The sequence below is a fragment of the Miscanthus floridulus genome, chromosome 14, assembly GCF_019320115.1.
Source record: "Miscanthus floridulus cultivar M001 chromosome 14, ASM1932011v1, whole genome shotgun sequence".
In the NCBI taxonomy this organism is placed as follows: Eukaryota; Viridiplantae; Streptophyta; class Magnoliopsida; order Poales; family Poaceae; genus Miscanthus; species Miscanthus floridulus.
Window position 1 is genome coordinate 85,865,792 of NC_089593.1, and position 72,089 is coordinate 85,937,880.

The following is a 72,089-nucleotide window of genomic DNA, read 5'->3' on the forward strand; positions in this document are numbered from 1 at the left end:
AATAAAAACTTGCCGACCCGTGCCTATCGGATCGGAGGATGAGATCCAAAATAATTGATGGGCATGGGCTGGGCTTGGCCTGGGTCGAGGAGGAGGATAATACCCATCTCAAAATTAATTAAACTAATTACTTGGATGCTTCAAGATTGGTGCAGTTTTTATGGAAAGGACCACTGGAGCAAAACTCAAAAAAAAAAACTTTGGGTGTTGGTTCATACATAACTTTCGAGATGATCTCACGCACGTCGGGGAGAGCTCAACAGCTGGATATAAAGTCAATAGAGTAATCTTCCACTTGTTGTTCCATTTATCGTCTCACAATAAAAAAATGATATCATTTACGGTACCATTAGTCGTTAAAACAATGATGATGCCGCCATCATATGCCACAATCGATGGTCAATATAACTTCGGGGGCAGGAGCAGGACGGCAGGTGTACCCACCTTGTTTCACGGTTTCATACATCACCATAGATGATTTCACGTAGGATGGAGAGAGCTCAACAGCTGGATATAATTCAGTTCATTCCTTTGTCCTATCACAGTAAAGAAATATATTCAGGACATCATTAGTCGTAAAAACGTATCACTGAAGATGACATCTCATGTGCCAATTGGATGATCAGTAACATAACATTGCTTTGGGTGTTGGTCTATACATCACTATCTAGATGATGCCAGATGCTATCATTACAGAAAACAATTTCGCAACTGCCGGCTTGTCAGAGAACGCTTGTGATACCGCCGGCAGCTTACGTTTGAGAGGATCTCATGCTGCTGCTGCTCCATGCCCTCCATCACCTTATTCTGGTCTTGGATCTCCTTCACCATGAACATCAGTGGCCCAACCACCATGGTGGCCTTAAGCTCAGCCACGCTGGAGCGCCTAGAACACATGACACTGTTGGCTGATAAGCCTATTGCCGGATATGTATAGTAGGCTAGCTGTTTTCGTTTTTTAGACTTTCCTCAGTTAGCATAGTTAGCTGCGTACGCCTCACCTGCCGTGCACGCTATCCGCGGCACGTCCCAGTTGTGTGGGATGTCGCATCATGAGCACGAGAGTGCCACCATAATCTCGGCCATGCTGGCCTTGTAATCTTCTTTTTATTGCAAGCAACTTGGTGATTAGACGGTCGAGGACGAGCGGTGGCACGCGTCGAAATCGTGAAGGAGGCATAGCGGATATACAACTCGAGTTGTGTTTGGCTGTTTGGACCTCAAAACCGTGGGCGACAGGTTTGCCAGTTTGGGCCTCAAAACCGGGAATTGGCGGACATGTGGTGGCATTACGAAACTTGCGTCAAGGCGAAACAGAGTCGTGAAGGCGTCGGGGTCGTCGGAAGCACGGAGAAATATTTAGGCAGTTTTGCTCCTGAGGAGTGTGTATCTTGTATTAAGCTAGAAGGGTTATTTTAAGAACCAGTCAAAGACTCTGTATATACTAGAAGTGGCCGGTGGTAGGAGTATTATTGCAACCCTAATTTCATTTTCAATAGGCTTATGTCCTATTTGGATTCAAGGAGATAATAGTTAGTTGCTAATAATTATCTCCTTGGATCCAAACAAGTCTAGCTAATTGTTAGCTATGTACCCAATTAACAATTATTTTTTTCACAAAAAAAAACTAACAACTACTTCACTAGTTGGACCAAACTAGCTAATAACAGCTAATATTATCTGTGACCTATTAGCTAGCTAATTATTAGCAGCTATTGAATTCAAAAAGGCCCTTAGCTAAGTGTTCATTGCTAGGGAGATTAGGGTAGAGAGAGTTAATTACTTCTTGCTCTAGTTTTTCCATCTTTATTAGTGGTAGGATGAAGGGTGGTGGCTAGTCCTTGTTTGTATAGATGAATTCGTGATCTAATCAAAGTCTTGTTCCTGTTGAATTCGTGCCCCTTTCCTCTCAAATCTGAGTTTTCCCCTTTTTGTGATTTTCGGGCTATTTTCTTGGGGATTTTCGTTCTTGTGTTTTGGCTGCGAATCGGGCCGGATTTCTTGCAGGTTATTGGTGCCAGGACTTGTGAGAAGATTGCTTGACCATCGTTTGTTTGATTCCCCTCACGAGCACCACGAATTTGAGTTCCTTTCGAAATTCCCCATTTTTCTAGGTTTTCATGTTTTTTTTTTCTGAAATTCGTGTTAAAGACATAACCTTTTTTGAGGTGTTTCTGGTTGGGATGGATTGGTGGTGATGGCGTGAAGCTTTGTTCAAAATCTCAGTTCAATCTAACTCGTTTTGATGGGTTTTTTATTTTTCGGAGACACTCAGGTTGCCTACTGTGCTGTTTCTGAAACATTGGTTTTCAGAAATAGCAACTGGTGTGCAGTACCTTGGTTCTTGCCTCTCTAATTCAGTCTTGTTGCCTTTGTGGCTAGTCAACCTGAAATGGTAGTTTCTGCGACATTCTTTCAAGTAGCTTACAGGTTCTAGTTTAAATCCTTCCGTTTGCACTGAACCTGGAAGTTCGATTTGTTTTACTCTGCATATTTTTTTCCTGTAGCAAGATGGCTTTAGCAGCAGCTCTGTTCGCTGGTTTTGACTCCAGTTCAGTGAGGTTGTCAAACTAGCTTGCTGCTCTTTGTTTGGTTCAAGGTTTCCTCTGTTTTTGTTTTTCAGATCATGCACTGCAACTGCATTTCGGAGTGTCAGTAGTAACTGACCAGTGGAGAGCTCCGGTAAAGCTCAGCTGCAGACTTCATGTTTCAGTCAGTTCAGATATTTCTTTGTAGTAGCTGTTTGTTTTCATCGGTTCCTAGCTGTCTTAGCTCTTAAGTGCTTCATGTGCAGCTTCTGAATATTCAGCCTTTTCAGAATAGAATTCAGAGTTCAGTTTAGTGAGTGCTTTTTGGGTCCCGTTCGCTTCACTGGAAAACAAGCCGAAACACTGTTCTGACTGATTTGTTGGGAGAGAAAAACATTGTTCCGACTAAAAAAACAAGCTGAAAATTACGAATTATAAGACAAGCGAACAGGGCCCATTGATTTGTTTGGATAGCCTGTTAGTAGTAACACTTTTTGTTAGATTAGTTTTGTTTACTCGTTCCTTTGAGTCTTTCTCGTTTGCTTCCAGCATATGTGATTTTGACAATTAGAAGAGGGACGCGTTGGGTAATTTTGGGACATAGGCTTCAATTCTTTTTTTTAGATTGCATAGGCCTCAATTCTTGTGAAGAATTTTTGAGGCTCCTATTCACATCCCCCTCTAGACTCTAGTCGCCTACTTGGTCCTTCACAGAGGGAGTACCATCTGCACACCATTGATATCACCTGTTCGCTTGTTGGTTTCAGCCAGCCCAAACCAGCCAGCCAATAGTGTTTTCCTCTCACAACAAACCAGCACCAGCCAGCCCAAACCAGCCCAGAAACCAACCAGCGAACAGGCCGCATATATCAAGTTATACACTTCAAACTTTGCACACCATTAATATCACAAACTTTCGGTCTGCGTCAATAAGCTCTACAGCTACCAGAAATATATATATCCTGTGGTCGTATAGACTATCGTACATATATAGAGAACGTGCTAGACTGCTAGGCACATTTCACTTATGCTGGTGCACAAACAAATTTATGCACGTTAAAGTTCAAAAAAAAAGGAACGACAAACAGTGTATCACGTAGCTCTCACTATCTGCTACATTCTTCAGCTAATTGTAATCGTATCTAGGACTTGATTTTTTATGCAATTTGAGGCGTTCGATTTCTTCCTCTGTATTAGCCCTTGCAATTGAAGCACTCAACAGAAGACTCTGCTGGAGATCACTTTCAGAAAGGGTAACTAATCCATTCTCCCACGAGTCAGTAATCCATCATTTCAGGTCTGGCATAATTGGCAACAACCCTACAATCAAGGAAGTCATGTATCGTATATGCACTCAGCATGATATGCATCATCTGAACCCAATCATGTAGTACTTGTACTTATATTATAATTAGGTGTTGATAGTACAAACCTTGAAATAATACAACTTCCATCATCAGCTCTTCAATCTGCTGTTTCAAGCACAGAAGTGCTTACTGATAGAGTATATGCATATCCAAGGCCTTGGTTCGGGTAGATTAGGCTCTGATCATAGAAAATGTTAGTTTATAAAAATCAAATCAAGGAGCCATAAAAATTGTAAAAAGGAAAATATAATTGAAACTATATGCAAAGCAACTGTGTACTTCCAGAGAAACTTGTGTTCAGATTTTTGGATGTTTCTTTTCATCCAGTAAATAAATAATGGGTCATAATAGTTAGTAAAACCTGTATGTTGTAAAGTATAGCTTAAAAAAAGCACAGTTTCTTTCTCGAGCACAAAGTGATTACGAGGAAGTCTTTTCCGAATATGTTGCATATCATTATATTAAGAATGGTCACAAGGATGTAGTCATTTTTCGTCGCAACTAAGCTCTAGAATTTACATGGTCAGTCTTAGACCCAACCCACAGTCCCACAATGTAATGGTAACCAGAGAAATGACAAGTTGAATAGGTTTTCCCCTTAAGAGCATCTCCAAGAGTTCCCTAAATTCCTTCCTAATCCTTGTTTTTTAACAAGATGAGAAAAAACATATCTCCAACAACTCATAATCCATCATCCTAATATTTTAGAACTTGGAAAAAGTCACCCAGTCCCGCATAAAGTTCCGTGCTTCCGAGTCGCGCGTATCTTCTCTCCTCGCGCGTGTTTGTCGGCCAATCTAAAGGTGGAAGGGCGTGGAAAAAATAAAGAGTAGGAAAGGGTTCTTGATGTAAATGTACAAGAGAGAAAGAATATATAAAAGTGATTAGAATAATTTAGAAATAGTATATGATTCCTGATGTAAAATTGTCTTTTATTTTAGGAGTGGATTATTAGAAACTCTTGGAGATAGCCTTCTTTGTTCCTTTCAATATTTTTTTAGGATTTATAAAACTCTATGTTTTGAGGAAAAAATATTAGGTACTCTTGTAGATGCTCTAAGAATAACATCATAAGAATAAAAATCCATCTATAAAATTAACTGTTATTGGAGAATTGGCTAAATATCTCTGGTGTTTATCTAGCCTTTTGTTTTGGGCCTGAGGCGTTGTATTTGTTGTAAAATCTATGTACAGCTTTAGATAATTTTATTTTCTATTAATGGATATCTATGTTCTTAGAAAGTGGAAATCTGTGTACAGAATCAAAAGCGTGCAAGTAGTACTCATAATATTTTATTTTTTAAAAAATGAAGGCTGGATATAGTTTCACTTTCTATTGTTTACGTCCATTGTTTACCCCCTACCATCAGTGCTGTTAAAACTGCAGACCATAGAGCTCCCCGTGGCCCGTGAGTAACATATTGGATGGCCAAGTGAGGGTAATCGTGGTCTGGTTGATGGGCGGGATGGCTAAGGACATGATGGACGATTGGGTAATAAATACGTCTAAGATCAAAACTATATTTCCAATCTTTGAAATTAATTGGGTTCGTCTATGAGTTGCCAAACCATTATCGATTTAAATTCCAGTAAAATATTCCTTTTGTCTCGTTAGTAGCCAAAACTAACAGGTTCAACATATGTCTAAGAGCATCTCCAATAGCCGGTAAAACCACTTCCAATCTTAATTTTTTTGGTATGATGAAATAAAAAAACTTCCTCTAACAATTGTCTATCCAAACTCCTCCTAACTCCCAATCTATCCGCACTTGGAAAAAAGGGAGGAATCCACGTGCATAGATGCATGGTCCACTGCTACTCCCTACCATGAGGGGCACTTGTTCTTTTTCCTTCTTCTCACATACTGTCTATCCTAACCCCTCCTAACTCCAAATCTATCCGCACTTGGAAAAAGGGAGGAATCCATGCGCAAAGATGCAAGGTCCACTGCTACTCCCTATCATGAGGGGCACTTGTTTTTTCCTTCTTCTCACATTCTGTCACCTCGGCCGCCACCAACCGGAGGTTTGCCGAAATTGAATATTTGACCATTATTTCCAGATGAGAATATTGAAATATAGAGCGGACAATGAAAATTATGTTTTGTAGGTTCTGGCTATGCTTGGGTGCCGAGGATGGCCGGCTATGGGGCAGCTGGTGGTGGTGTGGCACGGGGGCGACAAAAATTGTTCAAGTGGGTCTTATTTTTTTATTTTTATTATAGGAGTAAATTATTGAAAACTATGGATGATTGGGTTGTTTTTTTCTTTTCCAATATTTATTAGAAAGGATGCAAAACCAGATTTTTGGGATAATTTTTTTTGATATCGTTGAAGATGCTCTAAACACTATAAATGTACGTCCCCTAATGGTTATCTCATTAGTTAGTTAAATCCATCTAATATGCTCCGAAAAGATCCCAGTCTAAGCACCTTGCGATGTGCGTGTCACACTGGTTAGCCAAAGTTAACTAATAGATTATTGCTAAACGTCGGTGTAAGCATCTTGCAGTATGTTTGCCCTAATGGTTATCTCATTAGTTGGCCAACCCATCTAATAGGTTGCCCAAAGACCTATGTCTAAGCACCTTGCAATATAAGTAGTTTATAATGGTTATCTCATTAGTTAGCCAATGCCAGATTGCCAAAATACATGTAAACACCTTGGATCATACCTGACCTAAAGGTTATCTCATTACTTGGCTAAATCTAGCTAATACTACCTCCGTCCAAAATAATTGTTTCAAATTTTCTAGAATAACAACCGATGCCCAATACAAATAATTAAATGCACATAAAAATTGCATGGAAAATTAAAGATGTGTCATGTAAAAGTTTGTACACTGGCCAAGCATGCATGCCAGACTGCCAGAGCAACATGCGGCCCACAAGTGGGGTCCACGAACTCTGAAATGTGTGGCTCATGAGCCATTTTGGTAGTAGTTAGAGCAAGTACAACAAATGGCTTATAGTCACTGACGTGGATGAGAGAAGGGAGGAGAGAGAAGATAGCTTGTCTCTCATGCAAGCAATAAGCTGGGCATGAAAGCATAGACAATAGTGGGTCCTAATAGAGATGTATGTGAGGAGAAATAGAAAAGAGAATGAAAACATATAACAATAAAAAAGTTTATAGACAAATAAAAGACTAACTAGCTCTTATGACTTAACTTATAGCCAAGCATTGGCTCTATTATTGACCTTGCTCTTATCGTGGGAAAGAGCAATTGCCACACTGCCTTTACCTACATATGTTTAATTTTACTAATTACCTATTTTAGATGGACAGTCAGTAAAAATCAGAGATAAAAGTACCTGAAAGTATCACCTGTACTTCTATATTCTAGGGAATATGTACAGTCCATACTAACACAATTTGACCGCACTAATCTAGTACATCGTGTTTTATTGAGTAAAATAAAGTTGGGTTAACTATCTGATTTCAACTAATAGTCCAGAACAAAATACTAATAAAAATGCACACATTGATTTTCACCGCTGAGGCATAACATAACTTGTGGCTAATATAGTGCGTTAAGACAATAGTTAGTACGTACACCCTCTATCCCAAATATAGGTCATTTTGGGTTTTCTAGGTACGTAGCTTATGCTATACACCTAAATATACGATATGTTTAGATATGTAGTGAAAGTTATGCGTCTAGAAAAGCTAAAATAATATATAAATTAGAATGTAGCGAGCAGTTTTTTTCTACACCAATTGATCTTTTGGATATATCATTAAAAAAAACACAAGAGAAATTGAAGGTTACCTTCATAACGGGCATCTAGTCGTTTGTCCTTGTCCTTGAGATCGCCCAGTCGTTGATGTAGGCTCTCGGGAAGCAACTTTATACCCGGACAAGACTTGATAGTAAGATGCCTGAGAGATGAGCATGCTTGAGGGCCATTCGGTAACGACACCAGGCTTTGGCAACTATTAAGATGGAGCTCTTCCAGCAATGCAAGCTCTCCTAAGAAAGATTCCAGTGATTTCAATCTACTGCAGTCTGCAATACTTAATTTTTGCACGGCATCCAGCTTCCCTAAAAGGGCTCGAAGATCATATTAGAATAATCTACTGTTTTCTTATGTGAACACACAACAAGTAGAAAGCGGTGCCGAAAAAAACCCCCTGCTATGGTACTGTAGCCGCTGCAGAGGCAGGCGCCGAATGACTCACCTGCCGGACTGTAGCTACATGCAGGGACAGACGCAGAAGTCAGTCCTGCTATATTATCTAGTTACTGCTACAGCAAATGCGCTGTACTAGGACTAGATGGATAGAATTGTATAAATAGACTACCACGGTAACTTAGTAAAGAGAGTTCAGATTTGCCATCTCCCATACCGGGCTTCGGCCAACGCTGATGTCTTGTACTGTGTGTGTATGCTCTGTTCTCCCTCTTCTGCAACCTCTAGCCATAGTGTGTGGGGACGGACAACGCCTGTTCGTGGTCGGCTTAGCTAGTGGGTGCTCGGCAAGACTGGTGAGTGGTTCACTCACCTAAGCTAGTGATTCTATGGGCTAACAAGTGGTATCGGAGCCGTACAAGCGCCGTCGCCAGACTAACGGGCGGTTCGGAGATGGGCGACAGCAGTGGCACTGCTATGGCTGTCCAGCCACGACCGGAGGTCATTGTTCGCACGGTGCGGGAGGTCAGCGGCACCAGCTGGCCGACGCTGACTCGCACCAACTATGGAGAGTGGTCGGTGACCATGAAAGTCAAGCTCAGAGCCCGACGGCTCTGGAATGCTGTTGACAAGGGCACCGACAATGAGAAAGATGACATGTCAGCGTTGGAGGCTATCCTCGCTGCTGTACCGGCGAAGTACAGGGAGCCGTTGGGGGTGAAGAGCTCTGCTAAGGAGGCGTGGGAGGCTATTGCGGCGATGCGCTTCGGTTCCGACCGCGCAAAGAAGGCGACGGCCTAGCTTCTGAAGCAGGAGTACGCCAACCTCAAGTTCAAGGATGGTGAAACGATGGAGGACTTCTCCTTCCGCCTGCAGACGCTCATCGGCAAGCTGAAGAGCCATGGCGTCATCATCGACGAAGAGGAGACGGTCTCCAAGTACCTCCACTCCGTGCCAGCAAAGTACATCCAGATCGCTCTCTCCATAGAGACGATGCTGGCCTTGTTCACCCTCACCATTGAGAATGTGATAGGCCGTCTACTGGCGGTGGACGAGCGCCTGGAGCAGGCGACAGCAACAAAGGACAGCGAAAACTACTGCTGACGAAAGAGGAGTGGGCTGCTCGGAGGAACTCCGGGAAGACAGCCTCCTCCAGCCACGATGGCGATGGCAAGCGCCACGACAAAGCTTCTTTGGAGAAGAAGAAGCAGGTCGACCCCAACGCCTGTCGGCGCTGCGGGGAGATGGGCCATTGGGCACGGGAGTGCCCAAATCGCAAGCAGGAGAAGAAGGCTGAGGCTCATCTGGCGCAAGCTGATGATGAAGATGAGGCCACTATCCTGATGGCGACATTCTATGCACTGCATGACGTCAAGACCGAGGAGAGGGAAGAGGCGACGATGGTGGAAGGATCTAGAAAGGCCCTGAAGGCTGTCAACCTTGACGAACCACGCGCCCAAGTCCACCTCGGACGTGTGGGCGCCGACCAGGAGCAACGGTGGTATCTGGACTCTAGTGCCAGCAACCACATGACGGGCTCCAAGGCATCTTTCTCTGAGCTCGATGACGATGTTACCGGTATGGTGAAGTTTGGTGACGGCTCAAGGGTGGCTATCCAAGGGCATGGCTGTAACACCCTCGGTGTTACATTGTGCAGTTTTTGCTAAAACCATATTATGAGCATCATGTTTATGTATTATTGCATGTGGTAAAATGAGAAATTAAATTTTGTTGCACTAATTCTCAAATTGAGCTCTAATTTATTCCTTGTCCATGTATTCTCCCGCAGCCCAAATCACTTTCATTCATCCTGATCCAACTCCAGCTCTCATTATTCTTCTCCTCCTTAATTTCCCATGCACGCACTCGGCACTCGCAAGCCCGTGAAGCACGCTTTAGTACATTCTTTGGCAAGACGCAATGCTTTTACTTTGTCGTGTCAAGCAAGTCAAGTTGGCAGCACATGATCGACCGGCAGCAGCATCGCACACGCTACACATTAATCTCAATCACAAGCTCTGCCCGCTGCGCACGCCGCTTGCTCGCTGCTCAGACACCTTTCCACGCGGCAGAAACGTAGCAACACAGAAACACTGTTCACCATAGAAAACACTGTTCACCGTAGAAAACACTGTTCACCATAGAAACCACTGTTTACCGCAGAAAGCACTGTCCATCCGAGCAGCACGTTGTGCATAAGCAGCGCTTTATTATCTTTAAGCAAGCTAGTTAGCCACTAACCTTACGACGCGTCGCTGTCGCGCCTTCTCTTCTCCTACCTATAAAAGGACACGCCGAGCCACCGAGCCGTCCCGCTTCGCCGCTCACCTTCTTCCTCCCCAAATCAAATTTCTCTGTCTTGCTCGAGAAAGCTGCGCTCTGTTGAACTTCCTTCCTGAGCTACAATCGACTGAGGTAGATAGCCTGCAATAATTCCCTCGTTCTCTAATATTTCCTTGACCCGTGGTCTCCTCCTCCGTTAATTCCTTGATCTGCATAAATGAACCAGCACCCCCTTCATCACGTTAAGGACCAAAGACTCACAGTCATGTGCTGGTCAACAAGTCCAATAGCATGATTAGCCTCCTCCAATAATATCATTTCTTCACCTCTAGAGCTCATTTGAATTTATTTATTTATTGTGAAAGAAATTTTGTTAGATTCCTAAATTCATGATCTATCTGTTAGTGTAATTAGTTCGTATAGTTCTGTGATACCTTTAGGGTTACTTTATTATTTCGAAATACGTATTATTATTATTATGGTTATTTAGAGAATGAATTTTTGTGATGCATTGGTAGAAGTGCTAGCCCTAAAAATATTTTACAGTAGGTTCATTGTATTATTATGTGCTCACTGTAATTTTTGTAGCCTTAGAATAGGTTGATAAATATGGTAGCTAGTGCACCTTGTTTTATCATATACATAGTAAATTGATATTAACAATAAGGATGCCTTTAGTTGCTAAGATAATACATGAAATGTTTCATACCTGTTTAGTGAAAATAATAGGTAACTTTGCGTATTAGTCATTAGAGTTAGCTTAGTAGCTTGGTAGATGTATTCTTATTTTAAGAGTTGCTGTTGCCGTATTACTAAGCGTTGCATCATCATTTCATGTATGTAGATAACGAGTTGGTAGAGTTCGTGACTGCGGGAGAGCAGGAGTACGAGGAGCTGATCGAGGAGTACGAGGAGGAGGTTCTCGTGCAGGAGGGAGTCCCAGAGCCATCAGTTGCTGACTTTGCTGACACCTCGCCTACCCAAGGCAAGCCCCGGTGCATAACCTCTATTATTACCACTAAATATATATATACATGATGTGCATTTAAGTTACAGGCATTTTATGGAAACTACGTACATAAATATATCCACCCATGAGTCCTACTAGTATAGGTCGAGTAGCTGCTATGCTTAGGATATCGGTAGCATGAGTAACCTGCCGTTACTCGCAAGTAGGTGATAAAATATGATCACTCATGATAAAATGGTTGAAAGGAAAATGGTGACCGGGCAGGGATATGGTTGGGTTCTGGTGGGTGTAAAGGGTTGTGTCCTACGGCCAACAGGGCATAGCTCGGTTACACTTTTTCCCTGTCTGTGTCAATTAAGGACTGCTCGTTGCAATGGACGCGAGGCAAGTCACGGATCTATTGTCCCGAGCGTATACTTGGGTATGGGCGTAGGGAAGACTTGTTGCTCTCTTGTCGTGGATCCGGCTCTTTCCGGACCGACTGATTGGAGGCGGAGATGGTGGAGGTCCTTGCACCACACTGAGTCCGGGACACAGGAGTGGGGGCTTGGAGTCCAAGTTTGGACGGGGACTTGGACACCCAGGACAGAAGGGTGATGGGTTAGTCCTGCTTGTGCCTGGGGTATAAGAGGGGCGCGTGTTTTCGGGGCACCCAGCTAGGCACATTGGTTCGCGAATCGCCGCCAAGTCGGTACGACTTGTCTTACCTCTAGCATCGTAGTAAGAACTGAAAGTTGAAAGAAGAAGAAATGGAACTGATTGCTCAACTCTTGCTTGAAAGTAGAACATGTGCTTATATAGACTGGATAGATAATAACTTAATCTGGCTGATAATCATAACATAAATAAGGACTCACTATTAGTATTGCTTTTTGCTAAAAGAAAACTAGCAAACCATGAAGCTTATCATATTCCTTGGAGTCGGGAAATTATTCCCACTAGTCGGATAAGACTTGCGAGTACATTATGTACTCAGGATTTATTTACCCCTGTTGCAGGTGATGCATGAGAAGTACCTTTGTGTGGAGGATTCCTCTGGTGGGCTCAGATGGATCCTCGTTCTTATCGCTAGATGTTTATTTTAAATTCCGCTGTTTATCATTCCGCACTCTGACATTTGGTAATGTAATAATGTAATTTTTAAGAAACTCGGATGTATGAGATGACCTGTATTGTAACTCGTTCTCATTATTGGATCCTTGGGAAAATGTGGATCTTTCGGGTTCTCCCTTGGGATGTGCCCGATGGATACCACCCGCTGTAGCTTGCTTTCGGGGTGCTTAGTGCCTGGTGGAAGGCGAGCGCCTCCGTAAGTGTGCTATTTTGGGCAGTTCTGCCATAGCGGCACCATCATCTTTAGGTGCCAGAATGGGGAGCACCACGCGCTAACGGATGTATATTACATCCCGCAGCTGCGTTCCAGTATCATCAACATTGGTCAGCTGGATGAGCGCGGTAGCGAGGTACTGATCAAGTACGGAGTCCTTAGGATCAGGGACCGGGAGCAGCGACTTCTCGCCAAGGTGAAGAGGTCCCTGAACCAGTTGTACCTACTCGACCTAAAAGTAGAGCAGCTGGTGTGCTTGGCGGCAAGGCACACCAAGGAACCGTGGATGTGGCATGCCCGATTCAGACATCTCAGCTTCAATGCGCTTGGTCGGCTAGAAAAGATGGTCTGAGGGCTACCCCACATCAAGCACGGAGGCGAGCTGTGTGACAGCTACCTGGCCGGGAAGCAGAGGAGGCTACTATTCCCAAAGGCGGCCAAGTATCGCGCGAAGGACGCTCTCGAGCTCGTCCACGGCGACCTCTGCGGGCCGATCACGCCAGCTACAAACGATGGTCGGTGGTACCTCCTCCTGCTTGTGGATGATTGCAGTCGCTACATGTGGCTGCAACTCCTGACGAGCAAGGATGAAGCAGCGGCGGCGATCAAGAAGTTCAAGATGCGCGCGGAGGCTGAGAGCGGCAAGAAGCTCCGCGTGCTGAGGACTGATTGCAGTGACGAATTCACTTCGGTGGAGATCACTGCGTACTGCGCCGATCAGGGTGTGGTGCGACACCACACCGCGCCGTACTCGCCACAATAGAATGGCGTGGTGGAGCGACAAACTAGATGGTGGTTGGCATGGCCTGATCCATGATGAAGGCCATAGGCATGCCGGCAAGGTTCTGGGGGGAGGCGGTGACCACGGCGGTGTTCATCATCAACCGCGCTCTGACCAAAGCCCTAACGGACAAGACGTTGTTCAAAGCTTGGTATGGGTGCAAGCCGAGCGTGTCCTTCCTCTGGACATTCGGTTACATCGGCCATGTTAGGAAGACGAAGCTGAACCCCACCAAGCTAGAGGATAGGAGCACACCGATGGTGTTCCTAGGCTACGCGAAGGGTACCAAGGCGTACCAGCTCTACGACCCACGTGGAGACAAGGTGCTTGTCTCGCGCGACGTCGTGTTCGATGAGAAGGCGGCTTGGGATTGGACCAGTCCGAGCACGGGGGAAGCTGACGGCTTCACTAGCACCTTCGTCATCGAGCACTTGGTCATCCACGGTGGTGGAGACGCTGGGGAAGAGGTGCCGAGCACTCTTGGGGCAGTGCCGAGCACTTCAAGAGGGATGCCGAGCACTTCAGGAGGAGTGCCGAGCACTCCTAGAGGGATGCCGAGCACACCAGGAGTAGCGCCGGGAAGTTCTGTAGTGGTGGCGATCACTCTAGGACGGGTGCCGAGCACTCCCGTGGCGGAGCCAAGAGGTCTTGCAGTGGTGCCGACCACTCCAAGATTGAGGTTGAGCACTCCTATAGTGGTGCCGAGCACTGCAAGAGTAGTGACGAGCTGTCCAGAAGTAGTGCAGAGCACTGCAACCAGGGTGCCGAGCACTCCGACGGAACAGGGAACTCCATCGACGCCGATCGAGTTCACCTCACCTCTAAGTGACATCACTGAGTTCGTGGATGCCTTCCACGAAGGTGAGGAGGTGCGGTTCCATAGGCTGGACGACATCGTCGATGGCACAGGACCCTCAGGACTGGCTGGTTGGCTACTCAATGACGCAGAGCTGCTACTCATCAGTGCAGAGGAACCACCCATGTTCGCGCTGGCCGAGCAGGACAGAAACTGGCGACGGGCGATGCTGGAGGAGATAAAGGCGATCGAGGAAAACGAAACATGGCAGCTCATCGATCCACCTCTAGGATGCCGTCCGATCAGCCTGAAGTGGGTGTACAAGGTCAAGCGGGACGAGATCAGCGCCATTGTCAAGCACAAGGCACGCCTCGTCGCCCGAGGCTTTGTTCAGCGCGAGGGCATAGACTTCGAGGAGGTCTTTGCGCCAGTAGCGTGCATGGAGTCGGTCCATTTGCTACTAGCCTTGGCAGCAGCAAAGGACTGGTGCGTCCATAACTTGGACGTTAAATCGGCCTTCCTCAATGGCGAGCTGGCAGAGACAGTTTTTGTCAGGCAACCTCCAGGTTTCGCCGTCAAGGGAGAGGAGCATAGGGTGCTCCGACTGTGCAAGGCGCTCTACGGGCTATGGCAGGCCCCACGAGCATGGAACGCCAAGCTTGATGCCACGCTGGGCGAGCTTGGGTTTCAGCGGTGTGCAACCAAGCACGCGATCTACATGCGGCGACGGGGGAAGGAGGAGCTCGTCATCGGCGTGTATGTGGATGACTTGATCGTCATCGGTGCACGCACGGAGGACATCAATGGCTTCAAGCGCGAGATGGCAGCTTGTTTTCGAATGAGCGATCTCGGCGCACTCTCCTACTACCTCGGCATCGAGGTGAGACAGGGGAAGGAGGAACTCACGCTCGGTCAGAGTGCGTATGCCTCCAAGCTGTTGGAGCGGAGCAGCATGGCTGAGTGCAAGCCATGCGTGACTCTGATGGAGGAGCGGCTGAAGCTGACGAAGGCCAGCACCGCAGCGAAGGTGGATGCAACACTCTACTGGAGCATCGTCGGCGGTCTACGCTACCTTGTCCACACAAGGCCGGACATTGCGTTCGCCGTGGGCTACGTTAGTCGCTTCATGGAGGATCTCAAAGACGATCACTGGGCTGCGGTGAAGCGGCTACTGCGCTACGTCAAGGGGATGGTGGATCAAGGGATCATTTTTCCCAAGACCGGCGGGCGTAGGCTGCAGCTCACTGTGTTCAGCGATGCAGACATGGCGGGGGAAATCGACGGACGACGGAGCACCTCTGGCGTGCTCGTCTTCCTCGGGTCGGCCCCAATTTCATGGCTGTCGCTGAAACAGAAGGTGGTGGTGCTATCTACGTGCGAGGCAGTACGTAGCGGCGGCCATAGCGGCGTACCAAGTTGTGTGGTTATGCCGGCTGCTGGGCGAGCTGACCGGCGTGGAAGCTCACCCACCAGCACTGATGGTGGACAACCAGCCCGTCATCGCCCTCGCGAAGAATCCAGTTCTGCACGACCGGAGCAAACACATCGACGTGAAGTTCCACTTCCTCAGGGACTGTGTCGATGGAAGGCAGATCGTCATCGAGTTCGTCGAAACTGGTCGGGAACTCGCGGACGTCCTCACTAAGCCGCTCGGACGTCTTCGACTCACGGAGCTGAAGGTGATGATCGGCATGGAGGGGGTACAAGGGATAGTAGTAGGATTAGGGGAAGAATTGTTAGAATAATCTACTGTTTCCTTGTGTGAACACACAGCAAGAGGAAGGCGGCGCCGAAAAAGCCCCATACTATGGTACTGTAGCCGCTGCAGAGGTAGGCGCCGAACGGCTCACCTGTCGGACTGTAGCCACATGCAGGGACAGGCGCAGAAGTCAGTCATGTTGTGTTATCTAGTTATTATTACAGCATGTGTGCTAAACTAGGGCTAGATGGGTAGAGTTGTATAAATAGACTACCACGGCAACTCAGTAAAGAGAGTTCAGATTTGTCATCTTCCATATAGGGCTTTGGCCAATTCTGGTGTCTTATACTGTGTGTATATGCTCTGTTCTCCCTCTTCTGCAACCTCTAGTCATAGTGTGTGGGGACGGACAAGGCTTGTTCGTGGTCGGCTTAGCTAGTGGATGCTCGGCAACACTAGTGGGTGCTCGGCAAGACTGGTGAGTGGTTCACTCACTTGAGCCGGTGATCCTATGGTCTAACAAGTGGTATCGGAGCCGTACAAGTGCCGTCGCCAAACTAACCGCTAGCGATGACGGATGGTTCGGAGATGGACGACAGCAGTGGCACTGCTGTGGCTGCCCAACCACGACTGGATGGATCTATATTTTGATAAATGCTTCAAATCTTCATCAGCATATCCATTGCATATCAGTGTTTGCACAGCCATAGATCCTTTCTCTAGAGAACAATTCAGAATCTTTTCTGGTCTATCAACAGATATAAATAAATGTCGAGCGGAATATGGAAATTTCTCACTTTGACTCAGCTCTGTAACTATGGTAGCACATTCTGTTCCCATAGAAGACTGCAACATGATGCATAAGATCATGAATCTTGCAAGTAATTCTAGGAAGCCATGTCTTATGGACTTCAAATGGGACTTCCTTGACATCTTGAAAAAATGACCTTGACACCAGGTCCATGAAGATTTGTTTACCAGTGATCTCAGGACACACTCCATGTTGTTCTGGGATAAAACCATTAGCCATCCATAATTGAATTAGCTTTTCCACATCTATCTCATAATCCTTGGGGAAAATAGCACAGAAAGCAAAGCATTGCCTCATGTGTGATGGCAACCCATTATAGCTGAGCTTGAGTATTGGTAAAATTCCAGTCTCGTCATCGCAAATGGTGCTTTTGCTTAATATAGCACTCCATTCTTCCACATTGGTCTTGGTACGAAGCAGAGAGCCCACTGCTGTAGCTGCTAAAGGAGATCCAGCACATCTCATGGCAATATCACCAACCATCTTAACAAGCTTAGCATCTGGTTCCCTTTTTGAACTAAATGATCTTGCCATTATAATTTCCATTATGAATCTTTGCTCCAAGCTTTTGAGGCTATATGCTTCAGTTGTACACATCAATTCAGCAACAACATTATCACGAGTTGTTGTAAGCACTGCACTACCATTGCCACCATGTTGAAGGCAGGACTTCAGCTTTCCCCACTTGTTAGCATCACGGTTCCATACATCATCCAAGACGAGAAGGTACCTCTTCCCGCTCACTACTTCCTTAAGGCTATCCAATGGTGATTGTCCCCTAGTATCGATGTTGTTCTTCCCTTTTGCATTTGCTTCAACTACAGTTTTAGCCAAGGTATCAACTTCAAAGTTGTCAGAGACACATACCCAGAGTTGCAGCTGAAAATGCTTTTGAATTCCGGGATCATTGGAAGGACGGTTAGCTCCTCGTTCCAACTATGGGAAGGACGGTTAGCTCCAAATTGCTCGCTTGACCAATCAATTTGTTAACGACCTCATTCTTCTCTTTGTATCTTGATTGGCTAGCAAACTCCTTAAGATCGATGATGTCAGATTCCGTGTGCCTCCAGCTCTTAGGCATTGGCGGCTGTGGTCGGAATTTGAATCTAAAGGCATGCATCTCTGTGATGAGGACTTCAATCGCATTCAGAATCATGCGGAGCTTGTTGCCCATCCTGTAACGGAACACAACACGGTTGTGAGTAGGAAAGAGCTTTATCACATCGAACCCAAGCTTCTTGTAGTGCCCCTTCTTCTTGGCTTCACGGCGGAGTGCCTCGTACTTGAACTCATCGAAGACATCATTCGCCTGGTAGGCCACCTTCCGAAGCGCCTCGAGCCAAGCTTTGGCCCCTTCTCTGTGGGCTGCTGCCTGCTCCTCGGCGTCGTTGATGACGTCAAGGATGGCTGGCAGCTTGCGTTTGAGGGTCTCGTGCTGCTCCTCCATGCCCTCCATGACGTTGTACTGGTCCAGGAGGTAGCTGGAGGCCTTCTCCTTCACCATGGACACAAGAGGGCCGACCACCATGGTGGCCATCAGCTCAGCCATCGGAGCGCCTACTACTCTCAACACAACACACGCGCTGGCTGCAGGGTGCAGCGAAACACGGTTGCAGGGTGCAAGAGGAGGAATGGGCTTGCAAGACTTGTTCTGAGCAAAATGGGAACAAACAAATGCGAGTAGTAGTAACCTTTTCTTTATCAGCGAATCTGCTTTATGGGTGGAAGGGGAGGATGGACTTGCTTTGGTATCGGATAATAATAATAATTATTAAAAGAAGAGCGCACAATGGAGTAGGGAGGAAGAAGAACGCACCTGGCTGGCAGCAACTTTGAGTAAATAAAAGAAGAGAGAATCAAGGATGTTCCCTCACAATGGGTCCAATATAATCGCATGTCAGTGAGGGGAACAGCAGGTTGGTACTCAAGCTATTGCAGGTTTCTTGGACACCGAGCGGGCCTATTCGGCTGGTATTAAAGCCGGTTGAGGCTGTTTTGTTGTGAGAGAAAAATACTGTAGATTCTAGCTGATAAACCGACTGATAAGTTAAGCGAACAGGCCTAAATTAGTGGAGCACCAGCCACGAGGGGTCGTGGTGCCGTGCTCGTCGTCAGTGACAAAGTTACTGATATGAACATTCCCAAGTGATTGGATTGAGATGGCAAAATCGAGAGACCAGTCTGCTCGCTTTCTCTGAATCATATCCTTCGATGCTTGCAACACAGAGAAGTTTTTTCAGGTGGGGATCCCTCCCCCGGCCCCCGGTGACCATCAAAAGAAACACACAGAAGTTTTGAGTCTGAGCTTTGAAGCTAGCTAGGCGCACGCTCAACAGGAGATGCTGCATGGATGAAAGCTTTGCACAAAGATGATGGCAGGTGCGCAGCGATGATCAGAAATTAAACCCCCGGTGCTTGCGTGGCTATCACTGCACTAGTGCTCTTTCCTGACTGGGAAAAAAAACGTCTCAGTTTCAAGTTTGAACTCCTGCTCTGAAGATAATAAGGGCGGACAGCATGAATACAATTTGGATGATCTCAAGCCTCTAAAATTTGATCAAGCCTCTCTTGACTCAGTTGTAACTTGGATGCCCTCAACCCTCTCGGCTTGGAGTTGGCTAGCGCACTAGCAGTAAATCCCAGTGGAGCCAACTTGGTAGCTGTAACAGGTTTGTGAACACACACAACTTGGCGGCTCCATTCCCGTTGTGATATCAGACTACTTCCACTTCAACAGCCTACTCGAGGCTTTCTGCAAAGCAAGCTAGTGCACCCCACTGTCACTTTTTTCTGGGAAGCAGAATTCTAGCATTAGAATTTTCAACAACTAGCAGGCTATACAGATTAAGAAATTCTTGATAGGAGGTGACAAAACATCATATTGCAGCTTTGGATGCCCTGCATATGTGCTTCAAAACATATCAAATTATAATGCTAAACGACTAAATCATGGAAATCAATTTTTCAGAACCTCGTATTCCTATGTGCATCTGGCCTATTGATAGATCCGAACAGTTCAATGCAAGGCAAAAACAATATTGGCACTATTCCAGATTCCAAAGAGCCGACGCATGAGGTTACTAAATGATATATCTGCGGTGATAAATTAAACTACCAGAGGTACATACTTGAAGAAATTATAATTTGGTCCCGTCTACATGGCAATTAGAGCGGAGAATCTTCATTCGCTCATCAACCAAGAAACAATGGAACTAACCAACCGTGAGCCAATGCAACACCGTTTCGAGCCCAAGCCTGTAAACGTGTGTTTCACTTGGACTTGTTTCCGTGCTGCTCATAACACTTCTGCGGCCAAGCTCATTCCATCATTGCCATTGATGTCCGCGTCGTCAGCAGCACCACTATGCAAATAAATTGGTCTGTCCTCGCCATATTCTAGAAGGTTACCAAAGATCTGATCTCTTATCTAATGTTGTAGAGCTCTAAAAACATATTGAGAGCTACAACTTTAGTGTAGATTACATCAACATCCGAGGTTGTTTGAAAAAAAAAAATCAAAATTAGAGAACTTAAACATTTGGGCCTCTAACAATCTCAGGTAAAAAAGTTATTAACTATAAAGTTGTAGATCTTACTAGGAACTACAATTTTGGTATAGATTATGTCAATATCCGAGGTCATTTGAAAAATTCAAATGAATTTTAAAATCTAGTAACTTAAAACGAATATTTGAGCCTCTAAAAGATCTTCAATTAAAAAGTTATCAACTACAAAGTTGTAGATCGTGTCAAGCTATATAAAGTATGTATTCATACGACTTTCATATGAAAATGTTATGTTTTTTTATATAAGAGAGAGAGAGAGAGAGGCAGGCCGCACACCCAGGAAAACACTTTGAAATGGTAAAGGGGGGTACTTTGTCCGATTTTAAATTTAAAATGTGTATGTTGTCCGGTATTGAAATTGGAGGTGGTCTTTCAAACTCAGCAACTGGTTCAGGGGGGTGAACTGGACTTTACTCTATTTTTTTAACGCAATGGCAGGAGCTCTGCCTTTCAATTAAGATAGGAAAAAATAGTTTACGTACAAGCAAAGGACACTCCAGATGAGGGTTTCAAGCCCTCCGAAGCTGGTAAAGGAGGGAAACACACACCCTAAGGGTGGGGGGACAACAGCTAAACATAAGCGAGTGCTCTCTTCCTTTGCCCTGTGTCTTCCTTTATCCTTGCTGCTACTTACGGCACCATTTCTATCTTGTTGTTGAAAATTCTCTTATTTCTCTCTTTACAAATATTCCAAAATGTATAGATTACTACCCCGTTAAGTCGTCTACGTTCAGATTTTGGCACTTTCCTTGCTGTCTCTTCCCACCATGCCCTGATATGGATGGGGTCTGCCTGGGGTGGTTGTTGCATCTGAATGAAGTTTTCCCAATAGAGGATTTGATCTCAAACCGCCTTAGCAAAAGGGCAACATAGACATAGGTGGAGGCCAGTTTCTAAGGGACCGTTGCACAACACGCAGTGTTGTTGGTGTGGCCACCCTCTTTTTTTGTAGGTTGTGCGCCGTAAGAATTTTATCTTGCACTAAAATCTAGGCGAAGATCTTGCATCTGTTCTCCACCTGTGCTTTCCAAATGAGTTCAGAATGGAACAGGACGAGCGAGCCTTTGAATTGAATTCTGTAAGCTAAGCGGGTGGAGTAAATCCCATCCTAGGTCCATTGCCAGATGATGGAGTCATGAACGCCCTGTTGCAGGTGCACATCCTGAATTCATATCCAAAGGGACACAAACTCCTCTATGTGGACAGCCGAGGTGATTTTCCCTCTTAGCGAGCGCATCCAATTGTTGTTCCAGAGCTCTTGTTGCACCGTTCGGTTTCTCCTTGAAACAAAGCGAAATAAATTTGGGGCTAGGTACCTTGGAGCTTCTCCTTCAAGCCAATTATGGTGCCAAAACTTAGTCTTTGCACCATTCCCCAAAGTTATAATGATTGAGGAGCAATGTTTTCAGATCGGACGACTAATCGCGATTAATCGCAATTAGTCGTCCTTATCGTAACCAGGTGCTCGATAAGGGTCCTCGATTAGTTTAGACCGATTAGAAAACTTATCGTCTGATAAGTTGCGACTAATCACGATTAGTCGTCCGATCAGACTAGCCGGACGACTAGTTCGGGGAGGGAGAATTTGGCCCAGCTAAAGAATCCGGCCCACCTTTAGCTAGCCCATTAGGGTAAGAAGAAGAGGAGTGACTGAGTGACTGAGTGACGGCACATTTCCAGCTCCCACTGCTCTCTGCCTCTCTCTCGTAGCCGGCGGCGGCCTGCCTCTGGATCTCCCTCGTCGGCGTCCACAGCTCCGGCCGCGCCCCTCGCTGGTGTCTGCAGCTCCGCCCGCAGTAGCTCCGTCCGTTCATCCGCAGCAGCTCCGCCCGTCCGTCCGTCCGTCCGCAGCAGCTCCACCCGCAACAGCTCCGTCCGTCCATCCGCAGCAGCTCCGTCCGTCCGTCCGTCCACAACAGCTCCGCCCGCAGCAGCTCCGCCCGTCCGTCCGTCCGAGCAGCTCCGCCCGCAGCTGCTCCGTCCGTCCGTCCGTCCGTCCGCAGTAGCTCCGCCCGCAGCTACTCCGCCCGCAGCAGCTCCTTCCGAGCAGCAGCTCCGTCCGTCCGTCCGCAGCAGCTTCGTCCGAGCAGCTCCGCCCGTCCATCCGTCCGAGCAGCTCCGCCCGCGCCTCCACCTTCGCTCGCTCCTGTCTCCTCCCCTGCCGGGACCCAGTAGCTCCACCTGCCTCTGAGGCTCCTTCCTCGACGCCTGGAGGACGGACACAGGAGGCCTCAAGCATCAAGATGAGCCACCAGTCCCACCACTCTGCCTCCTCTGAAGGTTATTGTCTCTGTCTGCTACTCTGCTGCTGTGTATTGCCTGTTGCCACCAATTTGTGACACTGTGGCTATGCCGCTCTTCTTTCTTTGTAATTTCAAATTCAGAGTTTCAGAGTTCAGACATCAGCAAGCAGCAGCAAACAGCTAGTTTTTCTTTGGTCAGCAGTTTCAGAGTTGAGACATCAGATTCAGCAAGCAGCAGCAAGCAAGCAGCAGCAAGCAGCAGCTAGTTTTTCTTTGGTCAGCAGTCAGCACTCACCATGACACCATCAGGCATCAGCAAGCAGCAGTTACAGGTAAGTGGCCAAATCACCATGATAATGATTCATTGCAAGCATGATTACATGCCAAACTGTGCTTGGTTGCTTGCCTCTAACATTTACCTATTTATTATGGCCATGTTTACATATATTTACATCATATATATAGTATATACATGGTCGATCAGGTCATCTAGGCACAAGGACGACTAAATGTCCGACTAGCCGATTAGACCGATTAGGACCGACTAATCGACCCTTATCGACGACTAATCGCGATTAGTCATCTGATCGGTGGTCATACGACTAGCCTCGATAATACGATCTGAAAACATTGTTGAGGAGTTGAAGAGGAGACGATCAACATCAATACATGGAAGCTCTAAGCCGCTCCAAGGCTTGGAGTCGTCCACCCATTCTTGCCAAAGCCCGCGCAACCGGAGGGCTCTCCCAAATCTATCAAGGTCAGGTACGCCTAAACCACCAAAGTCTTTCGGTCTGGTAACTGTTGGCCAGTTTACCAGGCAGTGTCCACCATTAGCATTCTCCTCCCCCTTCAACAAGAAAGATCTCCTGATTTTGCCGATCTTTTTCTTAGCCCATGCCGCCAAGGGAAACACTGTGGGGTGGTAGGTTGGCATGGAGGAGAGGACTGAAGTTACAAGGGGGAGGCGCCCCGCTTTGTTTAGCCATCTTCCTTTCCATTTGGGTAACCTTTGTCCAATACGCTCAATGAGAGGTTGCACATGGACCTTTTGTAGTGATCTAATGTGGAGTTGCAGGCCCAAATATTTGCATGGGAAGTCACCTCTACCACCAGTGAAGGGTGATAGGACTTGGTCTAGGTCGACATTTCCACAACTGATTGGATGCACTGAGCTCTTTTCTAGATTAATATGGAGTCCCGAGAATGTGCCGAAAGCTTGGAGGATGATTTTGACGGCTTCTACATCGTCTTTTATTGGATTGATGAAAATAGCCGCATCGTTTGCATACATAGAGGTTCTCCATTTTGCCGCCGTGATGGGTAAGGGGGTGAGTATCCCATGTTGGGTTGCTTGGTCAAGCAATCGTTGAAGCAGGTCCATAGCTAGAATGAAGAGCATGGGTGAAAGCGGATCTCCCTGCCGGACGCCTCTGGCATGGCTAAAAGTGGGTCCTTGCCGCCCATTAAGCAAGGCTGTCGAGGTGGATGTACGGAGGAGAATAGAGATCCATTCACGCCAGCGTGGTCCGAAGCCCAGAGCCTGCAGTATCTCTAGCAAGTACCCCCAATTTACAGTGCCAAAAGCTTTGTGGATGTCTAGTTTCATAAATAAAGCCAGTATCTTCTGCCTATGTAGCTTTCATACTATTCCCTGGACATAAAGAAAATTATCATGGATGCTTCTCTTTTTTATAAATGTGCTCTGGCAATTGGAGACGAGGGAGTTCAGTCGAGGGGCAAGTCTGTTAGCTAACAATTTGGAGAAGATCTTTGCAATGCTATGGACGAGGCTGATGGGTCTAAAATCGGTAACTCTCGTTGCATCCGTTTTTTTTGGTAGAAGGATGATGCATGCCGAGTTTTGCCATTCAAAACCCTGGGCATTCAATGTGAATAGGCTATTCATGGCTGCCATAACATCTTCTTTAATGATTTCCCAACAAGCTTTGAAGAAGGCACCCGTGAAGCCATCCGGGCCTGGCGCTTTGTCGGAAGGCATGGAATTTATAGTATTTTTTTACCTCATCATGGGAGAAAGGCACCTCCATGTCGGAGAGATCATGTTGAGTGTAGCCAAGAGATTGCCAATTGATTGCCATAGTTCTCGGAACCGCAGAGCTAATGTGATTTTTAAAATAATCTCCTATCACTTTTTCTTTTTGTTCATGAGAAACCGCAATCGCCCCATCCGTATGCAGACAATGTATGTAATTCTTTCTCCGACGTGCACTGGCTCTAATGTGGAAAAATTTGGTGTTAGCATCTCCACAACGGATGTATGTGAGCCTCGATCTCTGTCTGATTCTTGATTTTTCAATGGCTGCGAGCCTCGTGCTACGGGCTTTTAGGTGCCGGCATAGGTCAAGCTCCATGTCAGTGAGCAACCTATGCTCTTGGGCTGCTTCTAATTGTAACAATACTTCCTTCACTATGGCGAGCTGCAGCTTCGTGTCCCCTATTTTTTCTTTCTTCCAACGCTTGATTCCTTTTGCAACACGCGCCATTTTGATATGCAAGTGTTTCATAGGAAGAGCAGAGGCGACCGGCCTATTCCAAATGTTTTGGACAAGATCTCGGAAGCCTTCCATCTTAGTCCAGAAATTTTTGAAGCGGAAAGATGTGTTCTGATAGTGGTCAAGCTCTCCCTACAGTAGTAGCGGGGTATGGTCCGACATGAGCGATGGCAGGGAATGCAAGAAGCACGCGGGGAAGATCGGTTCCCACTCTAGGGTACATAGTAGTCTATCAATTCTGGTGAGCGTCGGGTTGTCCTGTTGATTGCTCCAAGTGAATCGTCGTTCATTTAGCTTGATTTCTTTGAGCCGCAAGTGATCGATCGTCGCCATAAATGCCCCCATGAGGCGCTAGTTTAGATTGGAGTTGTTCTTGTCTTCTGCCTGGTAGATGAGACTGAAATCTCCCAGGATGAGCCATCTGTTGTGTTCTGGTGGAGGAATGTTCTTCAATTCTTGGAGGAATTGAAGTTTGGCTGCATCTCCTTGCGGGCCGTATACAACTGTAATTTGCCACTTTATTCAATCCGCCCTCATGTTGATCTGCGCGGTTATAGCGTTCGTGGTAAGTTCAATGTCGGAGAGGTCGAAGAAGTCTTCATTGACAGCAAGGAGAATGCCTCCTCGAGTCTGTTCTGCCGGGAGCACAATATAGGAGTTAACAAATTTTGCTCCTACTATGCGGCTCACCACATTATGATCCATAACTTGCATCTTTGTTTCTTGTAGACATACAATGGTGGCACCAGTGCTTCTCACTAATTCACTCACCGAGTCTTGCCGGGCGCCGTCATTCATGCCCCTAACGTTCCAGTTAAGTATTTGGCAATTTAGCTGTGCCATAAAAAACAAGCAAGGGACCCCTGTTTAAGCAGAATATATGAAGGGAGGCAAGAAGCATGCCATCTGGGGCTGTGGTTATTTGCAGGAAGAACAAAGTTAATCACACTGAGACACATGCTCATGAAAGCAGCAAATTGGAGACGCCAATTAATCTGAAGGCCAATGGCTGTCGGCGTAGTGATACAATGCAAGAGTTTCTTGCATACAGTGCTGTTGGTACAATGAACTGCTAGGTGGAGGAGCTTTCCAGTCTGATGGGGAGGCGACTGTAGGCCTCTGGCTGTCGCCCCACCCAAGCAACATAACTGGAAGCTCACAAACCGATGGTCGACTCTAGATGTGAAACTCCTAGAGTGGTGATGGTTTTCTATCATTAATACAATGAGTTACCCTTCGTAATCAGCAACTATCTAAACCTGCGGAGTGGAAACTACTGCTGCTGCGTCGAGGCCACACAATGCCGTCAGAGCCTTCACGACGGCGTCGGTGAGCGGTCCCTTGAATAGGCTGAAGTAGCGCAGCAACATATCATCGTGGCTGAGTCCTTCCTCGTTGAGGATGCCCAGCCTTTTCATGAGCACATGTCTGGCCTTCGCTTGAGTATCACCTCTGGGCCAGTTCATGGCTGCAATGCGCACGCTCCTGTGTGCCGGAACCACAGCCCTCTTGCGTCGCTGTGACGGGCTGGCTCAGCGCTATGGAACCTGCAAGATGGGTTGGGGCAGAGGGTGTGAGATCCCTTCTAGAAATTCTAACACCGCTAGTGCAGCGGCAGGCATGTTGTCAACAACATCCTGTACCTCCAGTGTTGCGGTGGCCTACTCCGGATGTTACCACTGGAGTCCGTTTGCCATGCGTTGACGGCGCGAGCAGGTGGTGGCCGGGCCACAGGCGCAATGTCTGGAGTAGACGAGTCCAGGGCGAAACCGCACCACCTGTGCGCCCCCTACTGGTTGCACCTCCAAACGGTGTGGGGGAGCATGTGGCCGCCTGGAGTAGACACGTCCCAGGTGGAAGTGGTGTTTTGCAGCAAGGTGTGAGCGCTGCTGAGTAGCGATGCTGGGGTCGCTGTTGGGGAGAACCTGCAAGTCAGACAAGCATGAGATAGGTGCAGCGGCCGTCAGCGGATCCGGTGAAGAGCTATTCTGTGACGCACCGTCAGGTTGGGAGTCCGGCTTCCAGGTTGGAGAGGTTGGTGGTGGTGGATTCAATGCCTGATCATCCATTTGATTTTGGTCTGCACGCACCTTGGGAGGGTTTGGCGATGGGTGATGGTTGTTGCCATTGCCACCTCCGAAGTCAGGCGACTTGCAGCGCAGGCGTGGCGATGGTGACTTTGAGCGTGCCGCTCTAGGCCTCAGCTCCGAGCGCGCATGCCTATGGAGCCTACGGTGGGGCGTTCGCTCCCTGCTCCGACCACGGGATCAGCGATGGACATCCACTAGGCGGCCGGGGTCAGCGGGCTTGGCGAGCTGATGTCGAGTCCTGTTGTCACCTACATTGTTGCTTGGGGCAGAGAAGCGGGCGCCATGGCCTGTAGCAACGTTGTCCAGAGGGCGTCGATGACCTCCGTGCTCGGGGCTCCGGTGTCGACGGCTACTGTGCCTCGATTCCGAACACTCCTGCTCCCGGCCCTTGGGCACACGTGACAGGCTGCGGGTGAGGCGCGAGTACCAGTTGTCGCCCTAACGTTCACGGCGCCCACGACGGTTGTCGTCGTCGTCACGACGGCTACCGCGGACGTCAACAGGAGGAGGGTCGTGGCGGTCGCACTCTATCCCCATCAACGACACCGTAGTGCCACGTGTATTCGCAGGGAGCAGCAGCCCGTCCATCCCTTCCCGGCGGGTCCTCCACCAGGTCAAGGTGAACCAGCACCCTGAAGGTGAGGCCCCGTCGGCCGTGAGCAGCTGGTGTACTGTGAAACTCTGCTTTCCTGCATGACAAGGTTAGCCAGGTTACCTTTGGGATGTCGGACGGGTTGTGCGTCCATGCCCAAACACAGAGAGCCCTGGTGTCCTCTCGGTCCAGCAAAGACTTCTCGATGTAGTCAAGGTCGCAAGCTCTGGCGAGTGCCCTCTTGGCGATGCTCTCATTCCAGGCATGAAGTGGGATTCCCTCTAGGCATAGATGAACGCGGTACTTGAGGTCGCAGATGTCGTCGTGCGTGACCAGCTACCACGGCCTTGTGCGGATGTTGAGATTGCGATAGGGGAAGGTCCCCTGGGCCACAGCCTCGTCACAGTGGTGACGGTGCTTGAAGTCGATGAAGAAGTCCTCGGGGAAGTGCTTGAAGACGGTGACATCCTCCGGGCGAACCAGAAAATGGTGGCAGATGGACCTCTTGATGACATCTGGCTCCACCACCGGACGGTTCCCCCCAGCTAGGCCAACATGCCATGCATGGAGAGGCGGTCGAGCTCGTGGTCCATGTCATCAATGGAGAAGGCCACAACACAGGAGTCCAGAGGGCGGACAGAGGGGTCCCCGGGCCTGGCCATCGCGGTCCTTCCCAGAGAGGGGAAGTTGTTGTCATCGATTGGTGGAGGAGCAGCCGTGGGCAGGGGAGCTTGTTCCTAGGAGGATGAAGCTCTGCCCTTGCACACTCTGCTTTTATGCCCCTAGCGGCCACAAGAGAAGCATCGCACCAGGTCCCTGCAATCCGCTGCAGCGTTTCCAGGGGAGAGACATCTGAAGGTTTTACCTCTCATGCGCCTCAGAAGTTCATCGTTGTGGTGGTAATGCGACGATTTGACCTTGGTGGTTGAGGGAGTTGAATGCATCGTGTCTTTGAAATCAGGGAGACACCACCAATGCCTCGGGCACACCATGGACCAACCACCTTCATCTTCTGACGCGAGCTGCGCACGTGAATGTGCCCCATCGGCCTGCTGGCTCGCCCCGGTGACTGCCCTGAGCCACCCCCCTCGGGAAGGAAAACCACCATCAATGTAGGAAGCTGCAGCCTAGAGGGGGTGAGTTGAATGCTCAGTGGATGGAGCACCAGAGGCATGCTTCACTGCTGCGGATCTGAGGCAAGATTTCATGGACGAAGTGTCATTGGAGTAGTAACACCTCACAGAATGGTTGCATAGGGGGGAGGCGAACTTCACACGCTTACCAGCCGTGCCCCCTGCCTTGTCCGACGCGCTGGAAGCAGCAGCGGGCGTGCTGAGCCGGATTTCTGGCCCCACAATGACGGATTTGGGAACTAGGCGACGGGGAGGCGACGTACAGGGCGTCAGGCGTGCCGGGCTTGCAGGGCGGGAGACGGGCTCGATCTGTGGCTATGGGGCACTGCTAGCTAGGTGAGTGGTGAAAGCATCTAGGCCCCTAGTTGGATTTCGGTGATTAATGACAATACAAGATTATCATGACTAACGTGTGTTTTGCAGAGGCAATTAATTTAGGTCATGGTAATGAAGATCGATTGGGCAAACGAGGTGGTCATACCCCTACGATGGAAATCGTTTCGGTTTTCAAAGGATGGACGACAAGGTTAAGGATATCTAGTTCTAAGTGTCGATTGGAGTTGGAGAGACACTTAGAGTAGTTTAGGACTTTGTTTTTCCTTTGGCCATACTATTAAGGGGGGTATGGACAAGTAGCTTGACCTAGGTGAGTCAAGTGAGTTAGGTGTGGTGCACACTTGTTAAAACTAGCACTAGGTAGCTCCTACATTTGTCTAAGATCCAATGGAGCAAACTTCATTCACATATGATCATAGTTGGAAGTGAATGGAGGGTCAAATGCTGACCGGACGATGGCTCCGGTGTGACCGGACGCTGGCCGTAGGGTCCGGTCAGTTCATTTGACCAAGGTGATTGCGTTCGGTGCGACCGGACGCTGGAGAGGTCAAGTGACCGGACGCTGAGAGGCAACGTCCGGTCGACTCCAGTAAGGTTCTAGAGAAGGAATTCTGCGACCGGACCCTAAGGGTTCAGCGTCCGGTCGAGTACAGTAAGCATCCAGTGAGGGTTTAATGCGACCGGACACGTCTGGTCAGTGGTGATCGGACCCTACCAGCGTTCGGTCAACACTTAAACACTGGAATGCGGGTTGAACTGACTGGAGCATCCGGTCAACATGACCAGAGCGTCCGGTCACCCCGTAGAAGCACATAACGGTTCGTTTTTTAGGCTGCCTTATAAATAGAAGCTCCACTCGTGTGTGGAGTCACTTTTGCTCATTCCAACAGCTGAGAAACACGTTTGTGAGTGCCAAGAAGAGCAAGGTCCTAGTGAGGTGATTGAGATTTGAGAATCCAAGAGAGTAGCCTCATTAGTGAATCAAGAGTAGCAAAGTGTGCATCCACCGTTCTCATTAGGCTTCGCGTGGTCAAGTGAGAATTCGTACTTGTTACTCTTGGTGATCGCCATCACCTAGACGGCTTGGTGGTGATTGGGAGCTTGGTGATCACCCGGCGGAGCTTGTGGGTGACCCAACTCAAGTTGTGAGCGGTTTTAGGTGATTCACCGCGACGGAGTGTCGAAGAATCAACCCGTAGAGAGCACTTGATCCTTGCACGGATCAAGGGGGAGCTACACCCTTGTGCGGGTGCTCCAACGAGGACTAGTGGGGAGTGGCGACTCTCCGATACCTCGGCAAAACATCGCCACGTTCCTCTCTCTCTCTATTTACTTTGACAAATTACTTTGAGCATTTACTTTGAGCAATTCAATACTTGTTCTTACATTCATAGAATTGCCATGCTAGAGTAAGTTTGGAACATAGGTTGCAAGTCCATTGTGCGTTAGATTAATAGAAACACTTTTCTAAGAATAAGGGGTTAATTGGGCTAACCGTAGGATTTGATTATTGCAAGAAAATTTAGAATTAGCCCAATTCACCCCCCCCCCCCCCCCGCTTGGGCATCTTGATCCTTTCAATTGGTATCAGAGCCTCGTGCTCACATTTTTAAGCTTAACCGCTTAGAGCAAGATGTCTCACGGGAATGGACCTCCTCCTATCTTTGAGGGAGATGACTTTCCATATTAGAAAATCCGCATGGAGGCGTACTTAGAAGCTCTAGACGTTGGTATTCTTAGAGCCACCTCACAAGGCTTCCCAAAACCTCGGGATGCTACTAACTTACAAGGCGATGAGGTTAATTATGAAAAATGGAATGCAAAGGCTCGAAACACCATCTTTAGAGGCCTTTGCAAAGATGTGTTCAACCGCGTAAGGAACCACAAAGACGTCCATGCACTATGGTCGGACGTTTGTGCGCTCCATGAGGGAACCAAGAGTGAGCGTGAGGAACGCTATCATCTTGTGATTAAAAAGCTAAATTCATTTGAGATGCTTCCCAAAGAATGTGCTAATGAGATGTATTCACGTTTGAATGTTCTTGTAGAGGAAGTCAATGGGCTTAGACTTACTCAAATGTCACCATCCGACGTTGTGAGAAAGATCTTGAGTGTCCTCCCCATTGACAAATATGGGCATATTGTGACCGTGTTACACCAAGGTGATCTTTCCACCACTACACCAACACAAATCTTGGGAAAGATTAATGCTCATGAGATGTACATGCACATCACGCCACAAGATGGCTCATCCTCTACCAAGAAGAAAGAGAAAGACTTAGCCTTCAAAGCTAGCCAAGACAAGGGCAAAGCAAGACTTGAGTATGAGAGCTCAAGTGATGAAGAAGATGAAGATGAAAATCTTGCTCTCATGGTGAAGAAAGCCGACAAGATGCTAACGAAGCTAAACAAGAGTGGCATCAAGTTCGACGGCAAGAAGAAGAAGTTCTTCACAAGCTCTAGAAGAAAGCCAATCTCCGAAATGGATTGCTTCAATTGTGGTGAACTTGGTCATCTAGCACATCAATGCCCCAAGCCCAAGAAAGACAAGTTCAAGAACAAGAACAAGGGCAAGAAAGATGACTCAAGTAATGAAGATGAAGATGAGAAGAAGAAGAACAAGCCATACAAGAAGAGAGATGGCAAACACAAGAAGAAGAAGAGTGGAAAGGCCTACATCGTCGGTGATTGGCTCACGAACATTGATTTATCTAGTGGATCATCCGATGATGATAGTGACAATGAGAATGTGGCCGCCATTGCTATTGATCCTCCATCTTCACCGCCACCATCGCCATCATCTTCTACACACCTATGCCTTATGGCCAAGGGTGAACGCAAGGTAACTAATAATGATGATAGTAGTGATGATGAGCAAGCTAGCGATGATGATAGTGATAGCAATGATGATGATTCACCTTCATATGATGATCTTGTCAAAATACTAAGAAAATACACTAAGATCATTAGAAAGAGTTGAGCTAAAAATGAAAAGCTTGATGCTAAAAATGATTCACTCTTAGCAAAGTGCGATACATTGGAAAAGGCTAATGATGAGCTTAGAGAAACAAATGATGCTATATCATCCAAACTCAAGGAGCTCAAATCTTCTAAGAAAGAGCTTAAAGATAAACATGATAAACTTGAGTGAGTGCACAATGAGCTCATCACTAGCCACAACAAGCTAAAAGATGAATATACCACTCTTAAGATCAATCATGATACTCTTGTTATTGCTTAAGAATTTTTACCAAATGAGCCACATGATGCTACTAACCATGTTGTTAAGATTGATATAGCTACATCATGTGATGATTTAATTGATGAGAGCATTGAGCAAGGATCTAGTGGCAAAGGCAAGCAAGTGGTTGAGTGCAATAACTATGATGAATATGTCAAGCTCAAGAACACAAATGAAAAGCTCATGAAAGATCTTGAAGAGATGAAAAGCCACAACACCATTGTGCTAGAAACTCTTGATCATGACAAAGAGTTGATCCTTGAGAATGAGAAGCTCAAAGAAGAAAACAAGAAGCTCAAGGAAGAGAAGAAAGATGATGCTCTAAAGGAAGAAAATAAGATGCTCAAGTTGGAAAAAGAGCATCTCAAGATTGGATTGAGCAAGTTTGCTAGAGGCAAGCACCTCCAAAGTGAGCTACTCATGAACACCGTCATGAAGATGGATAGAAGTGGCATTGGATATGTGGCAAGTGTCGAGAAGAAGAAGGCTCAAGTTCAACAACAACAATCAAAGCCAAAGCCAAAGCCAAAGAGATGTTTTGAGTGTGGACAAGAAGGCCATTTTGCTCATGAGTGCCAAACTCCACCGCCACAACCCTTGCCCAAGCATGCTAGACCCTTTGCTTTCAATGCTCACTACATGCTTAGAAAGGATTCTATTGGAAAGATGAAAGTCATGTTCTTAGGTCCCCCTAACAAGAATAGGCCTAAGAAGATTTGGGTGGCTAAGTCACTTGTTGAGAAGGTGAAGGGCCCTCAACAAGTTTGGAATCCTAAAGCTGGAATCTCTTGTGTGTAGGTGAACTACAAGACCGGTGGAAGTCATTGGGTTATTGATAGTGGTTGCACTCAACATATGACCGGTGATCCTCGTATGTTCACCTCACTAGATGAAGAGGTAGATGGACAAGAGAAAATAACATTTGGAGATAACTCAAAGGGCAAGGTTAAAGGATTGGGCAAAGTGGCAATATCAAATGATCATTCTATCTCCAATGTGCTCTATGTTGCTTTATTGAGCTTCAACTTGCTATCCGAGGGACAATTGTGTGATCTTGGCTTCCAATGCTTGTTCACCAAGAAGGAGGTTGTTGTATCCAAGGTAGATGATAATCAAGTGATATTCAATGGATTTAGATACAACAACTTATATCTAGTGGACTTCACCTCCGATGATGCAAATTTGAAGACTTGCCTATTCACCAAAACAACACTTGGGTGGCTATGGCATAGAAGACTTGCTCATGTTGGTATGAGTTCACTCAAGAAGCTTATGAAGAATGATTTGGTGAGAGGGTTGAAGGATGTGAAGTTTGAAAAGGACAAGCTTTGTAGTGCATGTTAAGCCGGCAAGCAAGTTGCAAATACTCATCCAACCAAAGCTTTCATGTCAACCACAAGAGTGCTAGAACTCCTACACATGGATTTATTTGGACCAACAACATACAAGAGTTTGGGAGGGAATCTCTATTGTCTTGTGATTGTTGATGACTATTCAAGGTACACATGGGTATTCTTTCTTCATGACAAATCCGAAGTTGCATCTTGCTTCAAGAAGTTTGCCAAGAGAGCTCAAAATGAATTTGAAGTGAAGCTCAAGAAGATAAGAAGTGACAATGGAAAAGAATTTGACAACACAAACATTGAAGCTTATTGTGATGAAGTTGGGATCAAGCATGAAGTCTCCGCAACTTATACTCCTCAACAAAATGGTGTAGTTGAGAGGAAGAACCGGACTTTGATCACTCTTGCAAGGACAATGCTAGATGAGTACAACACCCCCGAAGCTCTATGAGTGGAAGCAATCAACACCGCATGCTATGCATCAAACCGCCTATTCCTTCAAAAGTTCCTTGGTAAGACACCTTATGAGTTGCTCAATGGGAAGAAGCCGGACGTCTCCTTCTTTAGGGTGTTTGGTTGCAAATGCTACATCTACAAGAAGCGGCAACACCTAGGGAAGTTCCAAAGACGTTGTGATATTGATTTTCTTGTTGGTTACTCATTAAAGTCCAAAGCATATAGAGTATTTAATCACGCCACCGGCTTGGTTGAAGAAACATATGATGTGGAATTTGATGAATCTAACGGCTCCCAAGGAGCACATGAGAATCTTAATGATGTAGGTGATGAACCATTGAGGGAGGCTATGAAGAACATTTCGGTTGGAGACATCAAGCCAAAAGATGATGAAGATGATGTACAAGTCATTGATCAACCTTCTTCATCAAGTGTGCCACAAGATGGCGAAAAAGATGGGAGAGTAGAAAATGAAGATACTCATATCTCCCATGAGCAAATGGTGGTACAAGCACAAGATGTTGATGCTCCACAACCTCCCCCTCAAGTGGTCAATAGAAGAAATACACCTCTCCTACAAGATCATCCACAAGATTTCATCATAGGGAGTCCATCAAAGGGTGTAATGACTCGATCTCAAAAACTTGCTTCATTTATTGCTCATCACTCTTTTGTCTCTTGCTATGAGCCTATCAAGGTAGAAGAAGCTCTTAAAGATCCGGATTGGATCAATGCCATGCATGAAGAGTTGAATAACTTCACTCGCAATAAAGTTTGGACTCTTAAAGAGCGACCAAAAGGTGCAAGAGTCATTGGAACAAAGTGGATGTTCCGCAACAAGCAAGATGATCAAGGTGTTGTTGTGAGGAACAAGGCAAGACTAGTTGCAAAGGGGTTCTCCCAAGTTGAAGGTTTGGATTTTGGAGAAACCTTTGCACCGGTTGCAAGATTAGAAGCCATCCGTATCCTACTTGCATATGCATCACATCATGAAATGAAACTATATCAAATGGATGTGAAAAGTGCATTTTTAAATGACTTTTTTAATGAACTAGTCTATGTTGATCAACCTCCCGGGTTTGAAGACCCTAGATATCCTAATCATGTTTATAGGTTGTCCAAGGCACTATATGGGCTTAAGCAAGCCCCAAGAGCTTGGTATGAGTGCCATTGGGACTTCCTCGTTGAGAAGGGCTTCACCATTAGGAAGGTCGACACCACACTATTCACCAAGAAGCTTGATGGGCATATTTTCATTTGTCAAGTATATGTTAATGATATCATCTTTGGATCATCAAATGAAGACTCATGCAAAGAATTTGGTGAATTGATGTCGAAGGAGTTCGAGATGTCCATGATTGGTGAGCTTACATTCTTCCTTGGTTTTCAAGTCAAGCAAATAAAAGAAGGCATCTTCATCTCTCAAGAGAAATACACAAAAGATCTTCTCAAAAGATTCAAGATGGATGAATGTAAGCCAATCAAGACACCAATGCCTACCAATGGACATCTCGACCTAGATGAGGGAGGTAACCCGGTTGATCAAACTCTCTACCGTTCTATGATTGGTAGCTTGTTATATTCAACCGCATCTAGGCCCGACATCATGTTTAGTGTGTGTATGTGTGCTAGATTTCAAGCTAATCCTAAGGAAACACATTTAATTGCCGTAAAAAGAATCCTTAGGTATCTTAAGCACACACCAAGCATTGGCCTTTGGTTTCCCAAAGGAGCTATATTTGAATTAGTTGGCTATTCCGATTCGGATTATGCCGGTTGCAAAGTTGATAGAAAGAGCACATCCGGAGCGTGCCATTTGCTTGGTAGATCACTTGTGTCTTGGTCCTCCAAGAAACAAAATAGTGTGGCTTTGTCCACCCCCGAAGCGGAATACATTGCCGCGGGTGCTTGTTGTGCACAAATATTATACATGAAACAAACTTTGCTAGACTATGGTGTAGTTCTAGAAAAGGTACCTCTTTTGTGCGACAATGAAAGTGCGGTAAAACTTACAAATAATCCGGTTCAACACTCTCGCACCAAGCACATAGATATCCGCCATCACTTTCTAAGAGATCATGTTGCTAAAAATGATATATCACTAGAAGGTGTAAGAACCGAAGATCAATTAGCGGATATCTTCACTAAACCACTAGATGAGGCTACATTTTGTAGGTTGCGGAATGAGCTCAATGTACTTGATTTTAGTAACTTCACTAAAAATTGAGCTTGTGTTGTCCCTTGCATTCATTGTAATATACAACATGTTTAATTTTTGGTAATGCATATAGGGCTTGTCTAACATGGTTAAGATAACCGCCGAAAAGCGTGTGAACAAGCTTAACCTTGGATCAAACTTGACAAGCAACTAGATTTACTTACAAGTATTGCATATGCATGAATGTTGTTTTGTCGTTTTGTTCCATTTGCCCTCTTATTGCCTATTTTCTTAAAAAGAATTATAGCCTAAGGCAAAATATTTTGAAAAATATGAGGGTTTGAGAGAGGTCACTCACATCAGTCCCAATTGGTGTTTATTTGGATCTTATTTGAGTTGGGACTTGATTGGGAACAGGCAGCGCGGAGGAACTTTGAAGATTTGCTAGAAAAGGGTGACCGGACGCTGCACCAGACTCTATTGTCCAGCGTCCGGTCAGTTCAGGAGGTGAACAGAAGCTGAAGGAGTGACCGGACTCTGCGTTTGAGCGTCCGGTCAGAATGGATCCAGCGTCCGATCAATCTACATGGTGTTGAAGGCAACTGACCGGACCCTGCCTGCGTTCGGTCATGGACCACCAGACGCGTCCGGTCGCTACCACCGGAGTGTCCGGTCAGTAGATCTCGTGCGGCTTTAGGACTCCTTATCCGTTTCCTTTCTTGTCGCGTCAGGGGATCTATTTAATCTAATCAGCCGTACCTTGCTGACCTATTCCGCCACCGCCTAATCCCGTGCCCTAGCCGCCGTTCAGCTCCACGCGCCGCTCGCACTGCACTGCCCGCGCCGAGCACCTCGCACCGCCATGCCCGTGCGTCCACGCCGTCTCCAGCCGCCTGCGCGCGCCGCCGTCTGCTCCCGCGTCATCAGCGCCTCCCCGTGTCATGCCAGCCCTAGCGCCGCGTCGTTCCCGAGCACCGAGCGCCACCGAGCCACCGCGCAGAGCTCCACCGTCGTCCACTTCTCGCACGCCTGCCGTGCTCCCTTGCCGCCGAGTCACTGCAAAGCTTTCACAGCATCGGTAAGGCCATGCCCTAGCATCCTCTTCGTTTGATCTAGATCGTTTTCAATGCTTTGACCTAAATTGCAACCAGGGCCATCAATTCACCGCTCCACCCTAACCCTAGCTAGTTCTGAAGTTCCCCGCGTGACGTCTCTTCTCTTCTCGGATCGTCGGTTCGTCAGGTAGCAAGCCAGTCGTTTCTATTTCATACCTACATTGCTTGCTCTAATAGGGTTTCGCATCTTTTAGATATATCGTATTTACTTGTATATCCATCTATTCCATCATGCAGCGAGTTGGTGCCGTTGAGGTGACAGGTGCAGTTGACAGTCAACTCAGAGCCAAGCTCGCGAGTACGGATCGAGGCCAAGCCTCGAAAGTGTCAGTAGACAGTCGATCTTGTCAGCAGCAGTTTCTCTTGTCAGATCAGATGGCTTGCACCAAGAACGTTGGTGGTGGTCTAGGAGATGATGATCGGAGGCCCCTGCCTCGCCAGCCTGTAGGACCTAAAGGCAAGGCGACGAAGCATGTTACATCTAAGAAGCGCAAGTACCTCGACGCAGAGACAACGAGAGCAGCAGCAGTCGCTGAGGCCGCAGAGCGTGCCGAGAGAGGAGGTGCTCACAGTGGTGTTGTCATTATAGATCAGCAGCTTACACCAGCACAGAGGGCAGCAGTTGAGGAGGCTGAGCGTCGTCATGGTGGTCCACCTGGGACTATCATGATGGCAGGATGTCGTCTGGCTATTGAGGAGCCTCAGCCTTAGGGGGAGTACCAGCAGGAGCCATAGCAGCAGCCCCCACCAGCAGAGCCTTAGCCAACTCAGGAGGGCCAGCAGGCCGAGGAGGCCGAGGAGACCGAGCAGGCACCCTAGCCACAGCTACGCTGCTCTGGTCATACCAGTGTACCAGTCCCACCGAGGCCAGCTACTCCGCGTAGGGGATCGCGTCCACCGCCTAGACCACAGGGTCCGCCTCTAGTGGTACATCTTGACTTGAGGGCCGCCACGGCCAAGCAGGTTCGGCAGCTGAGGTTTGTAGAGTTTGAGGTGTGGTTTCCTCCGAGGAGGGATGAGAGAGCAGTAGAGGGTTTTTACACGCCATTGTAGGAGGATTTCTACAATGCTTATCTCAACAGTGGGGCAGTGTTCAGATCTCAGCGGGTATGCAGTATAGAGTCTATTGTGGCAGCAACCGAAGAGCATATCCGCCCCTACTTATCATATTTGCTGGGGCTGACAGATCTGATTGGCCGAATAGGATTGTATGTATCATCTTAGGTTTGGCAGTTCTATGCTTCGCTCTACGTTGACCCGTAGCATAACTTCATACACTTTGCATTCAGAGGCAGAGACTACAAGGTGATGAGTTTTAGGGCTAGGGAGATACTAAGGCTACAGGAGCAACCCATCAGGTTACATGAGGTATGCTATGGATAGCAGGAGCCTCCTAGGCGTCCACATGGTGGTTTGGTGCCCCCTACAGATCTTGTGCGCCATTGCTTCAAGGAGCCCTTTGGTGAAGGGTCGAGGAGGAACCCCAGTGACCTTACTCCTACAGCTCATGTGCTAGAGGCTATCATCAGGAGGACACTACTTCCTAGGTTGGGATACAGAGAGGGCTTGACTCGCCTCCAGCTTTGGCTCCTCAACGCCCTGATGCAGCAGACCGTGTTCGACATTTGGGACCTCCTTCTATCAGAGATGGAGGATACTATAGCTGAGGGCTTCAAGGGTCGCAGGCAGCTTCCTTATGCACACTAGATCACATTTCTTATGCTCAAGGCTGTGCAAGTTAGGACCCCTGAGATGGTTGTAGAGTACAGAGGTGCCATCACTGAGTTTCCAGCTTATAACATGGCACAGAGGATCAGGCATAGCACACCACAGGCACCAGCTCAGCCTCGCCGTCGTCCAGATATACCAAAGTCCGCAGCTCAGCAGGACAAGATTATCAGAGGCATAGCCGCTACTGAGGAGGAGGAGCTTGAGGCACAACAGGAGGTGACCGAGTCTAGTGATAGTTCGGATGATGACTAGCGGCCTATTCCTCAGATGCCTCCACGCAGACACGATGCAGAGGCCGGCAGTTCTAGCTCAGCTCCTCCTGCACCGCAGATGGACCCCGCGTTGATTGCTATTCTTGAGCGGATGCAGCAGGATCAGGCACGACAGGCTTAGGAGACCGCTGCCAACTTTGCACAGTCTCAGGCTCGTCAAGACGAGTTCCAGCGACAGCAGCAGGTCCTCCAGTAGCAGCAGCAGCAGATGCATCACCAGCAGTTACTCATGCAGCAGCAGCTTATGGGATTTATGCAGCATGTAGTAATAGCACTTGGGGCTCCACAGCCACAGCCTTCGCCCTAGATTGTTCAGTCTGCCACCACTACGACGACTCCAGCAGTATAGCCCAGTGGGCTTCAGAGTCAGGGACAGCCTTCAGCTCCATTTGCCTCACCCACAGTACAGGTGTCCCAGTGGTTAGCTTCACCCGTGGTAGCCCCGCAGTTCACTCCACTTCAGACGGGCTTCACACTGGACCAATCACCTTCGTTGTTTGTGCCTGACATGTCAGTCTCCAGGAGTCTTGGAGTTTCTTTCAGCGAGTTGACAGGGATGCCTACACCGCCGCATATGTATGCCCCTAGTCCTTCTACAGCAGCACCAGTCGCCGTGATGACACAGAGGCTTCCTTCGTCTGTCGCATCATCAGATCCCACTACAGATGTCCTAGCAGCATCATAGGCAGCACCTGCCCCAGCTCAGACCCAGACCACTTCAGCGATGCTTCCAGCCATAGAGGGTCAGTCAGTATAGAGCTCAGGGTCAGATGATGATGGTGCCTAGTTCCAGCTTGCCCCTCGTACCTCAGCGCCCGGCTCGTCCGCTGCAGCCCCGCCGACCAACCCTTAGGTTTTGGTGTTTGACGCCAAAGGGGGAGAGGATTCTATTATGTAGACTTAGGGGGAGCGACGTTTAGGGGGAGCCTAATTAGCTATTAGTCTATTATATACATTTGGAGTCTTATTTGTGTGATACACTATTACTTTATGCATTCGTGTGTTTACTTTCATGCATACTATTATATCTATGTGATAGTGATATCTACATGATTGTGATATATGACATGTGTGCTCTCTATTTTGAGTTCCTTTATATGTCATATCACTTGTGTTATGCTCATTTGCCTTTGCTTCCGCGTTTATACTCCTATGCAAATGAGCTTTGTTACTTGTACTCATGCTTATTTCATATCCTTTGAGTACATTGTGTTGGCTTGGGTCATATAAGCTTGCCTAACTCTTTTGTTCTTATTGATAAAAGCTTATATGAACCAAACTCGTCAAAAACCTCACTCTTTTGACATACTCGAGGTGGTATTGTCATCAATCACCAAAAAGGAGGAGATTGAAAGCATCTAGGCCCCTAGTTGGATTTCGGTGATGAATGACAATACAAGATTACTATGACTAACGTGTGTTTTGCAGAGGCAATTAAGTTAGGTCATGGTAATGGAGATCGATTGGGCAAACGAGGTGGTCATACCCCTATGATGGAAATCGTTTTGGTTTCCAAAGGATGGACGACAAGGTTAAGGATAACTAGTTCTAAGTGTCGATTGGAGTTGGAGAGACTCTTAGAGTAGTTTAGGACTTTGTTTTTCCTTTAGCCATACTATTAAGGGGGGTATGGACAAGTAGCTTGACCTAGGTGAGTCTAGTGAGTTAGGTGTGGTGCACACTTGTTAAAACTAGCACTAGGTAGCTCCTACATTTGCCTAAGATCCAATGGATCAAACTTCATTCACATATGATCGAGAGTTGGAAGTGAATGGAGGGTCAAATGCTGACCGGACGCTGGCTCCGGTGCGACCGGACGCTGGCCGTAGGGTCCGGTCAGTTCATTTGACCAAGGTGATTGCGTTCGGTGCGACCGGACGCTGGAGAGGTCAAGTGACCGGACGCTGAGAGGCAGCGTCCGGTCGACTCCAGTAAGGTTCCAGAGAAGGAATTCTGTGACCGGACGCGTCCGGTCAGTACTGACCGGACCCTGAGGGTTCAGCGTCCGGTCGAGTACAGTAAGCATCCAGTGAGGGTTTAATGCGATCGGACGTGTTCGGTCAGTGGTGATCGGACCCTGCTAGCGTCCGGTCAACACTTAAACACTAGAATGCGGGTTGAACTGACCGGAGCGTCCGGTCAACATGACCGGAGCATCCGGTCACCCCGCAGAAGCTCATAACGGTTCGTTTTTCAGGCTGCCTTATAAATAGAAGCTCCACTCGTGTGTGGAGTCACTTTTGCTCATTCCAACAGCTGAGAAACATGTTTATGAGTGCCAAGAAGAGCAAGGTCCTAGTGAGGTGATTGAGATTTGAGAATCCAAGAGAGTAGCCTCATTAGTGAATCAAGAGTAGCAAAGTGTGCATCCACCGTTCTCATTAGGCTTCGCGTGGTCAAGTGAGAGTTCATACTTGTTACTCTTGGTGATCGCCATCACCTAGACGGCTTGGTGGTGATTGGGAGCTTGGTGATCACCCGGCGGAGCTTGTGGGTGACCCAACTCAAGTTGTGAGCGGTTTTGGGTGATTCACCACGACGGAGTGTCAAAGAATCAACCCGTAGAGAGCACTTGATCCTTGCATGGATCAAGGGGGAGCTACACCCTTGCGCGGGTGCTCCAACGAGGACTAGTGGGGAGTGGCGACTCTCCGATACCTCGGCAAAACATCGCCGCATTCCTCTCTCTCTCTCTATTTACTTTGAGAAATTACTTTGAGCATTTACTTTGAGCAATTCAATACTTGTTCTTACATTCATAGAATTGCCATGCTAGAGTAAGTTTGGAACATAGGTTGCAAGTCCGTTGTGCGTTAGATTAATAGAAACACTTTTCTAGGCACAAGGGGTTAATTGGGCTAACCGTAGGATTTGATTATTGTAAGAAAATTTAGAATTAGCCCAATTCAACCCCCCTCTTGGGCATCTTGATCCTTTCAAGTGGGATGAGGAGGACGGCCATGGGGTGGGAAACGCGCTGTAGCGCACGACGACTGGGGGTCGCGGCCGGCGGCGGTGGATCTGGGCTGAGGAGCGGCGTGCGGGGGCGGGGGCGGGGGCGAAGCAGGGGAGCGTAACGGTTCCTGTCGGTACAAAAAGTGACCAACTAGTAAATATTTGTAGTTTTGCTGTACGTTGTGATCGGAGGTGGCCTAGCACTCAATGACACAGGATTTATACTGGTTCAGGCAACGTGCCCTACGTCCAGTTTGGGTCGGTCGATGACTTTATTCTTGAGCCCAGATGCTCGAAGTCTGTTGTGGGGTTACAAACGAGAAGAAGAAAGGAGGGGTGTTCAAGAGGCTCGGTCGGGTCCGACTGGAAGGGCCGAGGGCGACTGGAACTCCGCTACGAGCTAGAAGTCCAAGCGTGCGCTTGAGGGGTTGTGAGTTATCGATCTAGTGAGTCTGAACTTGAAGAAGTCGACCTCCTTTATTGGAGGGAGCGCGTCCCCTTTTATAGATAAAGGGGATGGCTTTACAGGTGAGAGGGAGAGAGTAGGGATGTTCCTAAGCCTTGTTGCCCACGCTGACGAGAGTAGCGATGATGGTAGGCGTCCACAATACTGTTGATGTCACTGTAGAATGTCAGGTGTACATGGAAGGTTGTGTTGGCTTCTTCAGAAAGGGTGGATGCTAGTACCTGCAAAAATATTGTTGGTATGTGACAGGCCCTACCATGTGCACCAGGTATGGTGAACCCTGGCGCCCATAGTACTACTGATGCCCAGAGGCATGTTGGGGGGTTTGTTGTCGTATGGGAGCCAATGGCGCCTACAATACTATAGACACAAATGTCGGCGCCTACAATACTGTTTGTGTCAGGGCGGTTGTGGAGCATTGTTCCCGCAGGCGTACAGGGTATGGTCCCGGTATGGTGTTTTGACTTTGTGCCTTGCCTTCTTCGCAGGCGTACAGGGTATGGTCCTGGTATGGTGGGCCAGAGAAGTTGACGAGCGGGCGTTTTGTTCTTTCGGGCAGACTTTTCGGTCGGTGACCAGACTGTCCTTCTGGCCCGTCGTGTTTTTAGACTCTTGGTCCGGCCCATGAACAACATGATGTTTTCTCAGGCCAAGCCCTGGCGTGGAAGCCGGTCCTCGAGAGACCCCGGGTTTATGAACCCGACAGGAGCCCCCGAGCCCCCGGGCGATTTGAGCAGAATCGTCCGGGGGATTTTTGTCTTACCGGCGGGTGCGCGCGAGTGCACCCGCGGGTGTTGCCCCCTGAGCCCCCGAGCGGTTTGGGTAGAACCGGCTGGGGGGGTTTCTGTGTTGTCAGTGGGAGAGGTTTTTTGCATCGTGTCGGCGGGTGCGCACGAGCGCACTCGCGAGTGTAGCCCCCGGGTGGTTCGGGTAGAACCGTCTGGGGGTGTTGTTTCAGCGGGCGTGCGTGTTTTTTAGTTTGAGACGAAACTTTGTTTAACCACGGTGTCGTTGCGCAGCCGAGGCGTTGAGGTGCGGGGATTGGGTAAAAAAGCAGAACTCGCTGATCTTAGGTGTCGATGCGCGCCGTGGGATCGGGTGAGTCGGAGTCGTGAACGGACCCTGGCGTCGATGCGCGTCGTGGGTGGAGATAGCTTCATCCGGTTGTGCCAGAGCTCACTGATCTTTGGCGTCGATGTGCGCCTCGGGATCGGGCGAGGCGGAGTTGCGAATGGACCCAGGCGTCGGTGCGCGCCGTGGATCGAGAGAGTTAGTTTAGTTAGTTTTAGGAATCGGACGAGCCGGAGCTCGTGGATCCTAAGTGAAGCCGTTACGTGAGTTTAGGAGTTGTGGTCCCAGGAGCCGTAGCTGGATGTCATAGATCATGTCGACGCGAGTTTAGGAGTCACAGTCCCAAGAGTCGTAGCCGGATGTCGCCGATCCTGTCGACGCGAGTTTAGGAGTCACGGTCCCAAGAGCCGTAGCCAGATGTCGCCAATCCTGTCGACGTGAGTTCGGGGTCGCGGTCCCAAGAGCCGTAGCCGGATGTGAAGCCATTACAAAGACGTTGTTAGTTTAGTTAAAGATTGGACGAGGCGGTGCTCGCGGATCCTGGCGTCAGTGCGCGCCTTGGGACCGGGCGAGTCGTAGTCGTTGATCTGGCGAGTTCGAGGTCGCTGTCCTTGGCGTTTTTCTTGAGCCCTGAGCCCTATTGGGCCTTCGTGGGGTCGATGTGAGTATTGTGCGTTACCCCATCCGGTTCCTCACAACCGGAGGGTCTGAGTTTCGTAGCCTGTCCCGATCGCTCGGGTTCAAAGACTAGCTCAGTGAGCTCGCTAACGGGTGTGATCGAGTGGAATCTAGGTCCGTCGTTCGTAACGGGGTCGGCATAGCCCTCTTGTGACATTCCACTACTCCTTTACCTGCAACCCGACAGATGTCTGGGTCATTCTGGAGACCAACCTGGGTGGCCTAACGGCCTCCCCTTCGATAGAGATTCTGTGGGCCTGGCGAGAGGATCAGGATCGAACAAGAAGGTTGAGATGACCCGGTCTGCCGGACCGGGCTAGGGCCGCACGGTGCTCATCTACGATTTTCTCCCCTGGCTCTGTTGGTTGATCATGTTGAATGAGGCAACCGCCGCTTCGTGACGCAACACGGAGCGTTCTGGTGTATTTTGCTGCACGTGCGATGCTTAGTTCCCGAGCCCCTGGGCGGTTCAGGGCCCGAATCGTCTGGGAGGTGTGGGCGTATGAGATGAATGCGTGTATGGATGTATGAATGATTTATAAGGAAATAGAGGGGGTTTTGATAGTGTTTACCTTGACGACTGGAGTGACGGGGCTCGGAGAGCTTCAGTCGGAAATGTCCGACCGGGACCCGTGCTCGTCGTTCGAGACGGAGTCGACATGGCCTGCATGAGGCGTCCCTTTGCTCCTTACCTGTCGCTTGGTGTCTGTCCTGGGTGATTCGATCGACCCAGGGAGGTCCGATGGTCTCTCCGGGTGGAGATTTTATTTTTGGTCTCCCCAGGCCTGGACTAGGGAAGCGAGGAGCTGCCTGCTCATGGTGATGCTTCGGTTTTCATGCCTGGCCATGCGATAGTGGTGGGGCATACCCCGGCCACGCTTTGTCTTGCCAGGTGGCGTTCCGTCTGACCCGGTGTTGCTTCGTCGGTCAGTGCGCGTCCCATCGTTTCCCATTCGTATTGAATGGGGGTAGGTGGAGAGTTTTGTGCTCTGATCGTTTACCTTTTTTCTTTAAATAGGGGGATGGAGAGGGCTCTCCGTCACAGTCCTTTGCCTGTTCTCCAACTATTGTCTCTCTTTCTTCTTCCTTCTCACCGAGAGTGCTTGTATGCCGCGGCGGTTCCTAAGTGAGAGAGAGAGTGAGCGAGGGGGAGGACTCACAGATCCTTTTGTGAACCCAAAGCGTGATGTCGGACTGGAGGTGATGCTGGATCTGATCTGCGAGGCCTTCTTCGGGATGGAGCCGTGTGTAGACTCTCTAGTGGATCTTTACTGGGCAGGCCTCGTCAGAGAGGAGGTTACTCACGATTGTGCCGGTGGAGGGTTCCGTGCCTACAGCTGCTCAAGTCGGCTAGTTCATAAAGTTTGATGAGATTTCTTCCAGCCATGGCGACCATACCTCACACCCAGGAGCTGCCTCGACTGCATGAGAAGGTCAGGAGCTCCATGTTCTTCTGTTGAGCATCTATAGGTGCGACGCCCTTGAGGTACCTGTTGTGTTTTGCCGAAGTTTTGAAGGGGCGGAACCGAGCGATTTCTGGCGTTTCAGGCGAAGTCGTCGAGTGGCCGCAGTAGTACTTGTAGCAGTAGAAAATGTAATAGTTAGGTTTTGTGGGTAAGTCCCCGTGTAAATAGTTTCTTTGTATCAATGAATACAATCACACTGCCCCTGTGACGAAACCACCATATCTGTTTCCTTGTTTTTGCCCTAGCATAACCTTTGTTTTTATCCTATCTTTCTCGTACCTGCCCGTTTGTCCCGTAAGGTGCGATCTTGGGAGCCCGGGGCATGGCCCGCGAGGCTCAGTTGCTCGTATCCGTAGGGAAAGGCGGGGTGCGTTCGGTTTGGGGGTAAGAACAGGGTTACGTAGGGTAATCAAAGGAATGGAATGTGTTTCTATTCGGGGAGAAAGTTGTATACCATGTGATAGTAAAGAGAAAGAGAGGTAATACTCAATATTTGTACACTTATGGAGCCCCTGAGCGACCCGGGTTGAAAGCGTTCGGGCGGGGGCGCTCTTATAGGAGCATGTGTTTTAAGCGAAAGTGTTTAGACCAAATTTAAGGGAAAAAACGACGTAGCTGTTCAATGTTCCAAGTGTTGTTGAGAACATTGCCGTTGTTGTCCTCCAGTCGGTAGGTGCCCGGTCGGATTACTTCGGTTACCGTATAGGGTCCTTCCCAGGGTGGAGAGAGCTTGTGTTTTTCCTTCGTCGATTGGGTCCTTCGGAGCACGAGATCGCCGACTTCGAGTATCCTTCCTCTAATCTTCCTTTCGTGGTACCTGCGGAGGGTTTGTTGATAGCGAGCAGAGCAGATGACGATTGTCTCACGGGCCTCTTCGAGTAGGTCGACTGCGTCTTGTTGAGCCTCCGTGGCTCGGTCGCAGTCGAAAGCTTTTTCTCTTGGTGCGCCGTGGTCGAGGTCGGAGGGCAACACGGCTTCTGCTCCGTAAGCCAGGAAGAAAGGTGTGAATCTCGTGGATTGGTTTGGGGTTGTTCTTAGGCTCTAGAGGATCGCTGGGACCTCTGCAACCCATCGCCCGGCGTGTTTGTTGAGTCGGTCGAAGATGCGTGACTTGAGTCCTTGGAGGACCATGCCATTGGCGCGTTCGACATGACCGTTAGTTCGTGGCTGTCCAACCAAAGCCTAGTCGATGCTGATGCCGTATCCATTGCTGAAGTCTAGGAACTTCTTCCCAGTGAAGTTAGTCCCGTGGTCAGTGATAATACAGTTAGGAACGTCAAATCGGTAGATGATGTCGAGGAAGAATTTGACCGCCTCTTCCGAGCGGAGATTGGTGATGGGCTTGGCCTCTATCCATTTGGTAAACTTGTCGACTGCTACGAGTAGGTGAGTGAAACCACCTGGGCCTTTCTTGAGGGGCCCTACCATGTCGAGGCCCCAGGCCGCAAATGGCCAGGTGATTGGGATGGTTTGGAGCTCTTGCGCCGGTAAATGGGTTTGCCGAGCGTAGAACTGGCATCCTTCGCATCTGCGGATGACTTCTTCTGCATCTCGTAGCGCGGTGGGCCAGTAAAAACTTTGGCGAAAGGTTTTTCCGACCAGAGACCTTGGGGCCACATGATGCCCGCAGATCCCGGCATAGACCTCGAGGAGGATCTGCTTCCCCCGGCTGGCGAGGACGCACTTCATGAGCACTCCTGACAGACTCCGTTTGTAGAGTTCATCACCGAGCACGATAAAGGTCTTGGCGCGTCGAGCGATTCATCAGGCTTCAGTTCTTTCAGGTGGGAGAACCTCCTCAAGGAGGTAGGCGAGTAGTGGTACTCGCTAGTCGGTTTGATCGAGTGCCAATATGGTGACGTCCGCGGGTGACGTTGTTATAGAGGTACTGGGATCGGAGCCCCCGAGCGCCGGCTGGCCATCGGGGTGTGTCTGGGTTGGTCCTTCTAGGATGCGAGCGGACGGCTCGTGGACGTTGTTGATGAAGACCCCGCTCGGGGATGGATCCCGCCTGGCGGCTAGTTTTGCGAGAAATTGGCGGCATCGTTATCCCTTCGAGGGACGTGATGCAGTTCGATCCCCTGAAATTTGTCCTCGAGCTTGCGCACCTCTTGGCAGTATGCTGTCATGAGGGGACTTCTGCAGGAGGACTCCTTCATGACCTAATCAACGACCAGTTCTGAGTCGCCACGGACGTAGGGTCGCGTAGCATCGAGCTCGATGGCGATGCGTAGTCCGTTGATAAGGGCCTCGTATTCTGCGGTGTTGTTTGAAGCAGAAAAGTGGAGGTGGATGGCATAGCGGAACCTACTCCCATCCGGGGAGATCAGAACCACTCCAGACCCTGAATCGGGCGCCATTATGGACCCGTCGAAGTTCATTGTCCAGTACTCGTGGGAGACGTCCGGGACAGGTAGCTGGACCTCCGTCCATTCAGCGATAAAATCCATGAGGGCCTGAGATTTAATAGCGGTGCGGGGGTTATACCTGATGTCATGGCCCATGAGTTCAAGGGCCCACTTAGAGATTCGTCCCTGCGGCGTCGCGGTTGCAGATGATGTCTCCGAGTGGGTATGAAGTGACGACTGTGACTTCGTGGTCGGTGAAGTAATGTAGGAGCTTCCTAGTGGCCATTAGTACGGCGTATGGGAGTTTCTGCACCTGGGGGTACCGGACCTTGGGGTCGGTAAGTACTTCTCCGACAAAGTATACGGGTCGTTGTACCTTGAGCGGGTGTCCCGATTCCTCCCTTTCGACGACCAGGGCGGCACTCACCACATGGTTACTTGCCACGACGTAAAGGAGGAGGGGTTCTCCCCGTTCGGGAGCGACGAGGATCGGAGCCGACGTCAGGAATGTTTTGAGGCTTTTGAGAGCCTACTGGGCTTCCTCAGTCCAGATGAAGGCGTCCGCCTTTTTGAGGAGCTTATAGAGTGGCATCCCCCGTTCGCCGAGCCGGGAGATGAAGCGACTAAGGGCCGCCAGGCAGCCGGTGAGCCTTTGTACGCCTTTTACGTTGCGTATGGGGCCCATGTTGGAGATGGCTGCAATCTTTTCGGGGTTGGCCTCGATGCCACGCTTGGATACGATGTATCCAAGCAGCTTTCCCTTTGGAACCCCGAAAACACATTTTTCGGGATTTAGCTTGATGTTGAACCTTCGGAGGTTCGCGAACGTTGCGGCCAAGTTTGCGATCAGGTCGCAAGCTCGAGCCGTTTTGACCACTATGTCATCAACATAGACGGCGATTGTTGGTTTCGGTCGTTCAGCCTGATCAGGCTTATCAGGCAGGTCGATTTGGTCGGCGAAGCATTGCTGCATGCACCTTTAGTAGGTGGCGCTAGCGTTCTTCAGACCGAAAGGCATGGTCACGTAGCAGTACGAACCATACGGGGTGATAAACAAGGTCGCGAGCTGATCGGAATCTTTCATCGCGATCTGGTGATAGCCTGAGTAGGCATCTAGAAAGGAGAGGATCTCGCAACCCGAGGTGGAGTCAATTATCTGGTCTATGCGTGGTAAAGGAAAGTGATCCTTCGGACACGCTTTATTAAGTCCGGTGTAATCGACGCACATTCTCCACTTCCCGGTCTTTTTTCTGACAAGGACGGGATTGGCGAGCCAGTCGGAGTGGAAAACCTCCCTGATGAATCCGGCTGCCAGGAGCTTGGCGATCTCTTCGCCTATGGCCCTGCGCCTCTCAGTCGTCGAAACGACTAGGCGTTGCTTGGAGGGCTTTGAGCCCGGGATAAGGCATAGTGCGTGCTCGGCGACCCCCCGTGGTATCCCCAGCATGTCAGAGGGCTGCCATGCGAAGACATCGCGATTGTCGCACAGGAAGTCAACGAGCTCGCATTCCTATTTGGCCGGGAGCTGGGTCCCGATTCACACCGTTTTGGTTGGGTCGGTGGGGTCGATACCCACCGGCCTTGGTTTCCTTGAGCGGGCGGAAGGCCGTCGAGGAGGTTGATTTGTTGTAGTTCGAGACTGCAGGGGTTGACGACTCCCTGAGCTGCAGGAGCTCGGATGAGTTGACGACCGTGGTGGCGAGCTCGTAGTGCTCACGGTCGCACGTGAAGGCGTGCGAGAAGGCGCTACTCACGGTGATGACGCCATTTGGTCCTGGCATCTTCAGCTTGAGGTAGGTGTAGTTGGGGATTGCCATGAACCTTGCGTAGCATGGCCGCCCCAAGATGGCGTGGTAGGACCCCGGAAAGTCCACCACTTCGAAGGTGAGGACCTCTGAGCGGAAGTTGGCCCGAGTGCCGAACGTGACTGAGCAGATCGATCTATCCGAGCGGGTATGCCTGTGCTCCTGGGATTACCCCGTGGAAGGGGGAGCCCGCCAGGCGGAGCTCTGATCGGGGGATGCGCATGGGGTGTCGACATACAGGATGTTGAGGCCGCTCCCCCCGTCCATCAGCACCTTGGTGAGGCGCTTCTTGCGGATGATGGGGTCGACGACGAGCGGGTAGCGTCCCGGTCTTGCAACGTAGGAGGGATGGTCCCTCTGATCAAAGGTGATCGGGGACTCTGACCAGCTGGGGAAGGAGGGGACGGCTGTCTCGGTGGCGCACGCCTCCCTGTAGCGCACCTTATGCTGGCGTTTGGACCAGATGGCATCGGACCCGCCGAAGATCATGATGCACTCCTCAGGTTCGAGGAAACCGTCTCCGTCCTTGCCTGCCGCGCCTCCCCTCTTGGCTGCCGGCTCCTTGCCGTCTCCCTCCTTTGGCCCGCCGACCTGTCGGAGGAAACGTTTGAGGAGCTCGCACTCCTTGTAGAGGTGTTTGACGGGGTAGGCATGATTGGGGCACGGACCATCCATGAGTTTGTTGAAGTGGTCAGGCAGTCCCTGTTGGGGCTGCCTGGGTGTGCGATCAGCCGCGGCGACCAATGCGGTGTTGTCCATTCGGCGCCAATCCTTCTTGTTCTTCTTGCCCCTCTGAGAGGAGGGGCCTTCGTCTAGATCCGCGCGCTTGGGCTTGCTTTTGTCCCGACCTCCGCTGAAGACCGCTCCGATCGCCTCCTCGCCAAAGGCATGGTTGGTGGCGACGTCGAGCAGATCGTGGGTGGTGTGGGGTTTTAGGTAGCCAAGCTTGTGGATCAGGGACTCGCAGTTTGTCCCGGAGAGGAATGCGCTGATGATGTCTGCGTCGACGACATCAGGGAGGGAGTTGCATCGTTGAGAAAACCTGCGGATGTAATCCCGCAGGGACTCACTGGGCTCTTACTGGCAGCTCTTGAGGTCCTAGGAGTTTCCTAGGCGGACGTACGTCCCCTGAAAATTCCTGACGAAGACCCTCTTGAGGTCTGCCCAGTCGTGGATGCTGTCACGTGGAAGGAATTCGAGCCATGCCCGAACATGTTCCCCCACACAAATGGGAAGATATTGGATGATGAAATAGTCATCATCCACTCCTCTGGCTCGATAGGTGAGCCAGAAGTCTTCGAGCCAAATGCCTGGGTTTGTCTCCCCAGTGTATTTGGTGATGTTGGAGGGGGGTCGGAAACGCTGTGGGAACGGTGCTCTATGGATGCGCCGGCTGAAGGCCCATGGCCCCGGGCCCTCAGGGCTGGGGCTCCGATCGTCTAGCCGACGACCGTACCTAGGGCGCGTTTCACCGCTTCCCTCGATGGTTTGGCCAGGATCCGTGTCGCCTGCTGCCGTACGGCGGACATCGTTATCATGCCGGACCCGATGCTAGTTGCTGATGACGCTACGAGCGTCCTGGTGTGGATCGGGCCACTCGTGTATCGGCGGTCGATGTGGAGCGGGCAACCGGTCGAACCGAGGCGCGACTACTGCACCCCGAGCCAAGCCTGACGGCTACAGCAGCGAGCGAATGGAGCGATCCGGCTAGCGCGTCCCCGTTCCCCCGGTGGGGAGAGAGGGTGCAGGTCGGAGTTGCGATGCGGAGCTTTCCACCTGTTGGACGGCGGCGGCCTCTACTAGAATCCGGAGGTTTCGGTAGACTGCCCGCTCCTGGGGGTCGACGGGCTCGGGGACACCGCGCAGAAGCATTGCTACAGCAGCGATATTCTGCCCGGCCTGGGCGAATTGTGGGACATTGTTCCCCTCGTTCACGATGTCATGCTGTACCTGACGAGCGCGACCTCGAGCGCCACCCGCCAGGCCATGCGCATGGGGCGCAACGTGCCGCACCGACTGTGCCGGCGCAGACGGCGGCTGGCTCTGCCGCCGTTGTCGTAATTCCTTGGCGTGCGCTTGCGCAGCCGCGAGGGCCTCCGCACGCGGGTTCGGAGGGGCATGAGTTTGCGCAGACTCCGCAACCACCGGTGGTTGCCCTAGACCGTCTGCCATGGCGCATTCCCGGGACGGATGGTGGAGGGGTGCCACAATCACCGATGCTGGAACCATCGCTCTCGCCCTCGTTATCCGGGAGTTCGTGGGAAACGACAGGAGCGAAGCCTGCCATTCCTACGAATTCGGACTGAGTGGGGATGTGCCAGCGCCCTTCGGAGCCCCGAGTGTAGGCACCCTCGAGGAGGACGCAAGGTCGTAGGGGAATCGACCGTACGGTGTTTGTGGTGTGGGCGGTGCAGTCCCTCCGGGTGATCGGTGGGAGATTAGTAAATAAAGGGCGAATAGAGGTACGCGTATTTCTTACAGTGGGGTTTGAGCAGAGAGTTTTGCTCGGAATGAAGCGCAGATGCTCGCCGTCGCGTCGAGGTCGATGGAGGACGTCTCTCCGACGGGTGCCAGGTCGCGAGTCTCCTCGCGGAGGTGGAGTACGCCGATCCGGTCGGCGACGAAGTCCAGGCTTCAAAGCGGAAGGCCTGGGATGGCTCGAAGACGGGTGGAACCCGCATCCCGGCGGGCGAGAGTGCGGGAAACTCCAACGAGCCGAAGCGAATCGTATCGCCCGAGCCCGTCACGGCAGGGGTGGTGAAGAAATGGGCCATCCGATTACCAAACAAGTGTTGAACGTACAGCGTCTTCCCCACGGACGGCGCCAACTGTCGGTACAGAAAGTGACCAACTAGTAAATATTTGTAGTTTTGTTGTACGTTGTGATCGGAGGTGGCCTAGCACTCAATGACACAGGATTTATACTGGTTCAGGCAACGTGCCCTACGTCCAGTTTGGGTCAGTCGATAACTTTATTCCTGAGCCTAGGTGCTCGAAGTCTGTAGTGGGGATACAAATGAGAAGGAGAAAGGAGGGGTGTTCAAGAGGCCCGGTCGGGTCCGACCGGAAGGGCCGAGGGCGACCGGAACTCCGCTACGAGCTAGAGAAGTCCAAGCGTGCGCTTGAGGGGTTGTGAGCTATCGATCTAGTGAGTCTGAACTTGAAGAAGTCGACCTCCTTTGTTGGAGGAAGCGCATCCCCTTTTATAGATAAAGGGGATGGCTTTACAGGTGAGAGGGAGAGAGTAGGGATGTTCCTAAGCCTTGTTGCCCACGCCGACGAGAGTAGCGATGATGGTAGGTGTCCACAATACTGTTGATGTCACTGTAGAATGTCAGGTGCACATGGAAGGTTGTGTTGGCTTCTTCAGGAAGGGTGGATGCTGGTACCTGCAAAAATACTGTTGGTATGTGAGGAGCCCTACCATGTGCACCAGGTATGGTGAACCCTGGCGCCCACAGTACTACCGATGCCCAGAGGCATGTTGGGGGGTTTGTTGCCGTATGGGAGCCAATGGCGCCTACAATACTGTAGACACAAATGTCGGCGCCTACAATACTGTTTGTGTCAGGGCGGTTGTGGAGCATTGTTCCCGCAGGCGTACAGGGTATGGTCTCGGTATGGTGTTTTGACTTTGTGCCCTGCCTTCTCCATTAGCCCCTGGTCCCTTCCGAGCAAACGTCCCCGGTTGGATGGCCCCAGTCGATCCCGGCCGCGCCAGTCGGAGAAGAGCGGCAAGTAGGCTTCCTAAGGGTCCCCGGTCGGAGTCGCGGGGTCGAAGTAGGAGGCAGCGTTTTGGGCCAAGCCTTTCCGATCGGAGAGACCGTCCGGAGGCGGCTGGCGTCCGAAGCGAGTGCTCCGGTCGGAGAGGTGGGCCGGAGAAGTTGACGAGCGGGCGTTTTGTTCTTTCGGGCAGACTTTCCGGTCGGCGACCGGACTGTCCTTCTGGCCCGTCGTGTTTTTAGACTCTTGGTCCGGCCCATGAACAACATGCTGTTTTCTCGGGCCGAGCCCTGGTGTGGAAGCCGGTCCCCGAGGGACTGTTTTACTCTATTTTTCACCATTGTAGTTTTACATTGTAGCTGCAGAGTTCAGATAAATGTAGCACGAATGGTAATGCATGGTAGGATGATAACTGTTGAATTACAGAATTACTCCATAGAACTGGGACTCTGATGATCAATGCCAACAGCTCTATGCAAGGAGATAATACTTTTGCTAATTGCGGACTGTTAAACAGTACCTTAAAATGACCATATACTTCTATGTATCCTGAAAACTTAATTTACATAAGTTAAGAACCGAACAAGCCAAATGTTGGTATTCAATGGTTTGTGATCTCTGGTTCAGAGCAGTACAACAAAACAAAATCAACTAATTGGCATCAAGGCAAGTACATTGAAAGAGAACATGGATGCATGCAGCATGATGAGTTGCTAAATTGTGGCTGGTTGTCTGTACATATATCATTTGGACACACTAAGGATATGCACTAAGGACAACTTTGGATGGTACCTGAGACAACAGGATGACAATGCCAGTCCAACGGATTTGCATTCCCATTCTGGAAGCCTGTACTGGCATTTTGATTGTACAAGGGACCAACATGAATCCAGCAGACCAGAGATTCATTCGAGTGGGCAAGTTATGCTATGGGCTGCAAATGCAGAGATGCTTTCAATCCTTGACATCAGTGACACCCTCAGATGATATTTGAAACCTTGCTTCAGCTTCAGCAAGACAGGGAGAGCTGACTACTTTACAGATCCGCTCCTCCCCTCTTCCCTTGCGAAGAAAGAGCCTGATACGAAACGCGACACACTTGAGACAATGAGTAACTGAACAAAAATAAAATGGAGATGTTATGTTACTTGGTGTAGCTCACCTAGTTGTGGAAGCATGAGCCATGATGTTTCCTCCAATGGGCTTGATCTGTGGCCCAGCAAACATTGCAGCACCATCCACTTGAGCCACTACTTGGTTCGTTATTACCACTGCCACTCCAAACTAGAGACAGCCAAAAAAAGGACCAAAAACAATAAAAATACTATGTGCACCAAATAGGCATGAGACTCAATGTGTTGTTGCTACACTTGGTTAACTAATCAAACAACTTGCAGCAGAATCAATAGTTGTCCGGTAATTTGATAGCAATAATGTTTGCACGACGACCAAACGTATGTGTTGCAATATATCTAACATTTCATAATTCATGAGTGATCAAAGGACAAGCTGATTACCTCATCTGCTAACTTCTGAAGGCTCCTAAGAAACTTGGCCAGATGCATCTGCCTTGCTGATAGCTCCCCTCTACCAGAGAAATCAGTTCTGTATAGGGCTGTAGCACTATCCACAACCATAAGAGCAAACCTGCAGACATAGAGCTCCGCTTCAAAAAAATTGGCATGGGAAACATGATCAACCAAGATTATGAGCATATGCTTGGCAAAAGAAAATGGAGTTCGAATTTTCTAGATTGTGAGATAACAAAGGCATTAGCAATTCAGGATCAAAGTGTCTTTATGACAAGATGTAGAAACCCTGATACATGCCTTGTTACTTGCTACGTCAACATTATCATACAAAAATGCTTTCACATTGGGCTACATGACTAGGATCCTCCTATCTAAAGCAATTGTAACAAATCTGTTCTGTAAGAGATCAGTTTGAATAGCACATAGGTCTTCTCTAATGCAACATTAATGTGCCTATGTCATATCCTAATCACGAAAGGCTACAAGGCTTTAGTAAGAAAAAGAGCATCTGATACTCTATTAAAATTTATCAGCAAAGCACAAATGATGCATGTACATGAACATATCATCGACGGCCAGACTCCAATATGCTTCTGAATGTAATGCAGTTTGGGGATCACAGCTTAGTATCCTTTGCCTTTGCCCATGGGGATCATAACTGAAATTTCTTTAATTGTTGATAGCCACTTACTGAACATTTGTTCCTACTTTATTATTACAGCACCTTCCAAACACCAAGTGATACTAGGAGGTAAGTGGAGTTACATACTTCCTTAATTTCAGGTACTATGTTTTTAGCAATTTTCTCCTTTTCTAACTGATAGATCCTATAACTCACTAGTTCAGATAGAAGCTAACTACAACAAATGAATGAGCTCACCTGGTCTCTACCATCATGGAAGCTGCTTCTAGCAAAAGTCTTGATTGATGATCAGTGTTATATGCTCTGGCATAAGCCACATTCTCTAGTACATCAGCACCATTCAAGCCAAACCTGAATGCAAAAGAATCTTGTTTGACAATTCAAGAATAATAGTAGTAACTAAGTAATAATTTGTAGTGCCGTATCACCTATCTGCTATCTGGAGAAGTCTTTGAGGCCTGAATGTACCCTCTGCATCAATATACAAAGCCTTTCCTTCACCACCACCTTGGTCCAATGGGAGCTGCATAAATCACCACCACATTTGTAAGCTCAAAAACAATCACATCAGAACTGGATATTTCCATTTGCCAAACAGCTGGAAATATGTAAACAGTTCCAACATGCAAAGAAATAGATTATTTAAGTATGTCATTCTAGAAATCATACTGGTACTGTTTGTGGCAATGTGGTATCATATCTTAGAATTAGTCTTTCAGTCCAATACCTGACATGTGACACAGAGAGTGTGGCACAACTGAGTCTTCCCGGAGCGAAATTCACCATAGATCTCTGTTATAGATCCTGTTTCTATTCCACCTGTTAAAGATTGAAAACACAAGTTACACTGTTTTGCTATTATTCCTATACCACAATTATGACATTAATTAAGGAAGTTAAAGGTCAACAATAGGCACCAATACATTACCGTCTAAAATTTGATCAAGCTCTCTGGATCCAGTTGTAAGCTGGATGATCTCAAGCCTCTGAGCATGAAGTCGGCTAGCACTAGTAAATCCGAGTGGAACCAATTTGGAAGCTGCCAGATGTTTATGAACTTAATGATTCACGCGCAAATTTATTTTCATACAAATAGAAATGTGGTAGTATGCTCTAAAAAGAAGCAAATAATTACTTGCCTGCTTCAATTATCTTGTCGACTTTGGCTTCACTAATCCCTTTAATTTGCAAAAGGTCTTTCCTCGGAGAGTATGCTACAGATTCCACTGTGCAGAGACCAGCATCTTTGAGTTTTTTCACATCAAGTGCAGCTATTCCAGATGCCTACACAGCAAATTTTACAGGAATTCAAGTGATGGTTCAGGTCAACACCTGTCTTTTTTTTTCCTAACAAGAAAAATCCCCCAATTCCCACTGAGATAACACATTACATCCTAGTCAACAGTTCACGGAAGCCTGAACGAATTCTGCAAAGGAAGGTAGTGGACGTTGCTGAACCAAAGAAAGCATATTTTAAATAAACTATGGATATCTTTTGCATTTGTGCACTGCAATGGTAAGTCTATTTGACCATAACAGTTCAATAATGTAGCACGTGTACCTAATTTCTGCATTCAATTCTACAAGGCAAAATAATATCCTTCAGATCTCAAAGAACTGACCATTGCTCAGGGCCTGTTTGGAACGCAGGAATTTCACAGGAATCACACAGGAATTTCACAGGAATCAGTTCAATTTCACAGGAAAAACGCAGGAATGGGGAAAAAATCCCGCATTCCAAACAGGCCCTCAATGGTACATTATGCTCCACAATTAAACCAGCAGAGATGCTCATGATCGATACACTACAAATAGACTCTGAGTCAGTTAACAAAACTAATTAAAGAAGTTTCATCGCTAAACATTTTTGGAGTTCGCGAGGAGAAAATAAACGAAGAAAACGGGGACTGGGAGGCCCCCCCAGAACTCCCGTACGATATTCGACCAAATTGGGATAAACCACCACGCCGCACCCGCTCCGAACGCACCAAATCGTCGATCAAGCCCTCGAATTGGAGCGGTTCTTGGAAGGATCGGGCCACGAGCTGCGAGCGGGGGGTGTGTGTCGCGGGGTGGGGTGGGGGGGGGGGGGGGGGGGGGGGGGGGGATGAGAGAGAGAGATTGGAGCGCGGAGGGGCCGGACCTGTAGCTGTTCGATGGGGAAGGGCCCGTGCTCAGGCGCCGCCGCCTTCTGGTGCGCCGTAGCAGTCGACGACATGGGCCCACTCGCAGCGACGGGCGGGGACGAAGGGGCGGTGCGCTGGCTGCTTTTGGGCTTGATCAAACTTCCAAAGGGACCTTCGAGGCGGCAAAAATTTATACTAGGCTTGCCCCCGCTTCCTTCTTCAGCAAGACTGGACCGAAAATGAAGGTGGCTTGCACATGTCAGTTCCGCCAGTTCGGATCGGATGAGTGGATTTTCCGCCTGTAAGTGCGGCTATCAGATCTATCCTGACCGTAAAAACATTTTCATGCATCAAGATTGGTGTACACTGCAAAAGAAATGAAACTGTTTGCTTCCATGACTGTAAATGTGTGATTAAACCTTGCAGGGGCAATACGAAAATTTAGGGGCTCTTGCATTGTTACCCATGTTTTGACACTGTAGTTTTACATCTATGTTTTTTAACTCTGTGAATTACCCCTATGTTTTTAAAATGAAGCACCATTTTGCCCTATCATTCTTCACTGACGGTGTTAAATTTTATACAAATAGACAAATATGCCCATATAATTTTGTCCCTAGTTGCTAATACTATTTTATAATTTTACCCCTGATTTAATAAGACATTTATATTGTATTTTAACGAAAAAAGGTTAGATTTGGCCAAATAAATTTGGCACAATTTGCAAATATTTTAAATCAGATTTGGTATTGGAGAAGAAGCAAGGAGAGCAGCACGTCGATCTCCGGGAGCCATACATTCTCTCTGACAAGCATGTCGCACCGCTGCGATGGGGTGTCGACGACCACTCCTGCCGCCGCCCCGTGTGCTGCCGATGCTTTGCACACCACAGAAGCTCTGCAACCCGCGCACCGCCGCCGTCATGTGTGCCGCACGCCGACGCCGCCCTGCGCCCCGCGCGTTGCCGACACCAGACTCCGCCGCTGGATCTGCCACCGACGCCCCCGCTCGGCTGCTGTCTTGCGCACCGAGCCACACAGCACTCGCACCAAGCGTCACGGGTGAGCCCAGCCGCTAGGGGCCCCCGCACCACGTGCCTGGGCCAAGCGCCACGGCCGGGCACCGCTGCTGCCCTGTGTAGGCCGCGCTCCGCAGCCAAGCACCGCCGGCGCCTCACCGATGACCAAGATCCGCCACCCCCCCCCCCCCCCCCCCCCCCCCTCCTCCCCGGCCCCGTTGAGCCGCGACGCGTTTTGTGGTTTTGCCTCTAGTGGATGAGCTGAAGATAAGATAATGGTCAATTTGGTCTTTTTGCCTTTGTGTTTTCGGATTTTGATTTCTTTAATTCACTCAGTCCGGCCCATGTAATGGATGTGCAAACCAGAGGCAAACAGATGGTTCGTTTCAAAATAACAGGGACAAATTCATAAAGTTCAAAAAAATAAAGATAAAATCATAATTGAACTGCCGAACAATTTTAGAAGCAATCGATTCCATCCGCATGACAGCAGCCGAGGCAGGTCGCCGCATCAACGCGACCCATTGCAGCGTCGGCCTTGCCAGCGGCACCCCTCAGCAGCCGCTGTCGTCCCATGGCCACCGCCCAAAGAATCCCGACCTCAACCGGGAATCACCCTTATCTCCTTCCTTGAGCCAGGAAGGCATGAATGGTTTATCTAAAAACCATGGCTCGGCTCTCGGGCTGTCGCCGCCGCTGTTGGTGGCTTGGCGCCAATCAGCTTGTTCGCTGGTTGGTTTCTGGGCTGATAAGTTCGGCTGGTGTTGGTTTGTTGTGAGAGAAAAACACTGTTGATTGACTGATAAGCCCTGACTGAAACTGACCAGCGAACAGGCTGAATGGCGCATGCTGGTCGGGTGCGCGGGCCTGCAACCAGCCTGTCGCGTGGCAGGCACGTGGCAACCTCTGTCGGCCTGGGGAGTGTCCGTCAAAACTGCAAGCGTGAGTTCACACCAAATGGATAAGCGTGAACGGGCGCAACGCAAGGTATCTGATGGAATGCGGATGAGCTTAGAGGTAGCCAATTGGGCCTGTTCGCTGGTTGGGGCTGGTGCTGGTTTTTTGTGAGAGAAAAACACTGTTGGCTGGCTGGTTTGGGCTGGATGAAACCAACAAGCGAACAGGCTGTAAAGGAGCTGTGATTTTTTTTTGTACTGCAGCATCATGCGCCGCCGCTGGTAACATCTCTTTAAATTGTTTTCCGAGATGTATAAATTATAAGAAACAGAATACAAAATGATTGTTTATATATAAATATAAATATAAATATAAAAGGGAAATTATTTCCTACTCGCAAGGAGTAGTTACTCCCATGTGTATATCTTTATATTTTAAGGTGTATATGGCCTAACGAAGTATATATTGATGAAGTATATGATTATAGTATACATTGAATATATGGTTATACTTATTTTGTATATTACTGTCGTAGTATTATAATAACATATTAAAAATATGGATTCTTTTGAAAAATTTTACGTAGTATGATTTGGAGTATCATAAAATGAGTATATAAACATACTTAAATTGATAAACGAGCACGCACACATACACAATATTGTTTATTGAAGGTGGGAGTAGGAAAAATGCACCCTAAATATAAATATAATATGTATACCTTGCAACTAATATGATGAAGAAAAGTATGCAGTTATTACTTATCCTCACGGGGTGTCTCTCTGGTATCTCCCGGTTACCTTCATGTACTCGCAGATGTAATATCCACAATGTCCACTCTCGCTACGTTGTTTGTGGCACTGTGTTGATGCATCATGTTTTATATATGAAAATACAATGTACTTTGGCAAGAACATAATGCATAACTTAGTATATGGAGACTTACTGACCATCTCGTTTTGATACCTTCCTTGGCATCGACGATCATCAAAATCTAGTGGTTGTTGCATTGATCGGAGCATATACATATTGTCGACACTCAAAAGTGTCCAAAGTATATAATGGACTCCATCATCATGTTTCTATCATCAAGATGGCTAGAAAACATACTTGGGTCATCACATTTGGGGCCAGGCGAATAAAACGACTTTTCAGGGGTTGACCCGGCTAGAATCGACTTAGACAACTCCCGGACTTTCCCATCTTTCTCAAATGAAAGAATGGACTTCACCGTTGCATTACTCTCGACAAGCTAATCAAAAAACAAGAACACTTAGATTTATGGATCTCTTAACAAGGAGTAGTGTGCAGGATTTGATGAAATCATTCAACATATATTTGCTAATAAGAGCCAAGTGTTTTTCGTAGATAGTCCTGGAGGCACGGGCAAGACGTTCCTATACAAGGCCCTCCTTGTTACTAGAGTTCGATCCGAAGGATTAATAGCCATTGCACCAGCCACATCTGGTATAGCAGCATCGATATTGCTCCGAGGACGCACTGCACACTCAACGTTTAAAATTCCAATTAAAATTGGGGACAACAGCATGTGCAGCTTTACGAAGCAAAGTGGCACTGCAGAGTTGCTCCGTAGGGTATCTTTGATTATTTGGGATGAAGTTACCATGACCAAGCGTCAGCGTCGAGACACTTGATAGGTCTATATAGGATATTATGGAATGTGCTTTGCCATTTGGAGAAAAGGTCATGGTATTTGGTGGGGATTTTAGACAGGTCCTTCATGTGGTGATACGTGGGACAAGAGCACAGGTAAGTAATGCTACATTGGAAAGACCTTATTTGTGGCAAAGAATAAGGAAGATACGATTATCACGTAACATGAGGACATAGTCAGACCCTTGGCTTTCAGAGTACCTCCTACGAATTGGAAATGGAACCGAGGAAACCATCGGAGATGATTATGCTCGACTCCCTAATGACGTTGTGATTGGTTATACTGACACGGATCAGAGGTGGTAGTCAACAAACTCATTCAAGATGTTTTTCCCATCACTTGAAGAACATGCAACATCAGCCGCCTATATGAGCTCTCATGCCATTCTATCGACCAAAAATGACCATGTTCATAGGCTGAATGCAATGATGGTTGATAGGTTTCCAGGTGAGGAAAAGGTTTACCATAGCTTTGACACTGTTGATGATGATTCTTAGAATCGCTTCCATATTGACTTTTTGAACTCAATAACTCCAAATGGCCTCCCTCGCATGAGCTGAAGCTAAAAATCAACTGTCCTATGATTCTTCTCTGCAATCTTGATCCTAACAACGTATTGTGCAATGGAACAAGGCTTATGGTGAGCGCATTGCAAGACAATGCAATTGATGCCAAGATCGTTGGTGGACAGCATGTGCAGAAAAGGGTTTTCATACCAAGGCTACCATTGTCTCCCTCGGTTGGTATTTCCCTTCCTTTCTAGTTCAAGAGAGAGCAATTCCCAGGCTAAGTTTTGCCATGACTATAAATAAATCACAGGGACAAACCATCCCTAATGTTGGTATCTACCTTCCAGAACCTATGTTCTCGCATGGACAGCTTTACGTTGGTTTATCGAGGGGTATCAAGATCAATAACAAGAATTTTGGCTAAACCAAAAGAGGAATTGGATCCTACAGGAAAGAGTACCAAGAATATTGTTTACAAATAGTCTAGAACTGGTGAATAACGGCGGGTATACTCAAACCATTTTATCAGTCCTCATGTAAACATATATGGCTGGGCATGTGCTTGATAATTTTTTTGCCATATTGCCGAATCATTTTGTTTTTTGGGCTTCATATTTTATTTTATTTTATTTACATCTCTACTATAATGGACCAATCCAAACTATACTAGGTACAAAATTTATTTTATATTAATATAAGTACGCTATTCTAGACCTGTCTTATTTTATTTTTGAATTCATATTTGCTTGTCATAACATATAATAATATATGTTTCATCTTTCTTATTATCAAATAAATAGTCATTTGATTTATGTACAACAAATAAACACATGCTCTTCTCCATGAAATTGGAAGCCTTCCTTGTACACCATTTCATGAAGTCGTGGGATGACGTAAGATTGCCACTGATCAACGTTGTGAGCATATATATTCTCTATGTATATTTTATACACTACATAGGAAATTAATAACTTAACTTATTATCTGAAATGAATTGAGCTCCAATTCATAAGCATAACAATGATATATTGAGAACAAGGCCATAAGGAAGCTGATGATATTTGTCATACCAAACAACTCCGAGATGTCCAAGATCTCCAACTAAGCTCTAGCCTAGCTCCAAAAATACTATGTAAAAGTACAAGAGTAGAGGGGGGGGGGGAGAGGCTCCAAGTGTGGTGTGTGTGAGTGGGGGAGCCTCTCCCTCTATTTATACTATCCTAATGGTTGGTTTGCAGATAATATTCTAGGGAATCCCACATGCAACTGCCTTGGAGACATCACAAGGAGGTGCTACGTGTTGGCTGGGGGCGAGAGGCATGGCAAGGGGGTCGATCACCCCTAGGGTTGGCCAACCCTACCAGGTAGCGCCTCCCCACCACCGCCTTCATCGTGTTGACTAGCAGGTGGGTCCCCAGCGTGATCCTCGGGGTTGGGCCCTGAATGTTGTCGATAAGCCTGATTTGTGGGCCTTCTCCCCCTTGTGCTCGCATCGGATGGCGTTATGCTGTGTTTCTTGTGTACTTCGAGCATGTTTTCTCTGTTATTACATGTGTCCTACAAAACACTTATTCTTCAATACATGTGGAAATAGGTTAATATAAATAAAATATGTGAGTAAGACGTGTTAGTTCTCCTATATTTTTATCTTATTTGCTGGTCAGATTTGGTCTGTAAGGACTGCCAACAGGATCCTATTGGCGACCTTGCAAGCATGATGGAGTAGAGCAGGGCTCGCATGCCAGTGAAAGATGATGGAGGAAAGTGGATTGAGAAAAAGTCTGTTGGATCCCCTTCATTTGAGGAATTGAAGGAGAATTTTGAGAGGTTGAGGAAAATATAGGGAACGAGGATTGAGAAAGGGGATCTGCTCGAGCTATTGTTTTTCATCCCATTTGTTTTATTGAAAGGAGATTTTTTTATAGTCCGGTGTAGATGCTCTAGGAAAATAAAATTTATTTTCAACCTTTGTGTGATGTACACAATTATAAAAGCGGATGTCATTTCGAGTATTTTCAAGTGTGTGTGCCGCACACAGCGCCACCATGGTTAAAGTTTCAATGACGAACACAAGAAACTACTCGGTGGTGGTTGGGGGAGAAGAGGCATGGTTTCTTTCTTCTTACCTCAGATCTCAGCACAACCATCAGCGCCAATCTAGGGACGTCTGCGTCGATGCCATCATTCCACCTATTCAACGAGATAACGTGGCCGTCGTCGACAACATGCACCTTCGAGAGGTCACGGTCCTTCACTGCCATGCCTCTCTAATGCAAGCAGAGCCGCCTAGGCTGTCCATGTCCAGATCGGTCTAGTTCATGTCCTGTCGTTTCTTGGAGACATCCAGCTCCGCGTCCACCATCTCTGGCTCACCCTCAGATCGTCCATTCATGTTAGGTCTACTTGACCGCTCATCGTCCGTCTCCTCGTACGTGGGGCTCCAACCAAGCCTCACTTAACTGACGTAGGAAGCCATAGTGCCTCTGCATTATCACAATCGACACGGGTTGTCGCGAGCAGCACGAAAACTTTCGGGTATAGCCGTGCGCACCCGTTCATGGCCCTCGGCGCCTCCGCCTCCTCTTCCATGACACTGAAGTCAGAGAAGTTGAACTCCTAGGCGAGTAGCAGTGGGCGGCTACCATTGTTGATGATGACATGGAGGTTGCCGTCCTCGTCGATATGGTGAGCTCGAGCTGTAGGGCGGGGAGCTCGTCGATGTTGGACTTGACGAGCGCATAGTTGCATGCAATCGGGGAGAGCGCTGCCCCCGCGAGCACGCCATCGACAGTGCCCGGGTACTCAGTGTCGATGGTGATGTATCTCCGCTCTGCTCGATGATGAGGCGTCCACTCGGTCACTGGTAGTGGCTGGGGATCCTACCGGCAACATCGCATGCATGATGCAGCAGAGCAGGAGCTTGCATGCCAGTGAAAGTTGGGGTAAGGAAAGTGGATTGAGAAAATTTTTGTTGGATCCCCTTCATTTGAGGGATTGAAGGGGGATTTTGAGAGATTGAGAAAAAATATAGGGAAAGGGGATTGAGAAAGGTGATTTATTGGAGTTATTGTTTTTTCATCTCATTCATTTTAGTGAAACGAGATTGTTTTGTCAATCAGGTGTAGATGCTCTAAGAAAATAAATTATAAAACTGGATGATATTTCGAGTATTTCAAGTGTGTGTTGTACACAGTGCCATCTTGTTTAAAGTTTCAATGACGAACACAAGAAACTACTCGATGGTGATTGGGGAGAAGAGGCATGGTTTCAATCTTCTTACCTTAGATCTTAGCACAGCTATCAGCGCCAATCTAGCAACGTCTGCATTGATGCTATCGTTTCGCCAGTTCAATGAGATGACGTGGCCACAGTCGGCCATTTGCACCTTTGAGATGTCAAGGTCCTTCCCTACCGTGCCTCTAAGGATGGCAACGGATCGGGTTTGGGGTGGATATCCGCGGGTTTCGGGTTCTGCGGGTTCGGGTTTGGGGATGGTTTTTCACCCACGGTTTTCGGGTTCGGGGCCCCGAAACCAATCGGGTTCGGTTTCGGGTTTGGTTTTCCACCCGTGGATATCCAATGGATATCCAAAATAAATCATTTGGAATTAAAACTCATGTTTTATAATATACTAATAATAATTTGTTTACTTAGATTATTAAATTTATTTAAAGTTGACTCATGAAAATATTTATTATTTGTTGCCTCTTGTTTATACATGTGAATATGTGTATATATATCCGTGGGTTTCGGGTATCCATTCGGGCTTCGGGTATCCGTTCGGGTTTCGGGTATCCGCGGGTTTGGTTTTGGTGATGGATTTCCACCCGAATTGGTTTTCGGGGCGGATTCGGGTTTCGATTTCGGGTTTCGGTTTTGGGTGCACGGAGACTCCACCCGACCCGAACCTGACCCGTTGCCATCCTTACGTGCCTCTCCAAGCGGCACCGTCTAGGCTGTCCATGTCTAGATCAATCTAGTTCATGTCCTATCGTTTCTTGTAGACATCCAACTTCGTGTCCACCATCTCCAGCCCGCCCTCAGATCGTCCATTCATGTCAGGTCTACTTGACCGCTCATCGTCCATCTCCTCATACGTGGGGCTCCAGCCAAGTGTAACACCCCTGGTGTTATGTGCTCGCTTAGCACCAAGATTAAGTCTAAGAGAACTTTGTAGAGCAGGTTATCGGGTGTTAAAAATTTAACACACACATGAGACGATAAACAAATCTTATGTGACTCATTTTTGTGGTCAGAAGAAATTCAATCAATATCGTAGGATAATTTACTTAGTGTATAAAATGTTAATAGAAATCCTAACAGGAAGAACGAAGTAAGAGGTTTAATCCGGTTGGCGTGAAAAACAATTTTTATACGCAAAAACAAAATATAGCTTGTATTTAGTACTTAAATGAAAATTGAAGTACAAGTTTAGTAGATAAAAATGCAACTTTTGTTTTGGTGAATAGATGTTGTTCAATAGTACTTTTGATAGCTCAAAAATCAAATCTGAAATTAAAATTAGATCTTTCCGTTGAACCGGGAGGAAGTTGAACTTGTGATTTAAGTGCCATTTTTGGCAAACTATATTGAGCAAACTAAATAAATAGTGTTTAAATATTTTGTTCCTACGGTTTAGTATAAAGTACAGGACTTTCGCATGGAGTATTTCTAGGGTTGCAGTTAACAAGGTTTAGGCCTCTTAAAAATTGTGACAAAAGTGCTAATGGTTGTTTAGTTCTAACTGAACCCTTGCCCTTTTCTAAGTCTGAAAAGGATAGTAGACAATACTATTTTGTCATTTAAATTATAACTAAAATGTTTAAACACTAGCTTCACGTTCTTGCTAGTATTGGTTGCCTTCTAAGTGAGTACTTGGGCATGGTATATGTTGTAGTGGTGTGGAGTGGCACGTGTTTTCTTAAAAATTTCCCAAACTTCCTTAGAACGCGTTGTGTACCATGTCTGTTGGCACTCCATTTCATGAACCAACTGCTCAGCATGACGAACCCATGTTGGCATCTCTCTATCTCCCTAGTTGGTCACCCTTCGGCCAGTGCTTGTTGCCTAGATCCGAAGCCCTTAGGGTCTACTAGAGTCTCGAGCTTTTGTTTTAATCTCGACCGAGCTCTAATCGGTTGGTTTTTATGCTTTAATAGCTGTGCACGACATCGCCTCGGGTTGGCTGGCCGGGTGGGCGTGGTCACCGCCCTCGGGGTGCAGCGTCACGCGTTGGTGCACCCACCGCGCACGTGCGCACCACATCACGCGTGGCGTTGCCGTTGGCCATCTCATTGCTGGCCTGTGCTACGCGTCAGGCCGAGCCAGCCGTGGCCACACTGTTGTCGGGCTGGCTGAGTTGTGCCTAGGCCTCACGTGCGCACGAGCACTGCACTGCTACGCTATGCCGGTGATGTTGTTGCGTGGCTGCACTGCGAGGTGCTGTCGTGATGCCGTTGTCGCTTGTCCCCACTGTAGCCGCGTGCGCGCGTCACCATGACTGCTGAGCCACACGTGGGGTCGAGCCAAGGCTATGGTCATCATTGCCATGCTTGCATGGCAGTTGCCCTACCCTACGATTCACCTACCATGGGCCTATGTCGCTGCTTGCCATGTCTAGGTCAACTGACCCCGATCACAAGGTGATGGTGATGCCTCCCTGCTTTGCCCTGTCCCGCTAGCCGACGTCGGTGAGTCCGCTCGGGCCCGGCTACTGCATTCTAGCGTTCCACGTGTAGGCACGCCTTAATGGCTCTATCCGAGCACTAACCGCTGCACCTCCTGCCCCCACTCATGCAGCCATATCCCCACGCTGTCAAGCCTCGTCGAGTCTTGGCCAGGCCATTTTAGCCACAGCTGCTCTGGGCCATCGTCCGCCACACCGCTTCCCAAGCTTAAATGTGCGGACCATGGCATCCCACCTCAATTCAGTGCCTCTACAGCAAGGATTGGAAGCCAGCTAGCAAACCGATCCGCACCAAGGCGCATACGAGCCTTGTAGGTGGCCAATTTAGCATTTTGATCATCGCTGGGCATGTACGCCGCCATGACCTGGGATTTGGGGATAGCCATGACCTGAAGGTAAAAACCTCAATTGGTTGTGCCTCTGGGTTCGCTTTGATTCCCTCCAGTTGGTGCTTGTGTTAGGTTGGTTTGAGTCCCCATCGTGGGTGCGGTGACACGCCGGTGCCACGCTCGGAGCGCCGCCATGTGGTGCGGGCGCACGTGGCCAGACCACCTTAGCACTTTCCGGTTTCGACCGTCACCATAGCTCGGTCCTCGGTGAGTTTTTGATGCTTCCCGCTGTCTCTACCCCTCCGTTAGTGCCCTAGGTCATCGGAAGAGTCGTGCCACCACCACAGATAGCCGCTCACCGCTACAGCTCATGTCAGTGCGTCCCTAAGCCCCTACCGCCACCCAACCTTATGCATTTGGCCGTAGAAGGTGGTTGGCCCCTTATTTCTATCGTAGAGGGCCTAGTTTGCCCGGCGTAACCGCCCTATGCCATCGGCCACCGCGTCGTCGAGCGTGGGGATCCCCAAGGACCTCCCGTGGTAAAGGTGGAAACACCTGAGGGTTTGTTTGCAAAATCGCTGATGGTATGAATAGTGCAGCATGGTAGTCGTATCATTACCAAAAAGCTCGGGGCTTTTCTACAAAACCAGTCACCGCGCGCGGGCGCCCCCGGCCTTGGGCCATTGCGATGCGTGAGCAGCCGCACCCGCGCTGGGCTGTTGGGCCAAATTGATAGCCACCGGCCCTTTTCTTTTCCTAAAGCATTTTCTAATATAGTTTCTAAGGTAAACTTGTAAATTCAATATAAATTTGTGTAGTTGACCAAAAATTGTGAAACCAATTTTGTTAGGTTCCTAAAATCATGATCTGTTTGCTAGTATATTTTGTTCACATAGCTTCATAGTATTTTCAAGAGTAATCTAATTAATTTGAGATGCTTAATATTGTAAAATATAAATTTGTAGGAATTATTGTGATAAATCGGTGATAGTGTTGGTTTTACAAATTTTACAGTAAATTCCTAACATTATTAAGTGCCCACTGTAATTTTTGTAGCTCCTAATAATTAGTTTGCTAAGGTAGCTAAATGAGCCCTAGTTCAAATATATATATTTAATCAATAAAATGCCAAAACACCTTGGGATTGTAGAACTAAAACATTTTCTAGGGAACGACGCCTAGCCTAGTACATTAGTTATTAGAGCTATCTCGTTAGCTTGCGAGACATAATCGTATTCTTAGAGTTGCGGTTGCCGTTGATTAATTACGTCTCTGTGTTGCATCTACGTATATCATAATAGGAACCACGATGGATCGTAGAATCGACAGGAGTAGCAGAAAAGATGGCACCTTGATGATCGTGTTCGCCACGATGGAATGCTAATCTTTGGTTAAATCTTACCTAGACAAGCCCCGGTGCATAACCCCTATTATTCTGCACTTTATTTTATGCTTGTGCATTAAGTTTAGGAGTTGAATGAAACCCACTTGCATATATATATCCTTATCCTATGAGTCTTACTAGTATGGTAGGATCGCGTAGATTGCTATGCTATAGACTCCGGTAGAAGTCGAGTGATTACTTGTCACTCATGAGAGACAGGAAAGATATTATTGTTGTTATTATCATATTACTATCACAGGGAATATACATGAATGATAATTGGAGACCAGGCGGGACTGTGCTTTGGATTTGGATTTGGACTTGGCAACCGAGCGAGGCTCTGGTTGCACTTGTCCCGCCTATGTCAATTGAGGACCGTCTATTGCTGTGGATGGTAGTCAGGTCATAGACTTATTATCCTGAGCACATACTTGCTTATGGGGGTGGGAAGACTTGTTACTCTCTTGTCATGGGTTCTGGCTCTTTCCGGACCGACTTTAGGGGTGGGTATTAGGTGGAGGTCTAAGCACCATACTGTGATTGGGTCTCAGGTGTTGGGGGCTTGGAGTCCAAGTTTGGACGGGGACCTGGACCCCATGATAGTTGACAAGAGTGGAACGGGTTGGTCTTGTTTGTGCCTGGGGAACAAGCAGGGCGTGTGTTTTAGGGTACCTAGCTAGGATACATTGATTCACGAATCGCCATTTTTGTGAGACAATAATGACTTGGCTATGGTCTAGCACCGTAGTAAGAGCTAGAATATGAAAGATGGTAAAATGGTTCTGATTGCTTACCACATGCTTGAAAGTAGCTCAGGTGCTTACTTAGAATGATTAGCTAAGTAACTAAAAATAACTGCTAAAAAATTCGAACATAAGGATGCACCATTAGTAATGCTTCCTGCAAATGCAATCAACCAGCAAGCCAAATAAGCCTTGACTATCCTTGGAGTCCTTTGTTTTCCTCCTATTGGGTAAGTCTTGCTGAGTACAATTGAGTACTCAGGGTTTTATTCCCCCTGTTGCAGGTGACAGGTGGATATTAGAGCTGACTCTTGTGTGTGGAAACCTCCTGGCGGGCTCAGAGAGGATTTCTTTCATGCTGCAATCGTAGTGTTTGCTTGTAACCCTCACTAAATGTTTTATAAGAAAAGATGTAACATCTGCTAGCATATCTTGTAAATAAATGGCCACTATGTTAATCCTTCACCACATCAGTAAATTAATCTTTGTTTCCACAGTAACTCTGATCATATGTTTATTTCCCGCTACAAGATAAAACTTGTGAACCTGGAATGTATAAACTCGTTTACATGTAAAATGTTTAATTTCTACTATTGCATTCAACTTGTTTAAGTACTCTAATAAAGTGATGTAAGAAATGGCTAAGAATGTTGTAAGCTTTATCCTCTCATTTATGATCCTGAGGAAAAAATGTGGATTTTCGAGTTCTCCCTTGGGATGTGCTCGACGAAACGGTATGATTTAGTGCACTCTCTTGGGTACTTAGTGTCTAATGGAAGACAAGTACTCTTGGGAGGGCATTAGATTAGGTGGTTCTTAACTGACGCAGGAAGCCTTAGCACCTCCACGTTATCGCAATTGACACAGGTTGTCGTGAGCAACACGAACACCTCCGGGTACAGCCGAGTGCACCTGTTAGTGGCCCTCGATGCCTCCACATCCTCTTCTATGATGTTGAAGTTGGAGAAGTTGAACTCCTTGATGAGTTGTAGGGGGCGGCTATCGTTATTAAGCGAGGAGCTCATCGATGTTGGCCTTGATGAGCGTGTAGTTGCACACAGTGAGGGAGAGCACAACCCCCATGGGCATGCCATGGATAGGAAATTAGTATCAATGGCGATGTATCTCTACTCTGCTCGATGATGAGGCATCTACTCGGCCATTGGTGCCGGCTGGGGATCCTGCCGGTGACCTCACATGCATGATGCAGCAGAGTAGGGGCTCGCATGCTAGTGAAAGGTGGGGGAGGAAAGTAGATTGAGAAAAAGTCTATTGGATCCCTTTCATTTGAGGGATTGAAGGGGATTTTGAGAGGTTGAGAAAAAATATAGTGAAAGAGAATTGAGAAAGGGGATATGTTGGAGCTATTGTTTTTTCATCCCATTCATTTTAGTGAACGGAGGTTGTTTTTCTCAATCTGGTGGAGATTATAAAAGTGGATGGCATTTCAAGTATTTTCAAGTGTATGTGCTGCACACAGTGCCACCTTATTTAAGGTTTCAATGACGAATACAAGAAACTACTTGGTGGTGGTTGGGGGAGAAGAGG

General features: G+C 48.1%; 1 protein-coding gene and 1 pseudogene across 1 annotated transcript; both read right to left on the reverse strand.

Annotated features, from left to right (window-relative positions):
• Window positions 1-16,533: 16,533 nt before the first annotated feature.
• LOC136505560 (putative disease resistance protein RGA4) lies at window positions 16,534-54,925 on the reverse strand (annotated as a pseudogene).
• LOC136505561 (DNA repair protein RAD51 homolog B-like) lies at window positions 54,503-59,487 on the reverse strand. The gene is made up of 10 exons (XM_066500733.1): window positions 59,098-59,487; window positions 58,318-58,599; window positions 57,314-57,458; window positions 57,103-57,213; window positions 56,902-56,993; window positions 56,603-56,697; window positions 56,412-56,525; window positions 55,517-55,646; window positions 55,162-55,283; window positions 54,503-55,077 (listed from the first exon to the last, which is right to left on the reverse strand). The coding sequence occupies exons 1-10, from the start codon at window positions 59,113-59,115 to the stop codon at window positions 54,954-54,956; spliced, it is 1,233 nt and encodes a 410-aa protein (XP_066356830.1). The 5' UTR covers window positions 59,116-59,487; the 3' UTR covers window positions 54,503-54,953.
• Window positions 59,488-72,089: the final 12,602 nt, after the last annotated feature.

What these genes read in the sequence shown, in the direction of transcription:
- LOC136505561 (XM_066500733.1), bottom strand. An exon ending in TCCATGATGGTAGAGACCAG is followed by an intron (nt 55,647 to 56,411) that starts GTGAGCTCATTC and finishes CTATGTCTGCAG; the next exon opens with GTTTGCTCTTATGGTTGTGG. An exon ending in GCTCATGCTTCCACAACTAG is followed by an intron (nt 55,078 to 55,161) that starts GTGAGCTACACC and finishes GTTTCGTATCAG; the next exon opens with GCTCTTTCTTCGCAAGGGAA.